We start from the raw sequence: 72,089 nt of genomic DNA, 5'->3' as shown, positions 1-72,089 counted from the left end.
TTTTCTTCCCTGTGGTAAGGAAAAGCAGTTGGGGAAATTGCAGTGTTACCAAAATGCTACTAACCCTACTAACCTATCCTGTTCTCTTTCTTTGAGCTGGTCTCCTCTCTGGAAAATTGTGTTTTTTAAACTTTTATGGTTTTATAACAACTCTCAGCTCACTTGCTTTGAGTAGATGCATCTGTTAAATGGCTACACTCAAATATGTTTAATGTTGAGCCGCTTTATCAGCAGTAGGCTACTAATGGGTAGTGTGTGTGAGGTGTGTGTGTGTGTGTGTGTGTGTGTGTGCGCGCGTGTGTGTCTGTGTGCGTGTGTGTGTGTGTGATGTTTTCCCAAATTGAAATCACTGTGTTACATTGTTAAATTGCATGTTCATTCTTCATGACTAGCCAGCTAACTGCGTGGGGATACATGGGTGAGATGCTTCCACTGGAAATCAAATACGAAGGCCTAGCGAGCGTGCATCCAGAAGACGGAACCAAGAACCGTGAAAATGTCAACCATTAATAATGACATATTCCGCCGCCCTTCAGGGAAAACCCAGCAACATCAGAACAGCCACCGCGGTGGAACAGCTCACACACTTCCATCTACATGGGCAAAAAAATGCGAAGTCTATTTCTGTCCCATTTTCCACGAGGGTGGCCTTTGTGCGGCCCACGCAGTCCCTCGGATTAATAATAAGCATCCACGCGTCTCTGCAAGTTAGAGTCAAGAGCAAACGAAGCCATGGGGATGTGGAGCAGCGGTGGACCGCGAGCACAGGGCCCGGCGCTGCGCTCTGATCCGAGCGGACAAGCACAAGGCGAGGGTGGCTCTCTAGCGGAATATAATGTGCTTTTCATTTAAATGCAACGTTTCCATGTCGGTTCCTTCAATGCAGAAAAGGAGCATGACTCTGGATACCTATCGTTTTTTTGCATCATTTTGAAGCAGATGTTATGTAACACATTAATGAGAGAAGCCTAGTGGTAGACTAACAAGTACTGTGTATTGCTTCTTAAGCAAGCCCCTGAATCAGGCATACATGGTTATAATTCACTTATAATGATGATACATGTTTTGGTCATCACCCTTTTTTTCTTTAGACGGGATTTATGCAGAAATTCTAGACAGGATGAAACGAACAGCTGAAGTGACCTGCTGTATGTTCTTACCATGACCTCTGACCTTTGGTCTTAGTGCTGTATTGATCGCAAAACCATTGAGTTTTCTGAGTAGTTCCTCAAGTACGTTATCCAGAGCTAGCCTCACACACTGCCTGGCACTTAAATACGTTTGAACAGTCACCAGGTGTGTTGTCTTGGAGGGAGATTTCTAACAGGTAAAGCAGAGGACAGACATCTTAATAGACCTAACTTGTCTCGGACTAGCCTGCTTGTTTCTGACTGTAATCAACAACTGGAGGATACGGCAGAGAACGCTGAGAGTTACAACTGTTGTTAGGCTGAATCACATGGACAAGCTATATTTGGGGGAAACACAAACATACATACATGCTAACACACGCACACACACACACACACACACACACACACACGAACACACACACACACACACACGGACACACATATGTGAACAAATGGACACGGAGCTTGATGCAAGAGAGGATGCACAAGAAGACAAAGAGACACAGAGAGGGAAGCACAGTTGACTTCCTCTGTCGTTACTCACACCTGCAGTGGGATGCAATCACCATGGCAACAAGACTTGGCAACACAGTGCAGAGATGATATTTAAGGTTGTGGTCTTTAATCCCCTCCTTTCTCTACTATTTCACTGTAGAGTTTTTAGAAAATACATCTATTTTGTGCTTTCTCGTTTTACACTTAATATACATTTGTAGGCTACGTACAAAAGCTCACAAAGATCAACTGGTATCAGCCTATGAGAGGGGATCCTTGCAGATCTACTGAGGACATTCTGATAACCGAGCTTCGCTGAAGATGCTTATCTGTCCACGACTTTCTAATATATAGGGAATGGACACGACAAGGCATTTCACACACAAGGACCTTTATAGACGTGCATGTGCAATAAGAGAGGGAAAATCATTTTAAATGCATATAAAATGCATTACTGAAAGCCATTATATTGTAATTGATGAAATCGGATACAAGTTTGTGGTGTTTTGTTTTTAATTTGTGCAGCCTCATCATCTGCTATTGACGATAGCAGCTGATGACCGTGCAGCTCGCGAGGTGGTTTCATAATAGTTAACTGATGGTCGCCATCTAGTGGACAAACATAATACTAGCCTCAATGTATCTCTAGACAGCTATCTCAGATGACCGTTGTTTATCACTTGCTGACCTAGAAACCAATGCATGAAGAAAAGATGATAATGACAAATGATTACTATACTACAAATATAGATTTTTTTCAATTCGTTTTTCGGATCACTTGAATATCTATTTCCGATAGTGCTTGATTTATGTTGTTTTAGTTATTTTATATATGGCTTTTGGTAATATAAAGCACAATTTGAAATGATCTGGTTAAATGCCAGCTAGATGCTTGTAGGCTATATAATTAAAAAATTAGTCATCATCTGTCCTCCAATAATCTTTATCATTCATTAGGGCATAGCGACAGCAATCCAGACAGGTTATTCCTGTTACCATTATTTTGTTGTTATAGACATTGATGAACTAATAAAGAAGCCCAATTGAAAGAAGAAATATATATCTTGGCGAACATAAACTAAATCCATTGCCAAATTATATTTAAAAATTGCATCTACCTTGTTTTTTTAATTGCTAAAATGATAAAAGAAAAGTGATATCTTATTGTTAGATGCAGGGGCTCAGCACCCGTAAAACTCAGGAGTAAGAAATGTTGTTATTCTAAAGATTGTGTTTGTCTTTGAAAATGTTAAATAATGTCCAAAACATACTCTGTAGTTTGTGATATAAAGTGTATATGTTAAGGACGAAAACGAAAACATCCCCGCTTAGCAAATGGTATCATCCTCTTCTCACGCCCTCCTTCTCCTCTGTACCTGCACCGCTCCGCAGCCCGACCGTCGTCCAGCGCGACTCCGTTTAGTTGTAGTGTTGTGAATCAACTAAGTAAGTTGCTCCAAAGCTGTGTCTCACACTTCTTTCCTTTTACCTAGAGTTGTTCCGATTCCGATACCATATCGGTGAGTGCTGGAGTCCAGGCACCGTTTACCAGTTAGCTCCGTTAGCCCGGTTAGCTCCGTTAGCACCACTAGCGCGGCTACAGTCGAACTGGAGCGGTCCATTTATTAAGCAAAAGCAGCAGCGCCAAAAGTACCTGTGTAGTGCGTACGTGTGTCTCTGTTGTTAATGTTTATCGTTACTTTCAGACTCATTTTAACAATCGGGAGTCATGTCAACATGACGTCAGGCGCGTCTTTTCTGGTCCGTCGTCATGGAAACATGAAGCCCTGCCAGTGGTGCGGCGTTTGGACCAGAGGGAAAACAAACGTGTGTACAGCTGAAACGACATATCACTGTATACCACCAGTATGTGTGAAAACACTCACTGTGGCTTTTTTAAATAAATTGTTATTTATTCATAGATTCATATCTGTTATTATTATTATATTATCAAACTAGACAATAAAAGAAAGTTAAATGTTTTTTCTTTTGCTGTAGTTGTAACAGTGTAATTAATAACTTGGCTTTAATGTTTAATTCCTGTTAAAATTGGGACTGCAACAAAAGGTTTGTTTGTGTATTTTATTTTGAAAGTCCACAGCGGAAGTTTGTTTCACACTTAATGCTGGCATTTGTTTTGCGCTCAGAACAGAAGTAAAATGCTGTTACGATATAGGTAAGTTGCTGTTCTGTTCGCTCGGACATAAAGTCAGTTATAAATGAAAACTACTGTTCATATGATGTGTAAACTATCAGCATTTGTTGTATAACATGCTTGACTAATGAGGCGTTTGTAAAACCAGTAGTTTTGTTGCTTTGTGACGAATTGTTGCCGTAGTGTGTGAATGGTCTTTGGGCTAGCTGCCAACATGTGTGAGGAATGTTTTAGCTAGCTACTTTCAGCAAGAGGTGTACGGGACCTGTATATGCTAATGCCAAGCTCCTCTTTTGTAGTGCGAGCGAGAACAGACTGCAAGGCTTTTCCATTAATTGCACACTGGTCGTGTTTACTGGTCCCATGTTGCAGGTATGTTTATTTGTACAGTTTTATATGCAATGTTATGTGTAATTAATATGTGAGTGCTCTTTTACACTGGATTTTTCTATGTGTTTTGGACATGGCTGCTATGCTTTAATGCCATGAGATGGCAGTATAGGCTTTATTTTGGACTTGTGATTGCAAAACTGAGTGATGCTCAAAAATGTGAATGCTCTGTTTTGATGTTAGACTAATGTTATGTAAGTTCAGCTAATTCTGAATGTTGTCAATACAAATAATAGCATTTATTTATTGACTGTTACTCACTATTACAGACCATTAGGATCTTTTATGTTTTTATATTTTATTTACAAGTATGTTTTTCAAACCAAATGTTACCACTATACGATCGCTGTTAGAAGTAAAATGCTGTTATGCTGTGGCCAGTGAGCAATGGACATATTTCTTTAACAGTTCTTTAAAATAAAAAAGACAGATTCAGGTGAGAGACTAGGGACAGTCCATAATGACCTATCTTCTTTTTCTTTTTTTTTCTGAAAAGTGTTCATCTAAAGTAACATAATATAAACCAGCTATCTCTATGTTGTATCAAATTACTTATGTAGGCAAAGGTCCCCTGCTTTTTTTTGTTTCAAACCAACAATGGAGAATACAGCTTCTCTTGTGAAAGGAATTTGTGATTAAAAAATTATTGTGTTTCTAAGCCCAATAATAATAATAAAGATATTTAAAATGACACGCCTCTGTGTGCCTTTTGATCATATCCTTAGAATCCGTAAATGGTCTCCATAACATTTTTGTGACATGACAAACTGACCTCAACTCTCCTGCCTACAATATATTTGTCTATGATTGTCAGTGCGAAGGAAAAGAGAGAAAGATGGAGAAGGAGAAAGGGAAAGGGAGAGCATGCAGGAAGAACCAGGTGAGAAAACAACAATAAATTGACATATAGTGAATAGTGGCAAGCAAAACAGTAACTACTCATACTCCTATACTAACTTATTGGCATTAAGTAGCCTATATTACATTTACTTTTTGTAACATTATTTTACCCCACATTTTTTCATATTAAAGGAGGAGGAGGAGAACAGGGAGAGTCCATAAGGGATTAGAGGGAATCGACTAGTGAAAGAAATGAAGAGACTGAGGGAGGGCAACATAGAGCCCACCAAGCCAAAGCAGCAGGGACAGAAGACAGCTGTTCAGACTTAGGGGATAAGGACACTGGTCCTAAACAGTTAAAGCTGTCTCAATACCCTCATACTCAGTTTGGCACACACAAAAGAGCCTTTCGAGAACAGTGGTTCAAAAGTTTCAGATGGCTGGAATACTCAGCTAGACAATATGCTGCTTTCTGCTTTCCTTGTAGGGTATTTGGCAAAAATGTCAGAAAAGATGCACTTGTTAATGATGGAGTTAATCACTGGCAAAAGGCAATTAGAAAGTTTCAAAAACATGAAACAACACAGTCACATAAGGAGAGTGTGGTTTGTTGGAACAGCTACAAAGCAAGCCTGTCAAAAGAGAATGCGGTAGAGCAGATAGAGGCAGCAAGTGCCACTGAAATCAGTGAAAGAAGGGGGTACCTAGAGCGTATTTTGGCAGTAACCTGCTTCTTGGGGAAGCAAGGCATAGCATTCAGAGGTCATGATGAAACGGATAAGAGTCACAACAAAGGCAATTTCCTAGAGTGCATGTCACTTTTGACCAAGTTTGATCCCTTCTTGCAGAGATACACAGCCCCTTCAAACACCACATACCTCTCATCTGATAGCCAAAATGAGATGAGAGAGTGCTGTTCACAAGAACTAACAGAAAAATATCATCAGTGAGATAAAGGGAGCAAATATGTATGCCATTATGGTTGATGAGGCCAGGGATGGAAAGACAGAACAGTTGGCACTCTGTGTTAGGTACGTATCTGTTGAGGGTGACGTCAAAGAAAGGTTTCAAGCCCTTACAGAGGTGTCACAGTTTGATGCTACTTTGATAACAGCTGCAATTGAAAATCAGTTGGTAAAGAAGGGAATTGATCAGTTGAAATGTGTGGCACAGACCTACGATGGGGCAGCTGTCAGGAGTGGGGATGTTGGGGGTGTACAAACCCATTTTAAAAAAAGCAACCTGAGGCAATGATTTAAATCTTGTTTTATGCCACACATGCAAAGCTGTCTCTGAAGTCACAGAGTTATTCAACATGCTGGAAAGTCTCTATTCTTTCTTTAGGGTCTCCCTTGTAAACCACCATACGTTTGTAGACACTCAAAAGAAGTTAGGGTTGCAGCCAAAAGAACTTGTGCAGTTGTCAACTACACGCTGGGCATGCCAGCTTCATTCTGTGACTGCAGTGATTGATAATTTGCCTGATATCATTGAGTGCCTCTCCACAATCAAGACACCTACAGCAGTTGGATTGAGGGCAAAACTCAGTAAATTCTCCTCAGTGTATTTGCTGATGGTTTTCCACACTCTCCTGTCTGTAACAGCAGGTTTACACAGATACCTACAGAAGGAGACCACTGACATTGCCCAAGCAGTGAAATACAAAAATGCAGTGACTGACACCATGAAGCAGAAACGCAGTGATACCACTGCTGCAGATCTGTACTCCAGAACAAAAGCTATGTGTGAGGCAAACCAGAAAGCAGTCTTACAATCATCCTCAGGACAGAGGCGGAAGACAAAGAGAATGGATGAATATGTTGTTGAGTCAACTTGTGGGGCAGGCAGTGAAACCTGTGGCTCTTCAGAGTCTGAAGATCTCAAGAGGAAACTTTTGTTTCCTTGTCTGGACCGAATGATCTGTTAACTTGAGAGGCGTTTTTCTGGTGTGAATGAGGAGGTGCTCAATGGAATTCAGGCATGCAGTCCAACCTCAGGCCACTTCTTGTCTGAGCCTCATCTGACAGCACTGGCTCTGCATTACCATATTGAACTTAAGTCAGAGGAAGTGATAATTGCAAAAAACTTTCTGAAGCGCAAGAGTGAGGCAGGTACAGTTCAGGACATGCTAGCAGTGTACAAACTCCTAGATTCTGAAATGTTCCCTTCACTGAAACCTGTTATGCAGGTTGCCTTGACAATACCAGTTAGCAGCTGTACATGTGAGCGGTCTCAGCACCTAGCTGTGATGTCCATTGAGAAGGAGTTGCTTGAAAGAATTGAACACCAAAGGGTCATTGACAGGTTTGCCACCCTCAAAGTGCGGCGACATAGATTAACTCTCCCAAAGTAGAGTGTATTACCTTTATACATGGAAGAGCCAAATGGGGATCCAGGGGAAGTACTATCAAAGATTTCCCTCTCTTTCTTTTTTTATATCTTTAATTTCTAAGTATTTTCAAGACCTGGGTAAATAATCTAGATTTTTTGACTTTGGGTTTACCTTTTTTTTTTCTCTTGATGTGAAGCTTGTTTTATGAAAGTTCAGACAGGTGTGCAATCAAGTAGATTAGAGATGGCCATTTGTAAATAATTTGCAGAAGATGACTTGCATTTTGTTGTCCAAGTACCTGTTACTTTGTTCAATGACAATAAAGTTGAATCTTATCTAATCTAATCTAATGACTGTTGATACAAAAGGAGGCACATGGAGTTAACGGTCAGTAAAACCAGCTGAGTGAAGAAGGTTTTGTGTTTGTTACAGGGGGCTGTCTGTGTGAACTGTGTGAGCTGGTGTTCTGAAAAGGGCTCCAAAAAAAGAAAAAAAATCTTTTGAGTTAGTTGAACCAATGTTAAAATGATAAAGTTATCTTTCAAAAGACATATTTTTTGTTTTTGTGTAAAAAGGGCAGTGGGGCTCATTGGGTGCTCAGCACCCCTAAAGCTCTGACCCTAGAATCGCCCCTGGTTAGATGTATGTCAATAACCGAGCGTATAAATATCTCAGCTAGAAATAATGATATGTCTTCAGAATGAAAAATCCAAATCACATTCAAATCCTCGATTGCTCCCCTCTCCTGGAAGGTAGAAAACATTGTCAACGGTCTGTTTAATAGTAGTTTAAAGTATTAAATGTCATACTTTGATGAATCAAACTATAACAGTATAGTTTATAACAGTATACTCCATTGTATAATATAACAATGGAGTGAGCAAAGCATCCTCATGACTCCAAGTGCTGTTGCATTTCCTAGCACTATAAATTAATAACGTCGCTTTGGATGCCGCCCTCTGCTGGTCATTTATTTAAAACCACAGGTCATCTCAGTCTGCGTTAAGCAACACTAAGACGCTGACTGCTAAAATCAACCTACAGACTACTATCACTATGAAATGAAGCCGAAACAAATTAGCTTTATTCTCTTGCGATCATGAATTCATGTCCCACATTTGGCCTCCAGCCAGCCGCTGACTTTAAAATGCATCCATCACTCACTCAGGCGAGCGTGAGTGGGATTCACCTGATGTTTGCAGGAAGGTTCCCTAATGGCTGCCATCAGTCAAGTGGCTCTTTAGTATCAGATTAAAAAATTACATCCAGGGAATTCCCCCTCCTTCAATCAGCAAGCCTGGCCTCAATGGGGGGCCAGAGTGGGTGCTGCTCTCCTCCTACCTGCTGCAGAACACAACACACACACACTTGAGAGGCTGAGGAGTTGGGAGGAGAGTAGATCCACTGTGCTACCTCCATGACTGTAATCACTTTCTCGGTCTTTTCCTACTATTAGGGGGCTTAATAAGGTAAACAGTTTGGTCAACCCTTACGCCGTAGCAGCTATCCAACCTGCGCTCTCAATTCTGTTATCAATGTTTAAATGTGTCCATAATTGTAATATTTGCAGTGTAATCCATCCTGTTTATACATTTGCTGTAATAACAGTTGCAGAATAACCTTTTCTACCATTGCCAACTATTACACTGCCCTTTTGTTAGTCTCTGTGTGTGTTTGTGCGTGTGCAATAGTCTGTGCGTATGCGCGTGGGTGCGTTTTTGATGACACCCACACAGACACCTGAACATACTCTGTTTGTGATCTCTCAGTAAATTCTTAAGGACTTTCATTAAATTCATTAATCGTCCTAGAAGATGTAATGTCATCTTTGTCATGTGTGCTTTATTATTTTGTCTGTCAATCTTGAGAATTCCCACACCTCAATCAATAATAGCTAATAGGTTAATTTACTGTCAGTAATCGCTCTGTTTTACTTATAGGTGCTACAAATCTAAACTACAATTCTCAATGAAATGCTTCTCATCACTTACTGTGTGTGTGCGTGTGTGTGTGTGTGTGTGTGCGTATGTGTGTTTGCGTGCGTGGGTGTGTGTGCATGTGTGTTTGTGTATTTGTGTGCATGTGTATGTGGGGTGAGGGGATTGCGTGCATGCGCGTTTGTGCGTGTGTGTGGGTAATGCCTGTGTGTGCATTGTGCATTTGTGTTTGTTGTGTGGGAGGTGTCTGTGATTTTTCTTCTTTATTTGTGTTTTGTGAGACCAAAACAAACCAACAGATCCAAATATTAACAAAAAACCAACAACCAAAACGCTGATTGGTGAGTTTGTGCATGTGTTTACATTGCATGTCTGTGTGTCTGTGCCCCCCCCCCCGGCCCGGGGTGCTGCTCCAGACTGTGGGAATAACAGGGTGTCTAATCCCAGGGGAGGGCAGGGAAGGGCCGCGCTCCGTCTCCCCTCATCCATGTGACCGCTGCTGGCGGGCTGTGTGGAGAGGAGATCCAGCAGCGGATCACAGAGCCAGACACCGACCTGGGTTTGCGTGGGAGGGCGGAGGTGGTGGTGGTGGTGGTGGTGGTAGGGTGGTGGTGTTGGTGGAAGTGGTGGTAAGGTGGTGGTAGGGTGGTGCTGGTGGTGGTAGGGTGGTGATATTGTGGTCATGGTGGTAGTGGTAGGGTGGTGGTAGGGGAGGCGTTGGTGGAGCCTGTTGTGGTAGTGGAGGTGGTGTCGTTGGTGGTGGTGGTAGTGTGTGGGTGGTGGTGATGGTGGCAGGGGAGGCGGTGGTTGGGGTGGTGGTGTGCTGGTGGTGTAGGTGGTGGTGGTGGGGTTGGGGGAGGCGGTGGTGGTCTGGTGGTGTAGGTGGTGGTGGTGGGGTTGGGGGAGGCGGTGGTTGGGGTGGTGGTCTGGTGGTGTAGGTGGTGGTGGTGGGGTTGGGGGAGGCGGTGGTTGGGGTGGTGGTCTGGTGGTGTAGGTGGTGGTGGTGGGGTTGGGGGAGGCGGTGGTTGGGGTGGTGGTCTGGTGGTGTAGGTGGTGGTGGTGGGGTTGGGGGAGGCGGTGGTTGGGGTGGTGGTCTGGTGGTGTAGGTGGTGGTGGTGGGGTTGGGGGAGGCGGTGGTTGGGGTGGTGGTCTGGTGGTGTAGGTGGTGGTGGTGGGGTTGGGGGAGGCGGTGGTTGGGGTGGTGGTCTGGTGGTGTAGGTGGTGGTGGTGGGGTTGGGGGAGGCGGTGGTTGGGGTGGTGGTCTGGTGGTGTAGGTGGTGGTGGTGGGGTTGGGGGAGGCGGTGGTTGGGGTGGTGGTCTGGTGGTGTAGGTGGTGGTGGTGGGGTTGGGGGAGGCGGTGGTGGTCTGGTGGTGTAGGTGGTGGTGGTGGGGTTGGGGGAGGCGGTGGTTGGGGTGGTGGTCTGGTGGTGTAGGTGGTGGTGGTGGGGTTGGGGGAGGCGGTGGTGGTCTGGTGGTGTAGGTGGTGGTGGTGGGGTTGGGGGAGGCGGTGGTGGTCTGGTGGTGTAGGTGGTGGTGGTGGGGTTGGGGGAGGCGGTGGTTGGGGTGGTGGTGTGTTGGTGGTTGGGGTGGTGGGCTGGCGGTGTGTGGGTGGTGTTGGAGGTGATGATGTGGTGGTGGTAGGGTTGTGGTAGGTTGGTGGTGGAGGGTAGTTGGGGAGTTGGTGTTGTGTGGGTGGGTGGACTTTCACAATGAGAGAACGAAGGAAACCGCTATAAGATAACATTTGCTAAACACACAGATACACGGCTGCAGTCCTTCCTCTGCCGACCACACTGGAAAGAGAGAGAGGGGGGGATAGAGAGAGATTATTGCATTGTATGACACACTGGATAACATTTTGGAAGGCTTTTAAACTGTTTCGTCACAAATAATGTTATATTATGAGTGACACAGTTGCAAGAAATATATATATATATATAAATTTATATTAATACCAATTATAGACATTTTGTTGAGTCAAAAATATCCAAAATATATATATTCAGTGGTAAATATTTACAGAAAAAGTAAATAGGCATTTTAAATGATATTAAAACATTGTTCAGGCTGCAGCTTCCTATTAACAAACTACAGCACTGCATTATTTTGATGACAGTTCTATTAGATAACAGGATTCCTTCAATACAATGTCACTGTGCATTATTTCACAATACATACTCAGCATTCAACCTCTAGTTAGAGCTTTGCATTTGGGGAATTGTTGAGCTGTGTTCACAACCCTTCTGGGTCAGTGCCTGCCCCCTCGCTCAACACTGGACAATGTGGTTCAATTAAGGCACTGGTCAACCATTGGTCAGCGAGCATGAAATCATTGAAAGGTTTCACTTCCAGCCAGTGAGAGACAAGATACGGCCACCATCAAGGCGGGGCTAGAGTGCCATAAAAGTCTTTGTTTGTCTTCCTTTAGTTACTTTGTGTGTTGGATTCAGAAGTCTAAATGGATACTTACCTTTACAACTCTACGACCCTGGCAGAAATAAAGGCTGTCGGTCAATAGAGTTCATGAATAGAGTGGAAGACAGAATGAAAAAACTCTTCATTCAGCCATTTTTCCTTTCAATTGCAGGTAATGCTTTACACAAATGACTTGGATAAAAGGTTATTTTTCAAACACAGGTTCCTAATCTGTGCTGGTATACTTGGTCAGTTAGTGTTATCAGAAATATGCTTTTGGCTACATTATAATTTTGTCAAACACATGTGCTTATCACTTTTCCAGCCCAGCTATCCATCATGTGTTTGTTGGACGGAGAACTGATAAGGGAATGTGTCTGACACTTTCAACGGTGGGCAGAGATACCACCCACCTGCAGCATGCTATAGGCTAACTCAATACGCTTTTACCTAATTACACAATTCTCACAAGCTCCAAATAACACTAGTGGTTAACAACTGCAAAAACCTTGAATGTGATTATGGTTTGTTTTTTCTTTCTCTCATCTGTGCATAGATCGATTAATATCTCTCATACACTCCCTCTCTCTTTATAATCTATCTATCTATCTATCTATCTATCTGTCTATCTGTCTGTCTGTCTGTCTGTCTGTCTGTCTGTCTGTCTCTATATATATATATATATATATATATATATGTATGTCTGTCTGTCTATCTATCTCTATGTCTGTCTGTCTCTCTGTCTGTCTCTCTGTCTGACTGTCTGTCTGTCTGTCTGTCTGTCTGTCTGTCTGTCTGTCCCTATCTATTTATCTATCCATCTATCTATCTATCTATCTATCTATCTATCTATCTATCTATCTATCTATCTATCTATCTATCTATCTATCTATCTATCTATCTATCTATTTATCTATCTATTTATCTCTCTCTCTATCTATCAATTAATCTATATATAGCTTATGAGCTTGTGTTTGTTGATAAAATGTTTTTTTTGTTTGATATCCTTTAGGAATTAAAATTGAACTCCTTAATCTTCTGTCTGAGATTGTATAGTACATCCAACTAATTTATGAGGAAATCTGAGCAAAAAATATAATTGTTGCATTACAGTAAAATATTGTAGTATGTATATATTGAACAAACTCTAATAAACATTACCACAATGTTAAGTGTTTATTGAAATCTATGATGTGAAATAATAATGTCATTCGCTATTTCATGTCAACCGGTGACATGAAATGAAAATCTGACAGTATGAAATTATAATGGAAATATCAAGTTTATCTTCAGTGTGTGATTTTGAATAAAACATAATACAGTTTTTCTCAGTCGCTTTTGTACACTTCTCAGATCAGAATTGAAATTCTCAAAACTACTTGTTCAATCTTCACATCATTGTGTCACTTGTGCACATCAAAAAAGCAGTTTCTCATTTCTTTGAACAATTGCAAGTGCTTTGGTACATCCATGCAAATGATTATGTACAATTCTCTGCTCTTTCCTACATTGTCAATTGCTTATGTCATGTTGATCAAAATGTATTGTAATGGGTGTCTATTGAATAGTCTCACCCCCACAACATTTAGGCATTAGTTCATTGCATAAGTCTTTACATGCAAAATGGTTGAACAAGTTGTCATAATATGTCAAGCGTATTTATATACATTTCCATTAGACTTTTTTTCTAAATCTGTCCTGAATTGTTATATTGCTACCAGGTAAATCTTGACTTTCTCTAAAGAAGGGAAATGTGTGAAGTGTTCGATCAACCAACGATCAACCAGTTTACTGAAATAGCTCAAAGGTGCAACTCATGAACCATGAACTGGCAAGTATATATATAGCTGGAGCACAACACAATGTTACATTGTCTGGCAATGGAAGGACAAGGAATTGGATGCCAGAGAGAAGAAGAAGAGGAAGACGAGTGAGGCTGCATTAGAATGAGAATCTGTGGCCCAGCAGACAGGAACGTCAGGAGGTGTAGGAAGACTGCACTGTAATTCCTACAGCAATGCATGTACAGTTTACCCTTAGAAGATTGTCCTATGTTCACATTTCTAGCAATGACATGGGCTGTCAACAAATTACAGTACAAACAGTCAAAGCGTAAATGTGAATCTTGTCCAGTCTCTTGCAATCAATCTCCCACATACACTAAGGTGTAACTTTCAATTTACAATAATTGTCTTCAAAACTTTAGCCATAGTTTACATTAGAACATCCCTCCAGAGTACACTGTTATATTGGCAACATGACTTAGCAATTTGACTTGTCTTATCCGTACACAATGACACAAGGACTTGTCATTCTGATGGCACTGACATGTTCATTGACACAGATGTTTACTTTTGAGAGATGAACTAAGGATTTTGAGCAAGAGACAGGCTTTTGCAGGTAATCCATGGTGTTTTGCTATTTGTACAAATTGCTTTGAGAAATGTATTTACTGTTTTGCAAATGTTGAGGATGATTCGAGAAATGTAACAAAGCGACTGAGAAAAACTGTAATACAAAGATCCTGAAAAACCCAAAATTACCGTGCCAGAACCAGCACTGACAGCGAGATGGCACCTTCAGCTGCATCTGCGGCCACGAGGGGGTGTAGTTACACTGCAATTCCCAATCTGCTCGGTTACGTTATGGACGATATTGAAATAGAACGACTATAATGACATTGTAGGGGAGCGGTAACAAGTCCAATCAAATTAAAGTCGACCTAATCTAATAGCATAGCTTAATAGCGTAGCATTCAGCAGCCCCTGACAGCCACAAGGTCGGCCACAAGGCCATGCATGCAGACACAGCAGTGATTTAGAAGTTGGGGAATTATTGTGCTTCAAGTAGCTCCACTTGTCAAGTAAAGGACCCTTTAATCCCACGGCTGATTCGTTTTCTTTGGTTCCAGTAAAAAAAACAGTGAGAGCACCCAACGGTATCGCATATTTTTCGTAGCCTATTCAAAAACTCTACTAACAACATTATTTAAAAAAAATAATATCAGTAAGGTCCAATTATAATAATATACCATTGTTCTTCCTCTTCCTCTAATAAGGATTTTTAATTCAAATTACTTACCTTTCAAAAAAGAAAATATGGCAAGATTAGTCAAAAATATCAGTCAGTCGGGTAGGCAGGTAAGAAACACAAGTAATGCACAAAAGTTATGCATTACAAATCTTCAGTCCAACACGTTAGTTATATAACGTCATGGCTTTTCAAAACAAGGGACGCTCATGACGTCAAAGGACACGCTTAAACTGGAAGCTTTCCTTTATCCTTCCCATTCTCCTGGTAACTATGGAAACTATCTCTGGTAATTAAGGGCTTGATATTTGATTTTGGCATCCTCTGTGATGAAATTGAACTTTCGCTTATAGCAAATAGAGATTTATTTATTTTCTGCAAACAGGAGTTTGCTTCCTGACTTGTAAACGTGCCAATGGACTCAGTTAACTAGTGCTCGCATTATGGTTTGTTGGGGGAAAGTTTTGAAAGAAAATAAGGTAATTGCAAGTCAATGATACAAAGACAAGTTGATTAATTATTTACAATATTCTAATAACGAACTGTGCGTGTTTATGTGTATCTGTATTTTTATCAGCAGTAGGCTAATGGGTAGTGTGTGTGAGGTGTGTGTGTGTGTGTGTGTGTGTGTGTGTGTGTGTAACTTGTGTTACGTGTGTGTATCTTAAATATTACAAAATGTGCGTTAGGATAACGACATCTTGGCTCTTCTTACAGATTTACCGGGCGATGACATCACAAATAAGACTGTTGTCGACCTAAAATAGACCTGAAATAGACCTGACATAAACCTTAAATAGACCTGAGGCAGTGGGATCACCAAAGCTTTTACTGTAATTTGCAACTAACAAAGAAACCCGTCACCATGACAACAGAAAATAAAAGATCAGGAAAAGGATAGCAGGACAGACAGATTTCGAAGTAGGAGGCTGAGTTGGAGTGAGCATCACTTCAAGCAAACAGGTGCTGCTTATTATCAATGTAAATTCGACCGAATGACACATCGTCATTCAACACAATCGTGAGTGCATGTCTGGAAAACGTCTTGACCAAATGAAGAGACACACTGTCGATAGTACGTATCGGATGATGAAGAACACACAGTCTATGTCCCTATCCATCCCATCATGATAATGATAACAGAAAGATATTCAACGCACTAATCCAAAACAATATATAGCAGCCCTTCTGAGTACAACCAGTGTGACTGTGTTTATGTTTTAAAGGGCGAGGAATGCCGACCACATGTTGAACTGAGCAACTCTTTTTGTTACGTATGCAGTCAGTAACTGAGAAGGAACCACCACCACCCACCAGATCATCTCGCTCTCATCCCACTGCCATATGCTGTCTCCTGTGCCCAGAGTTCCGCAGAAAAGCCTCTCTCGGATTGGAGCCCACGGCCAGGAAAAAGCCCCGGACCGCCACAGCCTCCACGCAACCATCCAAGCAAAACACACCACACACATTGTTGTTGTTGTTGTTGTTTTTTAATGATTCTTTGGTCAGTGGTGTGCATGACAGATGGACTGCACAGACGAGTCCCGGGCTACACTTCAGATGGATCAGGCTGGGACTGTCTGTGAGTGGTCACTCCAAGCCAAATGGTTCTCGGTTCGAACCCTTAAGTCTCGCAATCTACCTGGCATCCTTTGGGCCAGGGTCCACCCCTGCTCGTCAACGGCATTTATTAAGCACAACCGACTGAATCCACTGGTCACCTAGGAAGAAAGCACCTATTGCTGGATGACTTCATGGTGAAGAGATACTCACAGAGACGTGCGTCCCGGTATCAATGCGTTGTATTTTTGGAGCGCTGCACTCCACTGCCTGGTGAGACAGTCTTGTATCCACGGGCCCGGTATGGAGCTCTGCAGTTGCTATGGGATGTCACATGGTTTAAAACGTCTGGTGACACTAATCACCGCGGGCTCTGACGTCAGACTGTTACTCAGAGAAGGAATCTATAACCACGATAAAAAGGTATTAGCACCGGCGGCTATGGAGACCAGGTAAAGCGAGGATGCAGGGAGAATGCTTTTTATGATACACACACCAGCTTAGACAGTGTTTACACAATGCAGACTGAATCCCACTCGCAGGTGCCGCCTCAGAGACTGGGCTATTGCATGAGACGGATTGTTATTCTCTTCAGTTTACTCATTATGATTTATAATGACGTTTTGTACTGGCAGAAATGCTATTTTGCATGACCTAAATACAATCCACAATTAAAACTCCACTAGTTGAAATCAAAACAAATTTGATTGGGTTGAGTATCATTGTTATTCTAAAGTGAATTTAAAATAGCAACAATTGCTATAATTGGAATGCAACAAATAAATATAAGTTATTGTTGTTTATCAGATCAATTCTTTATGATATGATTAATTAGTGCATAATCCCAGATATTGAATATCAGACATCAACCACTGTACAACTTGATGTTGTAGTTAAAGTTTAAGGTCATAGAAAGAGGCAACCCCATGGAAGTTCAAAATGATTGTATAGCTATTATATATTTGGAAATCATCATTCTCATTTATTCAACTTCAATGTATTCTACGTGGAGGTAGCATAAGGAATATGCAAAGCCACCAACAGGGCTCCTCTGCTTCTAAGTCACAAGACAAACGTAATGTGGTTTGTACTTCCTGTTACTGTCTACTTCCTGTTACTGTGTACTTCCTGTTACTGTCTACTTCCTGTTACTGTGTCTGGAGAGATGCCAGGAGAAGACCTCAAGCAATCTTCTAGCCATCTTTATCGGCAATTGATAGACATACACTCAGACACACACAAACACACGCACACACACACACACACACATACACACACACACAAACACAAACACAAACACAGACATTTTTTCTGTATGTCCTATGAATGTTTACAAGTTATTTTTATTTTTATAACAAGCTGACATTCCTTAGAAGCTTGCTTGTTATAAATAACAAGCAAACATGAACAGCAAGTTTACAGTAAGTAAGGGGCGGGGGGGGGGTAAATATGGATTCTGAAGCTGAGCAGTGTGCACAAATTCATCCATCCATCCATCATTCATTCAGCCATCATTCATCCCTCCATCCTTCTATCAATCGTTCATCCATCCATCCTTTTTTCTATCCATCATTCATCCATCCTTCTCTCCATCATTCATCAATCCTTCGAGCCATCATTCATCCATCCATGCATTTGGTCAGACATCCATCCGTCCATCCATTTCTTCTGTACCTCTTTAATCCAGATTGGGGTCACAGGTTGGAAAGAGCCTATCACAGACTACTGTATGTGTGTAAGATATAGAGACACCTCCTCCACACCCACACACACACACACACACACGTGTGTGTGTGTGTGTTTGTGTGTGTGTGTCTCATTAGCCCAGCCCGTATAGGAGCGTGGAATCCCCCCCGCTGGGAGAACCAGGATACCCTGGATCCATGGATGCAGCAGCTCCTCCCTCCTTTCACCTGCAACCCATCAATGTGGACCCCCCCCCCCCCACCTCAACACTCTTTATGTTAAGTGGAACACAGCAGCATGCTGTGTTTTTTTACCCCTGTCTGAACGCACACAGAAACACAGCAGTAGACGTGATGTTGTTTTATTGTTTGTACTGTTTTTTTAATAGCCACACAAGGTTGTCAAAACTAAATCCATTTCCAGACCAGCAAGGAGAAGTTCCAAATACCATACTAATTGTTACCAGTTCTATATCTGCTTGGTGGTATTATTACCAGCACTGCTTAAGGATTATTTGTACATACTATTTAGCAATTTGGCGGATGCTTCCATCCTAAGATACCTATACAGTGATTACTGATACATGTCATTGAGGAGCAGGTCTTGGTTAGAAATCTTGCTCAAGGGTAGGCTATCGCCAGGCTGCAGGCTTCGAGGGGGACGAACCCAGCGGACCAACGGAGAGTTAATGATCATAAATCATCTACTGAGTTATGGTGTTTTTTAGGACTTTTTGCTGTGACTGCCATGCGTTGAAGCAGTATCACAGACAAGGCCATGTGTGACTTACCCTGAGGATCCAGACATGGATGTCACCGTGGGGGCTATGTGTACAGCACAGCAGACGCAGCCTAGATGGGTTTGAAGGTTTTCGCTTCTTAAAACCTTGATTGGTTGGTCGTGGCGCCGCTTATCCTTAAGGAAGTCATCAGCATTGTTTATTTGAGAGAAAGAAAGAATAAGATAATATTGCGTTGACAAAGATTACTGTCTATAAGCACCAACAAATACCCGTTGGTTGGATAACAAAATATAGCATGCTGAAGCTGGCTTCTAACAAGATGACTAAGAGTCAAAGCGGAGATCTACACTGCTGTGGTGCCGGAGAATATTGATCCATTTATATCGCTTTGCCTTCTGATTTTAAGAAATGGTGGTATTCACCAATTACATTTTACTCAAATCAAATACTGTCACTGTCACAGCGTTTCACGTAGGTCTTCCTTCACCAAATCCAAGTCGTAATGCTGGTGGTGGTGGTTTTGGTGGTGGTGGGGCTGGTGCTGGTTTTGGTGGTGGTGTTGGTGGTGGTGCTGGTGGTGTTGGTAGGGCTGGTGGTGCTGGTGGTGGTGCTGGTGGTGGGGCTGCCTGTGGAGGTGCTGGTGGTGGTGGTAGTAATGGTGGTGGTGCTGGTGGTGGTGCTGGTGGTGGGGCTGCTTGTGGAGGTGCTGGTGGTGGTGGTAGTAATGGTGGTGGTGCTGGTGGTGGTGCTGGTGGTGGGGCTGCTTGTGGAGGTGCTGGTGGTGGTGGTAGTAATGGTGGTGGTGCTGGTGGTGGTGCTGGTGGTGGGGCTGCTTGTGGAGGTGGTGGTGGTGGTGGTAGTGATGGTGGTGTAGGTGCTTGTGCTGGTGGTGGTAGTGATGGTGGTTTTGGTAGTGGTGCTGGTGGTGTTGGTAGGGCTGGTGGTGATGGTTCTGGTGGTGGTTGGGCTGGTGGTGGTGGTAGTGATGGTGGTGGTGGTAGTGATGGTGGTTTTGGTGGTGGTGCTGGTGGTGTTGGTAGTGCTGGTGGTGATGGTTCTGGTGGTGGTGGGGCTGGTGGTGGTGGTAGTGATGGTGGTGGTGGTAGTGATGGTGGTTTTGGTGGTGGTGCTGGTGGTGTTGGTGGTGTTGGTAGTGCTGGTGGTGATGGTTCTGGTGGTGGTGGGGCTGGTGGTGGTGGTAGTGATGGTGGTTTTGGTGGTGGTGTTGGTGATGGTTCTGGTGGTGGTGGGGCTGGTGGTGGTGGTAGTGATGGTGGTTTTGGTGGTGGTGTTGGTGATGGTTCTGGTGGTGCTGGTGGTGGGGCTGCTTGTGGAGGTGCTGGTGGTGTTGGTGCTGGTGGTGCTGGTTCTGGTGGGGCTTGGGGTGGTGTGGCAGCGGTCATCTCCCCTCACAGAGATGATCAGAGCCTTCCCTCTGCTCTAATGATGCTGAGCTTTTGGGGCTGATTCACCTCCCGGCTGACAGACAGTGCTTTATTAGTTTCTTCAGGATAAACGTCTGCCTGCTCTGCCCCTCTGCCTCCAGAGCCACCTCTCAAGGGTCGCTGACGCCAACACCCTTTATTTGGTTTATTTATAAACCCCCTCCCTGTGCCTATCTCTCTCAGAGCTTCCGATTCCTTTTTCTCCTTCTCTCAAACACAAACACACTTTCACACACACACACACACCTGGCTGTGCTAGCCGCTGGTATTGATTGAACCATGGCACCTTAGCACATCATAAGCCTTGATTTCACTTCTTGTTCATCATCCGTGTCCAGTCCTGGGGGAGGGGGGGTGTGGCGCTGGTCATCAACATGTTCAGATGACGGCATAAGAGTCATGACTAGATATGGGACATTTTTACTCAAAAAATGCATATGCAGACAATGTATACAATGGTAAGGTAATGTAAGGATTCATGTATTGCAATGAGTATTGTTATGTTTACTTTTTTTTGTGCTTCATATAAGAATACAAATACTTTGGCATGCATTACAAATGTCTATCTCAGAAAAATAGTGCCCTAGGAATCGATAATATTATGCCATAGGAATTATCTATAGGTCTATAGGATACAGAAATGCGGCTGTTTTATTTTTACCTTCTTATTCTTTTTATAAATAATAACGAAATGTTGAAGAAACTTACACCACGTAAAAAATTGAAAAACACACACTTTGCGGAAAAGTCCTCTAAGCATTTGTCTTTTAGGGAAATGGCCCCATTCTGTTCCACCAGCGCTCCCAGTGGGCCAAGCATTCCAGTAACCTGTCCTGGGTTGGAAATATATCACGTTAAAAATACTAAGACATTAATCATTCAGGCAGCCTGATCGGAAAACTAACACGTCTCTACTTCTATCTACATACAGAAGCTAGTTTTCAGTGAAGTCCAGGTTTGCCATCTTGCTCCTATACTTTGTATTGCGTTTAGATGAAGAGGATCATGACAGCAACAGAAAGCAATGCGACACGATATGCTGTTCCTGAGCTTCCATGGGGACACATGCAGGATTTAGGCAGACACTGCGGAAGAACTAATTAAGACCAAATACAATTAGGTGTCAAGAGAGGAAGGGTTTTACATCCAGCACTGTGCAAAATTATGTTATTGCCTTTACAAACATAATCAATGCAGAACCAACAAACATTTACCAAAAGTGACATCTCAAATAGTAACTTGTCTTGTTTTTCTCAGTGTGTTTCTCAGGGCCCTTGTGGTGCATGTCATTGATTTCCTGGTGATTAAGCTGGGCTATGCTTCTGGGTGTGGAGCACACAGACAACAGGTTTAGGTGATCAGAGCAGGTCAGAAACCGAACATATCTGACAGATTGACAACAAGCAAAGGGAGGGGAAAACTGTATCAAAAATGATGTATCAATAAATTATCATAGAAAACCCTTTTTGAAATACAAACACTTTAATCCATATTTATACTGCATGCTAATCCTGTATCATAGTCAGGTGAAATCAGGCTCACGGTCGTCTCGTCAAGGCTCACAAATGCATTGTGAACCTTTTAAGTGCAAATGTAATCAGGGATTGATTGGAAACAATGGAATTCATTGAAAGGATCACAGGGAGACCGTTTGGCCCTAGGATACAAACACACACATACACGTGCACACACACACACACACACACACACACACATATTACACAGACAAATTGGCAAATGTTAACATACTGCATAGTACAATATTTTTTATTAGATCATCTTTCCATCCATTCATTCTGTTTTCACATGTCTGAGCACACACCACATACACACACACACACACACACACACACACACACACACACACACACACACTTTGCTTATGGCACATGGATATGACAGCGTATGATTAGGATCACAACAAACAGAAGCTGGTCTCAATCTTGGTTTGTTTTTGCTCCTCTATTTCTGTCTCTGTCTCGCTCTGTGTGTGATGTAACAGCCCATCGCAGGTCTTGTCAAGTCTCCAACTCTTTTTGAACAAACATGCATTTAGCATTAAATTATTACTCATAAATATCACAATGAACTTCAAGAGATTAATCACATCCTAATTGTGTGTTGTATTGGAGATTGGGTACATTATTTCTGCTGAGAAATCTGAATAGTTTTTGAAGAAATACTAAAAAGTTGAATTCTATATGTTTTTGTGTTTTTTGAGGTGCAGCGCCACAAACGTGTCTATTTTTAACAGTTTGGGGCGGCTCTGAGATGGAGAATCAGGGCAGGCTGGATACAGTCTGGAGATGGTTTGATCCTTCCAAGTTTTTACCACATCCAAAACTCTGCATTACGCTGCATCAATAGACCTGCTTTGTAGATAAATATAATGTTCATGAAGGCTATCCTGCACACGTCATTTCATGCGTAGCATTTCTGATCATGTTTAACCATAAATTCAACATGAATAACAAATAAATATCAATATGCATTTTTTGCAGTTCTGTTCTTACTTTGCACCCGCAAAAGTATGCTAATATCCTCAAAGCCATGTCTGATGATAAAATAATAATAATTAATCCATTGAAGCATGCTGGGTTGGATCAAACCCTGGGCTGCTGTGTGTCTGCAGAGAAGGGCCCCCCCTCAGGGACAGAGGGAGAGCTGTGAGGCGGAGATAACTTGCTGTTATCTGGATCAGCTCAGTCAGGTATGACAACTCCTATTCCCCTGGAACAATTTCTAGGAATCTCAACCCCATGTGCCATGGGTGGCAACCCATAGGGGAAATCTGAGCTTTGCTTGTCTTAACTATTTAACCAGCGCATGTTGTGCTGGTTATCCAGTATGTCTGTGTTGTATGTGTATTAGGGGTTAGCTAACGCCATCATCCAGCTGGTTAGGCAAGTGTCCCTTACGACAGTAGATTATAAATGTTGTATCCAGCAGAATAAACTGATCAAATGTCCCTTCTAGTATGTTGGTTTACCTCCGATTGATTAACTGTTTATTTCAGGCTGATTTAGCTGGAGATACTGTTTTTATGTGCAAAAGATCGTGTCAAGCTTTTCTCCACCTCCTCCCCTCCCCTGGGCTGCATGCACTAACAATAAGCGGGCATTTGACTTGCATATTGATCAGAAACAAAGAACTGATGCATCACATCTGTAAACTGCCATTTTAATGAGGGGAAATATGCCATACATTGAATGCAGTGAATGGTCATGGTTAATAATGCCGGTGAGCAACTAACAGTAACATGCAACCGATATGTAAAGTAATTAATGTCCATTGGGAGTTTTTTATTTAACAGTTATTCAATGGCTTTTGAGTCCTTTGTCGCATGTAAGCAGAAGTGGATCAAGAAACAGTGAGCAAACCGCTCTGTCCTACATCGCTCAACATATGGCGTCCTTTTCATCCACAGCAGAGCCATAATTACTCACTTCTATTTGTCCTTTCGTACCTGTCAGTACTGCCCACCCCCTAGCACAGCTGACTAGAGCCAGCTGTGGTGGCTCCACATTCCTACCTCCTCATCGCATTCCTCCTCATCTCCTACCAACTCATGTCCTCATCTCCAGCCTCCTCCTCTCCTGCCGCCTTGCAGACTACCTCCTCTCCCACTGCCTGCCTTCTAATCAGATTCCTCATCTCCTACCTCCTCCCCCTCCTGCTACCCCCCGTTCTTGCCCCCCCCCATGTCCCTTGGAACGGTGCGAGAACAATCAGCCTGCCTCGACATAAGTACCTCCATTTCCCAACCATTGCATTGTTTCAACAGAATTAATGGCTGTTTAAAACACCACCCTAAAAGACACAATAGCTCACCTTTAATTATCTATTTTTTTAGGATGGAGGGTTTCAGTCAGTGGTGGGTGGGGGTTTAGTGGCTGGATAAGTAGATGGAGTGGATATGTATCAAAAGGATGAGTGTGCTGCCGTCGTCAATCGAGTGCTGATAGGTTGTCTGTCTTGCGTGGCGATGTCTGCAGAAGCTGCAGGTCTATTGTTAGTTCCCCTCACCTCCAGCGGGCTCATTTTGTCGATGCCAGACGTATTCCACTTCTCCCTGTCATGTCTTATTCCACCGATGAGCCAATCTGGGAGAAGAGCCGGGAGTTGTTTGACGTCACTGGCAACAACAGACACTGAAGAAGGAGGAGAAGAAGGAGAAGACGAAGAAGAAAACTAGGAGGAAGAAGAAGGAGAAAAACAAGAAGAAGAACACAAGAACAACAACAACAACAAGAATAAGAAGAACAACAACGTCAACAGCAAGAGGAGGACAAAGAAGAAGAGGAAGAAGAGTCCATCCATCTTGTGGCGCAGAGGAGGTGTATTTTGGTCAGCGTCTCATGGTGTCAAATACGTCACAGATTCTTGGGTGCGAACCTCAAACACGCCGAGCTTACGAACTTGGTGTCAGAACATGCACTCTGCTTGCTGCCCTCAAAACATGTGAGGTGAAATACACACCAAATGGGAGGTCTATGTTGATCTGGTCTAATCTTTATTTCTAGTTAATAGAAAATGAAAATGTCCCTCATGAGTAAGCACTTCAATGAAATAACATATACTGATATTGAAAATGAATGTATATATACAACAAATTATACTCACACAATATAAGGACATTACCACCACAGAATCTTGTCAAATAATTTGAGTTTTAACCTCTTGTCAGCTTGTCAGGATCAGAAACATTATCATTTTAAGTGTGTTAAAAACGTGCCGTTTTCAAACCGTACATGTTCTCCACTAAATGCTCCCATAACCTCGACCACAACAGACGCCGAGGGAATGCCAATCACTGACGTAGGCTAGTAGTTAATTAATGAAATATGCTCACATGCAAAGATGTGAGCGTATTTCCCATCTATTTGGTCACCAAGGAACCACACAAACAAAAACACACTTCTCTTTTCATATACAATTAAGATTTAGTTATAGGAGCAGACTAGCACAGATCCAAAAAACACCACATCACACACACACACACACACACACACACACACACACACACACACACACACACACACACACACGCACAGACTCTCTTCCATTATGTGGACATTGAAATGAAACTGAGAGATTCAAACATAGAGGACATCAAAGCAGCCACTCGGCTAAATGGGTAACAAACTCCTTATTAAATATTCACCAGTCTCCAAGGATACAGCCGCCACACACACACACACACACACACACACACAGACATACATATATACACACAATCATCAACGTAATCAACAAGCAAATTGTGACCTGTATGGTGATATTGAATAATACTACATTCAATTACATCCCTTGAAAAGTTGCAGGTGTTGGTTATGAGAGGGAATAGAGGGGTAGTGAAGAAGACTAGAGAGGGGATGAGAGGTGTGTGCATGTGTGTGCCTGTGTGTGTGTGTGTCTGTGTGTGCATGTGTACCTGATTTTGTGTGTGTGTGTGTCTGTGTGTACTCACGAGTCTGTTTGTATGCGATGTGTGTGTGTTAAAAAAAAAGTGTGTGTGTTAGATAAAAATATTAGAGGAAGAGGGACAAAAAGTCTGCAGTGTCATTTTATTTTGTGGGCCATCACTCAGACATGGTGATTCCCTAACATGTGGAGAGGTGGACGAGCGGTTCTGCTGCTCCGTTAAGAACCAGCGCTGCACTTGATGAATGTATTCAGTATCAGGCGATCTGGTGTGTGGCGGTCGTGGTGAAGGGGATGGGGTTGGTGCCAATTCAGCGGTGTCAAAGAACACATGCGCCTGATACAATCGCTGAGACACCAAATGCCATGAGAATGTCAGGCTACAGCACAGAGAGTGATAGCAGGCCACTGGCTGGAAGGGTGTTTTGCAAAAATGTTGCATTAAACCAAAATTAACCCTGTGCTGACTGAGATATAAAGGTAAAATTTCCGAAAGCATAGAGTATTGTTCTAATAATTGTCACATTTCCACAAGGTGGGATTTAAACACACATTGTGGCTGTTGATTTACCTCAGCCATATATGTTTCCATATGTACGTCTGATAGCACAGCACAACATCCTGTTTGGTGCGTAGGGCCAGAGTCCATCTAACATTGGCTTCAAGTTAAGGGAACCAATTCCAGCCTTCATGTTCTTTGCATCATTTTCTATTTTTCTATTCCCACTCCTAAGTTTAATGTGACTAAAGACTATTTTAAAAGCAATTTTTTTGTCTGGGTCTCTAAATATACTCAGCCTATTGAGCAGCGTCTCACAGCGTTGGGCAGGGAAATGGTTATATTTAGAAGAAGGAAGAGCAGCAGGTGCGATGTAAGATATCTGAAAATGGAAATGGCTCCCATGGGTGACAGCGCTTGCCTCCATGCTCGCTCACGTGCTAATGAACACGTCTGAACCAGCGGGGGGGGGGGGGGGGGGGGGGGTACGGTAACACTGCCATCGCTTTGGTTTGTAAACACCTTTAGGTGAAGAGGGGCGGAGATCTCAGCCCACCTTTCAGTCGGTGATACTGTCCTCGTGTTGCTGCTGTCCAATCACCCGGGCCCGTGACGATGATAAGCTTACACTGTTATTTACCATCAGACACTTCCTCTTTGATTTTGACGCCTCGTTGGTCATTTTCTGACCACGGAACAGACAGAAAACAACTATCAGCCATCACTGACATGAATTATAAATAAAGCGTTTCAACGCCTGCTTGCTTACTCACAGCCTTCGTCGCTCCTCCTTGCCGGTGAACCACAGTCAGATGGAGGTTTGTATATGGGCTAGTGGTCGTCTCCTGCCTAAATATACGTCAGTGTTTACGAGGCAGATGCCATACCGAGCGGGGCGTATGCCGTATGGACTATAAGCATACGGATAGACACAAAACAGAAAACAATCACTCAAGCACAGTCACACTGCCTTACTGTGAGGAGGGATGGCCGCCCGCTGCTTTTATAAAGCCTTCGGTTCCCCCTCTCTGTGTGCCTTGTAAACAACATGTCCCTGGAGATCAAAAGGCAATCACAGGTGAGAAATCACAGCCGGCATCGACGACTTGTGCTCCGAGACATCAGAAGAGTGTTAAGATGGCCAATAAAGTGATTAGCCCTAACATCTCCCAGGAATAGGCCTGGGGGGTCAGAGGGCTTATGATCAAATGTGCAAATAATAAAGTCCATTAAAAAGCCTTTCTTTGAATACCACCTCAGCCTTCCCATGTATAACCCTGTGCCATGCTATGTTTCTGATTACCTGTTCCTTGCAACGCTGCAAACATTACTGCTCTCATTACCAAGTGCTTCTTTTCGGTCTCATAGCAACCTAAAAATAGAAATATCCCTATTAGGCTCTATGGATATAATAGCTGGTAAATTTTGGCGTCCGTAAGTGGCAGTTGATCTACAAAAATGGTTAAAAAATATGTTATTTTGTTCGGGATGATAAACAATTGTCAAATTCTAAATACATTCATGAAAAAACGGTTTGAATGCAAGCAAAAAAAGATATCGTTTAATTTCATTAAATTGCACATTGACAGTGAGAACAGTAATCTGATGGTTCTCTTGAAAAGACGTGTAATCGTTTGTTGTGCTTGTTTTTCCTTCATTGCAAGCTTCATAGTACGGCTTGGAAGTAGAAGAAGGATAGCATGACTGAATACAGCCTCTCCAAATCAAATAAATAGCCTTAGTAAGTTTCATTTACATTTCTTTGGAGGATAATGATTTTTGTTTATATTTTTGGTAGATGAGTGCAAGATAGCAAAGTTTTTCACAAGGCATTTATTTTGGTCGACTCTGACGTCAAGAGAATACACGTTTCATTCAACAAGCAGAAAAGTTATTTATATCCTCAGCATCTTGAGGTTGTGATTCTCGAGTGCGCAGCGAAAGGAATGCTGCCCATTGGACTGATGTGGATGGATTGCACCCATCACAAAAGCGAAGACTCATAAGCTATGGTGTCAGAGTGTCATACTCTAGTCCGAAACGAATCAAAAGTAGAAAGCGGAATTTGGAGTTTAGTTGCGACCAAAAAAGGAATATTCTGCGAGATCATCCGCAAAGTGTGCGTTGTTGCATTTATTTGCACGTTTGCGATTTTATTGAGATAATCCCTATTAGTTACTCCAAGAATGGCAACCCTGTCTTCTCTCCAGGTAAGATTTTCTTTGGCAATATACATTATGAAATCTACACATTTTAGGCAATGTAAAAAGTAGGATATATATGCAGCATACGAGAGAGGAGTTATTGTCTCATTTGCCTTGTCTGCCTTGAACAGGATTGTTAACTTTTGCATTGGATATGTGTGTACCAAGAAACGTTTATTTATGTCAGTGATTTAAATTATCTGTCTTGTAAAGTGAAGCGATGACTTAGACAATTTGTGAAGCATCGCGTCCAAAATGAGCACCTTGGATAGCGACTGTCTCTCGACGCTTCACGGAAAGCCATTCAGCTAGTTCATATACTGGTTGTGTCTTGCCTGGCAAGTCAAATGAAAATAATCTATGATTATCTAGACGTTCAAAAATGAAAATAGGATTTAATAGCTTTTTTTTTTATTGGTATGTACTTTATGTAGTTGTTGGATCAAAATACCTCACCTTTGTCACTCATCGTCATTAAGCAGCGCTACTCGGTGGCTTATTATAATCCCTAAATATAGCAAACATTTATGTTTGCATAGCTTTTGCAAATCTTCTATAACAATTAAACCGATTTGTGGTTGTACGCTGTACTTTCGACTTATGGTCCTTGGATGTCTAAAGACTGCCACCACCTGGCAGTGGCTTTTATGTGATCATTTAGTAAGCAAACATTTTAGGGAAAAAACTAACCAATTGTTTTAATACGACTTTCAAATATGTTCACATGCCTTATTTGTCTATGATGACTGAATCTCTTCCACCCCCCCCCCCCCCCCCCCCCCCCCCCCCAAAAAAAAAAGGGCTTTGGGTTGTTGTAGTTGCGTTTCACCACCGAGGGACAGACCTGTGACGATCTGCAAGATGGCAGACATCCTGGAGCTGCGGACCGACGGCAACTCTCTGCTTAAGGCCGTGTGGCTCCAGCGCCTTCGGCTCACCAGGCTCCTGCTGGAGGGGGGGGCCTACATCAACGAGAGCAACGAGCGTGGGGAGACACCGCTCATGGTCGCCTGCATGTCCAAACACGTCGACCAGCAGAGCGTGAGCAAGGCCAAGCTGGTGAAGTACCTGCTGGACAACAACGCCGACCCCAACATACAGGACAAGGCGGGCAAGACGGCGCTGATGCACGCCTGCATCCAGAGGGCTGGCCACGAGGTGGTGGCCCACCTGCTGAGCAACGGGGCCGACCCCAGCCTGGGGGACCGTGCTGGGGCCTCGGCTCTCGTATATGCCATCAACGCTGACGATAAGGAGACGCTCAAGCTGCTGCTGGACGCGTGCAAGGCAAAGGGGAAGGAGGTCATCATCATCACCACGGATAAGTCGCCGTCCGGCGCCAAAAACACCAAGCAGTACCTCAACGTGCCGCCCTCGCCAGAGCTGGACGAGATGAGCTCCTCCCTGTACTGCACCTCCCCCTCCGACATCCACGTGATCGCCTGTCCAACGCCGCACCCTGCCGAGGGGCAGCAGCAGAACACGGTGGTCAGCTTCCAGACCAAGCTCAAGGTCTCCAGCTCGGCGGCCAAGCTCGCTAACGGCGTGCCTGCCTCGCCAACGCGCCGGCCCGCTAACCCCAAGCGAGCGCGCCTGCCCCAGCTGAAGAGGCTCCAGTCAGAGCCCTGGGGCCTCATCGCCCCCTCCGTCCTCGCGGCCGCTGCTGCCGCCGCCGCTGCTGCAGCCGCGTCTTCGTCCTCTACTTCTTCCCCTTCTTCGTCCCATGACGACAGCAGGCGCGCCACCTCCAACGAAGAGCTGGTGACGGGGCTGAATGGCCTCGCTCTCCTGAGCAAACGGTCTTCGCTGTCCCGACAGAACAGCGTTGACTGCAAAGAATGCCTGTTCCCGTCCGTGAGCGATCCCCCGTGCAAGATGACAACCTCCATCTCCGTCCCGCCAACCTCCAAAATGGCGTACGACCTGGCCTTCAACCAGCATCAGACCCTGAACCACGCTCTGAACCAGCACCAGCCCCTGGCGCGTCGGAGCACCGGGCCCCCCGAGCAAGACTGCTGCGGGGGCAGCACCGGCGGCCCGGTCAGTCTGAGGGACACGTTGGTGCACAGGAGGCGCCTAGGCAACACCGACTACTACGACTCAGACTCCCAGCTGTACTCGGACTCGGCCACGCTGGACTCTCCGCAGGTCCCGCTGGAGCGGAGGAAGCTCAACATGTCCCCGCTGGCCCTGCTCACCAGCTCCAGGGAGTCACTGGACAGCAACGCCAGCCTCTCCTCGCCCGGGCTGGCACGCCGGCGGGCACCGGGCCTGCTTGAGAGGCGTGGCTCAGGCACTCTGCTGCTGGACCACATCTCCCACACCAGGCCCGGGTACCTGCCTCCGCTCAACATCAACCCTAACCCGCCCATCCCGGACATCGGGGCCAGCAGTAAGCCCTCTTCAACGATGGCACCGGGCATCAGGGCTGTAGCTCCTCCCAGCACCCCCAAAAGAGTGGGTCTCAAGCCCAAGAAGAAGTTGATCCGGAGGCACTCTATGCAAGTGGAGCAGATGAAGCAGCTTTCGGATTTTGAGGAGCTGGCCCATTAGTCAGTGTCGGCAGCGCGTTGAGAGGCCATGCTTGTTTCAACAATTTCAGGAAATAAGGTTATCGTGGAGCTTTGTCAACCACTCGCGCGGGTCTGTTGGATGTTGTCGAAATCATGTAGAAAATGTTTCCACATTTGATCGAAAAATGAGCAATATAGAAAGATGTTGTCCTCCCCCATCCTTCAGTCATCCAAAAACCTCAGAATTGTAGTTTTCCAAATGATCAGCATTTATATGTAATCAACTTTTGAATGTAATTCCAGAATGTGGTACGATCAAATACACTAGCTTTGCAATGATAATGTAGTACTAGAACATACTGGGTCCATGTAGCCAACTCTGGATGCACTTTGTGTGTCTGTAAATACAATTGTACGGACTCATTTGAATTCTTAAAAGAAGTGATTCACTGGTCCGAGACGTAGCTTCAGTATGATGTTGAATTTGACTGTTCATAGCGAGTGTGTACACAGTGCCTTTAAGACAAAGAAATAGAACAAGGAGTTAAAAAAACATTTTGAGCACCGGGCCATTCGTTCTCATGATGATCCACCAAAACACTCCTTGGTGGATCATCCTCCTCCTTATTATCACTCTTGTAACAAACAAACTGTTAAGATTACTAATAATTGCAATGGAGGATCTGAATCAATGAATGAAAAGCTTTAATACACAGGGGAAGGTAAAGAAGCAATGGGCTATATAAAACAACACAACATTACTATCCAGGAGAATTAAACATGCGATCACAGATGTTCAAACCACCATGGACACTTTCTACATAAATACTCAGAAAGGTTTTGCCCTAGTCAACCAATAAATCGGTGGTAAAGGGATCAATGAATCAATTATAAATGTAGGACAATTCAATTTTTAACAACATAGGCTTCCACATCACTTTGCTGTGAAGTATTCCTTCTTTTAAAAGAGACAAAGAACATAATTTATTGCATAGTATTTTTGTAAGTAGATTGTTGTTTATTTCAAAATAAATGTCTACCAATTGTCTGTTGTCTGATGTTTCTTTTCTGTTAACACGTTCACTGCTCCCATAAGCTAGTCGGACAGTATTGGGCCCATATAAAAATGGTAACTCTGTATCTGAGACTCCTTTGAGACCGGTAATACACTCATTCTTGGGCAAGCATAAAATCACACATCCAAAATCTCCTCTGCGTTTTTGCGGCAGTTGAACTGAAGAGGGCAGTATTCGACTTCTCCCCAATAGTAGAACTCAGTCTGAAGGCTTTCTTCTATCACATCTCGTTCCTTTTCTTTGGTATTGAAGCAGGGGTTCCAACCAGCATGTTCATAATTGGTAGTTTGCACTTAGAAAAGCTCATAAATACAATGCGCCTGTCGTTCAGACATCTACAGTTAAACACTAATTTAGGAGCCAACTGTATTATTAGCTGCTGTAACGGGACAGCTTAGAAACCCCTCCAAATAACTTTGCTTCCCCTCACCCGCATATTCATATTGGGAAGCATGTACAGTTGTCTGTATCATTCAATATGTTTTACTATACTTTTGAAATGTGGCATTAATGCAATTTCAGATAAGCTATTACCTTGGGATAGTATGAACATTGGTCAGTCTGGTGTTTTTCGTATATGTGTACCATCATGTGTTTAATGCATGTTGGATGCATTGCTTGTGAAATAATTAAACTTTCATGTTGTGATACAAGAAATACTTCATCATTCAGTCAAATTATATCAGTTTGTATGCATTGACGTAACCGTTATTCTGCAATGGGTTGCCTAACAGAATGCCTCTTCAAATAATAAAACAAACCACAAACGTAAACCAATATTTAAGTGCAGGAGTACACAGTACCTGATCAGATACCAATTCCTCCAGTGGGGGGCGTTGTAACCACTATCACAGATATGACGAGTTAGCATGCAGTCCAGTAGGGCAGGACCGTAGTTCGAGTCAATTTCTATGGTTCTAGCCAAGGTGGGTGAATGTCGATAACTAAGTTGTGTATTTTAAATAGTTTGCATTTTTTTGTGTTGTTTTGGGCACTCTAAATGCAGCATACAGGCCTATACATTGCGTCTGAATTGCAGTAGCCAATATATCAGCTGAATTCATATGTTGTTTTATAATGTTGTTAGAATAAAAAAGTCCTTCACAACCCTGCAAGATAAATAAAACATGGGTAGCAAGGGAGACAATAGGAAACTTCCCTTAAAAAATAAATAAATACATAAAATGTAGGCTATATTCCTACACACACACACACACGCACACACACGCACACACACACACACACACACACACACACACACACACACACACACACACACACACACACACACACACACACACACTAACTATACAACAATGATTTTTATGCAATTCCAAAGATGGGTGAACCCAGTGAATTGATTTGGATATTGTTTTTTGATATTCGGGAGCCACCGTTACACTAAGGCTTAGTAACAGTGGAGGTGACCCTTACTCCGTGTTCTGTCTGCAGCAGCGAGACTCTCGCTGCATCTGGCTCAGGCCCAGAAAGACACATGACTACCTACTTCCCATTCCTTCCCCCGTTATGGTAGCTATGGTGCCCTGCTAATATTAGAGATTCATCTGACATGAAGAACTCCAGAATGTAACTAACATCGTCGTTTAATTAGTTTGGAATAAGGTATACGTCTCTGGTGTTCTGTTTATCTGGGTGATGTCAGTTTATTTGCTGGGCTTATTGTAGCTGCGCTTTGTGGGCTTTTTTGGGTGCTTGAATCTAACATTTCCAGGCCATATGTGTTAAGGTTGTAAATGCGCACGTGTATTACAAGGGAAGTTCATTCAACACGAAAAGAGACAAGTCCCACATATGTGACCTCTTCACACTGGACGTAAGCTCCAAGCACAGCCCCACTCAGCCAATGGTACCAGTGAGTGGGTGGCTCCTCCTCTGCTCCTTTGACGTAATACCGAGCGACTAAAGGAGCAGATAATTTCAGCCCCTTTTGCGGAGTTTATATCGGAGAATCAACTGGAAAGGATAAGGGCGAGAAATGGCTGGTTACCTGAAGGTCCTTAGCTCCCTGTCGAGGTCTGCGGCATCTCTTTCGAGAAACCCAGCAGTGCTTGCGCAAGCGGCCAATGGCCAGACTTTGCAACAGAGGAATTGTGAGTTGGAAATCGTTATCATATTTTGTTTGAATACATGTTGCCTCTACGTGGTCGATGATAGCCGATTGAACACCACATATTTGTTTTAGCTAGTTGTCGTTAGCTTTGCTCGAAGTGCCATGAAATCAAAGGAACGACGAACCTATAAGTACTAGCGTTCAAAAGTCAGTAACAGACAGCTTCAACCGTTAAAATGTGACGATGCTCCCTCGCGCAAACCAGTGGGGCCAGTGGAAAACCTCTCGAGCCGGCAGGGGGGGAGGGCTGGGGCCAGCCCAGGTCACGTCTTTGTCGTTTCCTTCATTTGCAAACTGTCGTTTGGCTCTCCTTTGATTGAAGGCGTGTAGTGCCACCGATTGTTTCACAGCTGGCTGCTCCAACGATCAACACGTGTTAAAGTATTTCATTGCAGTGCGTCTGTTGTTGCTTGCTCAAACGATTCACTTTTGCTTCTTGGAGAAAATGTGCCACGAAGAACTTGGCAGGGTTTGAATGGACGGGGTTTGGCCGCTATACGACTTGCGAACAAATAAAGCATACTTTTTTTGGAAATAGTATATACGCATGGTTGTTGCTACATTGTATGTGACATCATATATGTGGTTAACTTTTGTGCCTTTTTTATTTGTTTTAATGGTATGCTATTACTTTACGCGGTTGTCTTGGCAAAGTACTGACTTGAAAAACTTTACCCAGAAGGTCAGACAAGACCCAGCAAGCCAAAGAGGGCAATGGCTGCCTAAGCGCCATATCATGCATCATTTTAAATTAAATTCAAAGCAGATTTCAAGCTCTAACACGAAAACCAGTTTTCGCTGATGATTTTTTACGTATGTAGACAAGTTATTTAAGGTCGGATATGAAGTGTGTGTGCTGTGTAAACACCCCTTTCCGTGACTCCAGGCAACGGGTCAGTTGAAGGACATGTAGTTCAATGTAATCCCCAGCTGTTTTACAGGCTCTCGGCTGAACTGTTACTAACTCCATAGTTACTGCTAGGGTCACTTTGGAGTCCGACAATACTGCCCATTGTTGGCTTTAGTAACGTTGGGACAAACAGGATAGTCTCTATGCTACGGTTTAAAACCCTCATGCACTCGACAAATGCCTCGAGTGGGAAAAGGGTAGTAGTCCCATCTTTAATAAGATACTACAAATACGGGTAGTAGGGCTACGTCTCTATTTATATATTTTAATCGTTGTGCGTTTAGTTACATTGACAAACACAACAGAGGCTGTATAAAAGTCATATGTTTTCTTAGCTTTTAAAAAGTTAGCCATTCACTGTAAAACCGGTAGGCTTTTCTAGGGTGTGCATTTTGATCACTCGGTTTCTTGCTTGGTATTTGGGGCTTGTATAGGAACTCTGTTACTAAAGGTGATCCAGATTACCTTTTTCTAAAAACCCAGTTTGCTCTACAGTCTCCACCTACCAAAAGGCTTGTCAGAGTCAATGATCAAATTCTGCTACATAGCAGGTTATGCTGACTAGACCTCACACAATGGTATCTTCCATGGAATTGTTTGGTTTTTGTCTTTTCAAATACACATCATAAGGGAGTCTTCTCTACAGAGCCCAGATTAACAGTCTCTAGCCTACATAGAGAAAGTTATGCAATCACTCTGCTTTCGCTGAAGCCCCTCCCCAATGTGCTCTCATTCCTTTTCATAGCGAATGTCCTTTGAGCACGTCTAGGTTAAACCACACACAAATTTTACCAGACATGCTTTGGACACAGATTTTAGTAGACATTGAGAAACTGTCTCTAACTTTATGCATTCTACTAGCTAGAAAACAGACATCTGTTGACAACCATTTTGAAAATATAATCCAGAGTCTAGTCATATTCAAAGGATTGCAACTGTCCTATGACTTCCTAAAACCTATGCCCTCATCATATGTCTTATCTCCAAAGAAGGGTGAACTCTTTGTGAGCGACGCATTCCATAGGAATACAAGCACTTTACAAAAACATTGAAAATGTAAAAGGTTTACAGCGATCTTATTCATTAACCAGTCTTCTCTTTGACTTTGAGTGCTCCAGTGGAAGGCATTATCTTGCTGTCCCCTTAAAGAGTATCTGGGATGTTTACTTAAGTTAATCAATGCCCTGAGTAGGTAAAGACTACCTGAAATCGGTCATGGTTGTTGAACTTTTATTCAGCCTATATAGAATGATTAAAATGATCAAATCTTTTCACTGAATAAAGGCTTAACTCAAACAATTTTTCATATGTTTTTAGTCTGGCCCCACCTTTTTACTGTGCTGTTATATTTGTTAACGTGTTTAATGATACTAAAAGGTTTGTACTGGAAGTTAGTCTGAACATTTAGGAAGAAAACCAGGGCTATGTTGGCAGGTGCTACTACTATTGACAGTGCATTGTAAAGGTTAAATTCCTCTTCAGGCACACGCTGTCTTACTATTTCATAGTGTTCTTCTGCAGAAAGCAACCTCTGATCTCTTGACTGTACATCATGTCAAGGCACAAGGGAAATGCAGATGATTGAGGCATGCAGTGTACTTTTTTCAGCGGAATGTCCATTTACTGGAAAATATATATTGTCTAATTTCTTGCACTCGTAGAAAACCATTTAAACAGCAATGATTTTGTCTTTCTTTTGTGGCTACTTTTGGCTATTTTATGAATTGACAGGTGACCTTGTGTGTCATGAAAGTCACCCTGGAATGAAATAATTTATTGTATCTACCAGCATAAATTAGGTGTTTGCAAATAATCATAGTGTTCTTTAACTTAGAATAGCGTCTGTTCGACTTTAATTTCAAGCTATTCTGTTAACTTCCTTTGCAATACTTTCATAACTTCATGCCACACCACACATAATCAAGCATTAGTCTCAAAGGGATTTTTTGGTAAACCAGAAAAAAACGTGTATGCAGCCTAATGAGTTGACTCCACATATCCTGCCTTGGATCCTCAATTTTACTTTTCTTTGCCCCAGTATTTCCCTTTTTTCTCGAGTTGCAACTCATACCCTGGTTTGATTTTGTTTTGTGATTGTGTTATGATTTTATTTATTTTAACAGATGCCGACAAACGCATCAAGGTGGCCCAGCCAGTGGTGGAGATGGACGGAGACGAGATGACCCGCATCATCTGGGAGTTCATCAAGGAGAAGGTAAAACTCATACCCTGGAGCTGGGGATCTGGATGGAAGCGTTCAGGGACATGTCTGTCTTTCATCCCAAAGGGGGCGGAATATAGCATAGGCTGTCTGACGGATCTATTTTTACACAACCAACCGACACGTGGCTGAGAGGGTAGAGCGAGAGCAATTGTACAGAGTGAGCGAGACAACGACGAGAGGGAAGATTATGTTTGGATGCTGTGGGGGGGAGTTGTTTTTTTTTTGTGACTGGATGATTTCCAATTGGAGAGAGCAGATGGTGCATTGACTCTGGGAAGGGAAAACATGGAGGATCATGGGAGATCGTTCAAGGGTTTTTTGTAGAGACAACGGGAACATACACCATAACAAAGATAAATGAAAGACATTAAATGAATGGTGGTATTTCACAGGGCAGTCATTTATTATCCATTTTGCTTGATATGTTGTAATTAACCTATTGCTACTAATTTCCAAACATAAAAGGTGCAACATTTTGTTCCCTTTTTAAATAGTGAAGACTGTCATTCCTATACTTGGTCCTAGTCTTATTGAAAGAGGTCTGTTCTGTTGTGGTTAGCTCATCTTGTCCAACGTGGATGTGGAGTTGAAGTACTATGACCTGGGCCTTCCGTACCGTGACCAGACCGATGACCAGGTCACCATAGATTCCGCCCTGGCCACCCTGAAGTACAACGTGGCTGTCAAATGCGCCACCATCACACCAGACGAAGAAAGAGTGACAGGTAAGAGGTTATTTTTGGTTTGCAAGTACAGAGCTTAATTTTTATGTTTCTTTTGTTGTTTTTTATTCAGCCAGCTGTTGAAGGAAGATATTGAACTGGTGATGAAACCATCGTCACTACAGTTTCTCCTTGCTTCACTGAAGTATCAGCTTCAAATATATTTGGTCAGAATTACATTTTTGATTAGCATTTATGTGCCTTCGCAAAATGTAATCAATAGCAGGAGCCCAAACCTGTATCTATATCAATGAAGTTCCAATTCTACAGTTTGGGTGAATATGCACTCTTCAAACTTCTCGTGCCGCTCTACCACAAACGTTACAATTAAAGTATCGAGTCTCTAAAATAGCTAATGCTATTTTCGTAACATTCATGGCAGTACGCATGTGCACTTAATGCCATCTTGTAGAATCAGTACAAGAAAGTCATTTTTACAATGATATCGGTCCTGGATAGTTTCATCATCATACCAATGTACCTCTTTAAATTAGTTTGTAAACCTTGTCTAGCATGGTCGTCCATGTTGTTTAAGCGTTGTTCACTTTTTTTTAAGAGTTCAGCCTGAAGAAGATGTGGAAGAGCCCTAACGGAACCATCAGGAACATCCTGGGTGGAACAGTGTTCCGTGAGCCAATCATTTGCAAGAACATTCCCAGGCTAGTGCCAGGATGGACCCAACCCATCACCATCGGCAGACACGCCTTTGGGGACCAGGTCGGTCCCTACTGAACACCCAATCTCAAGATGTTGCACTTGTAGTCCATTGCCTTTTTTTTATTTGTAGTATTTTTATTTTCTTACAAGGGATCTTTCCTTCACATCTGCCTTATGTGGTTGTCAATTGGCATGACATTTCTGAAAATTTCTCATGAAATTACAGTAATTTTATGTTTTGTCCCACAGTACAGGGCAACAGACTTTGTCGTGGACCAGCCGGGGAAATTCAAGATGATCTTCACCCCGACTGATGGCAGCCAGGGCAAAGAATGGGAGGTGTACGATTTCCCCGCCGGGGGCTGTGGAATGGGCATGTACAACACAGATGAGGTGAGGACCCCTCTCCATTTATATCACGGTTGTTAGTTTTGATAGACGTTTGGGGACTGTTGACTCAACCCCAATAAAGCCAGGAGGACTGACGATTTAGTACCGGAACAACCTCCATTACCTCGGTATATTGTAGACCCAAGAGGGCAACAAACCTCAACCTGCTGATATCACTGAGTTTATCGTGGAATCTAAAGCGTGCCAGACTGGCCTCTTGTCAACCCACCCGCCACTATGTGTTTGCTAGTGTGGGTTTGTTTGATTTAACAACACTGGAGGTCATGCATTGGGCTCTATAGCTGTCCAGCGGAAACAGACTTGTTAGTGAAATGTATTTATGAGGTCAAGTCGGTAGACGGAAGGTCATTCACCCTTTTAACGCTTGTATGACCTCTACAAGTCAAGACCTTTCCTCTTCTCCGCCCCCCCCCCCCCCCCCCCCCCGACTCCTCTTCCAACAGTCTATTTCGGGCTTTGGACATAGCTGCTTCCAGTATGCCATTGCTAAGAAGTGGCCGTTGTACCTGAGCACCAAGAACACAATCCTTAAGGCTTATGACGGCAGATTCAAGGACATCTTCCAGGATGTCTATGAGAAGTGAGTGAATTTTCCCCACAGAATCAGTCTGTCGTGTGGGCACTCCCTACCTGGTTGACCCTCTCTCTGTGCCCTGCAGGCACTACCAGTCTGAGTTTGAGAAGCTGAAGATCTGGTACGAGCACAGACTCATCGACGACATGGTAGCCCAGGTGCTCAAGTCCACCGGAGCCTTCGTGTGGGCCTGCAAGAACTACGATGGCGACGTGCAGTCTGACATCCTTGCTCAGGGTGAGATGTGACTCAAAGCTCTGCTCCTCATTTATAATCACAGAGGGAAGGCCCCCTTTGTTTTGGTTCAAAGGCCAGGGAAAGACGACCCTGTGTGCGTTTGTGCCCTCAGGTTTCGGCTCTCTGGGACTGATGACCTCAGTGCTCGTGTGCCCGGACGGGAAGACGATCGAGGCAGAGGCTGCCCATGGCACCGTGACAAGGCACTACCGGGAGCACCAGAAGGTTTGTAGCAAGTCCATCCACGTGTTAATCCCAAAAGCAGTGGCCTAGTGCCACGGCCAATTCACCAGTGTAGCACCACTGCCATCTTGTGGTTGAAATGCAAACTACAGTTGTCAGCCAATAACGATGTGTTGGCGCCCACTCATCAGACATTTGCAGGAAGTGTAACGATTCTAAGATGAAGGTAGGTAATCACTGAACACCTCTTTTCTCCACCAATGCAGGGTAATTCCACTAGCACCAACCCCATTGCCAGCATCTTCGCCTGGACCAGGGGTCTGGAGCACCGTGGGAAGCTCGACGGCAACCCCGACCTCATCAAGTGAGCAGGACGTCATGGCGCTACTGTCTGATTTGACCATGTTTTATTGTTGAAATTAATAATTGCCAACCTTTTTTGTTTATCCGTTTCATAGGTTCTCTCAGATCCTGGAGAGGGTGTGCGTAGAGACGGTTGAGAGTGGTGTAATGACCAAGGATCTTGCTGGTTGCATCCACGGCCTGCCCAAGTAAGTCGAGATTTAGCAACTCTAAAGTGACAAAAATATCAGCTAAGCAGAAGTGATCATTTTAGATAACATATCGTTTGAGTACGAGGATGTGGTGAGTGATTTGACTACCAGCTGAAAGGTTCTGGGCTGAATCCCCAATGACTGCAGTCTACCAGTAGAAGGCATTCTTGAGCAAGATTCCCACCCCCTACCTGCTCCTAAAATGGCATCCATCTGAAATCACTGCAAGGTGCATAAGCTGTCGCAAGTTCTGATTGTGTTTGACTGTTGTCTTCCAGCTGCAAGCTCAACGAACACTACGTCAATACTACTGACTTCCTGGATGCCATCAGGCTAAATCTGGATAAAGCTCTTGGCAAGTGAAGAACGTGAACTAGAGCAGCGAACCTAGAAAAGATACTGTCATTAAAAATGTATTTTGTACATCCATTTTAACTTAAAAGGTCAAAATAAGCATCCATTTTATGTTGAAGGAAAACAATTTGTGTTTAAAAAACAATGTTTAATTAAAGGAAATGAAGTATTCTGTGATTAGGTTTTAAGGTTCGTACCTATTGACCGGTCTTCCGTCTAGTGCCTCAGTCTAGTGCCTCCCTCCATGTTCTACCCTATTTTTGTAATGTATGAACTATACCAAGGGCTGGGATGCCAATAAACTCCCTTGATTCTCCTCTACTGCTTCTCTCTTCTGTTAAGAATGGTGGGTTTCTTTAATGTAAATAAATTTATTTTACAGTATCATCTGGTTCACAACATTGTACATACATTTCTATTCATTGTTTCCACACAAATGTCAACAATACAGAAAGCAACTGGAGAGTCCATCAGAGATATCATCACTAAAACTGATGGATTGAACACAAGCCTCAAGAATTCAGCAGAAAGAATGTGTAGCATCTTTTTTTTTAAATGCGCCATATCAACATTGCAAATGGATGCCTTGTGTGCGTGTTATGTTTTGAAAAGCTAAGCGCTGGGAAATATGAATATGTTGAGCATTTCCCCACTCCCAGAGTCATTTTCCATGAGGTCCATGGCCCTGTCACATGTTCGGGGGCTGTCGTTCATCACTTTAGACTACTGTACAGCGTGATGGATGGCAGGCACACGGGGCCACTTAATATTTCTGTCCCAAGTTTTTTCTTTTCGGGGGATGGTGGGGGACAATTCTTGTTGAAATTCATCCATGAAAACCCAAACAGCACTAGGGGAAGGAGAGCAGGGTGTGCATTGCTTTAGAGAGTCTGGTAGTGCGAAGGCCTGGATGGGGGGAGGAGGAGGAGGAGCTGGAGTTTGTGGAGAGAAATGCTGTAATGCAGTCTTTTCTCTGGTAATCTTTTGAGGAAATCTACTGATGGTTAGGCAGGGGAGTGGGGGGCCAGGGATGGAGGGGGGGTAAATGTAATTATGTAAGCACTGTGATTGGGCTCGGTGAAATCCAATCCCAGCTCGATACAATGCTAAGAAGCAAGGCTGTTGCTGCCCTTAGCTGCAAGATTTGGCAAAAGGTCGATCCAATTCTTTGGTAAGAGGCTCCACGATTAAAACGGGGTGTTTCCATTAGCATCTTAAACATCTCACAGCAACAATTACATTCATGGACTAAGAATCAATACAGCGTGGTACTTGCTAACACAGGAAATTAAAAACCAGACTGGACATATACGGGTGCCCCCAATGCAGCGAACTGATTTAAGTATCCAGCCGTCATACGGTATCACTGATACATTCTGTACAGTAAAATACAATAACATTTGAGTTGCAAATCCTATGGGCTTCAAATGGTCATTTCAAAGACCATGATTTTTCCTAATCACAGTTTAGAATCAGAGTGATACAAATGAAATTCATTAACTCCTAACTTGATATGCGTTGGCAAGTGAAATGAATAGGACTTGTTTAATTCTTTTAGCCCATCTAATCAGTGTGCCCCAGCAGACTTTCTTGGCTGAGAATTGTCTCATTAACTGCATTATCTCATCGCTGTATGCCTTTATAAGTTTATTCAGCTAAAATGTGCTTTGTGATTTGGGCTGAAAGGGGAATTCCGTATATCACATATTTGCAATGGAAAAATAAATGTCCCTATATTTAAGTAAGTCAGTATCTTTCAAACACGTGTTTGAGTTGAACTCCAACGATGAGCGTGTAGCTAGGTCTAGGTATACATTTCGGAGCCAGGTAGCATAAGGATAGATTCCAGTGCATATAAAATGTGCGGATATCACAGGGTTACTTCATGCCCTTAATGAACAAACCCAGAACTGTGCCTTTATACAGCAATAAACAAAAACATCCCCTCTTTTTTATCGGTTGTCACTTGTATTCTACGTGGGGTGATTTAAATAGGATTCATGCAGTGTTGTAGCGCGCCGCTCCTTTTCCATAACTACTGTAGTACTCCATTTCAGAGAGTTTAGCAATGTCTGGGGTGTTGTTGCTGGCTCGGTTTTCTCGTTCACTGAATTCAAAGCTGTCTTCGTCATAGTCTTCCTGTCCCTCCATGTCTTGAGGGGGTTCTGGAGAGAGCAAGAGACACAAATATGAGTTGACCCGTCTGTCAGAAGCTCAAATAGCAAATAGAGACACTTCCTGAAGACAAACAGTGCCAGAGAGGACAGTCAGTAAGTTGCCCCACCCTTCCCTGCCTTCATATCACTTTGTCCGCAGATAGAGCGGCACGGCTAATCGTGGACTTGCTATATTTACTAAACACATGGTGGAAGAGCCGGGGTAGGCCATAAAACACTGTCAATTGAGTAGTAAGCATGCTGCTTCATAAAATTGCATGAGGAATAGACCAAATGAAATGGGCAGTATAGTTGCATAAATCCATACATACATACTCAGCGGATTGTTTACCTTGTCCTTCAATAGAGGCGTCCAGAATGCCATGCTTGACTTTCATGTGTCGACTGAGGTTGCCTTTCAGGTTGAACTTGCTGGTGCAGTAAGGACACTTGAAGGGCTTACTTCCTGCGTGGAGGTGCATGTGGCCCAGGAGGTTGTACATCCGGTTGAAGGACTTTCCACACACCTGAACACACCAAGAGGACAAAGGTTAACGACCGGACTGCCCCTCTACTGTCTTCCACTGGGACTCATGATCCGTTGTTCAAGGGGTTGTGCTCACCTTGCATTTGAAAGGCTTGACGGGCAGGTGGACGATCATGTGGGTTTTGAGGGTCTGCTTCTGAACGAAGGTCTTGAAGCAGATGTGGCACTGGAAGGGCCGCACACTTGCGTGAATCAGCATGTGCCTCTTCAGGTTGGCCGGGAGGGTGAACTCTCGGGAACACACCTCGCACTTGAATTCTTTCATACCCTGGAAAAAACACAAGTGGGACCCTTTATTAATATAAAGGACAATAATTCACAGGAACACTTTTGTGTGTCATAGGGTTTCAATGGCTTTGCCAAGCCCAGTGAAGCTTATAATCGTATAATGATGTGGGGGACTTTAGCTCCACCAAGTGTTGAGGCATGAGATCCCATAGATTAGTGACAACTGCTAAGTATTGTTAGCCATGGCTTTTACATTCCGAATGAAGTTAGGATCTGGCCATATTTGTAGTTTGAACAAACTGCTTATTAAACCAACAAATTGGTTTCACAGAAAAAACGGAAAACTATAGGCAAAAGAAAGGGGAAGTGGTTCTACCGGTATGATTCACAAGGCTTAAAAGGAAGTACTGGACAACAGTCTCTATAACAAAACACATGCATGCAGGGGTGATAGGGGGTAAAGTCAAAGCATTGTAGCCTTTGATGATTATGTTTACAAAGCCCCGTATGTATGCTTTTATCTACTTAACAGTGGCATTTAGCTTTTGTTTTCTACGCAAAGATCTTGCTTTTGAAACCTCAGATGACCAGATGAGCCAACGAGAACAGGGGTTGGAATGGGACATCTGATATGTGACTATGTAGTGTGACAAAACCGAAAAGAAAACAGGCACACTATGAAGTTAAAGTACCTTCGACACAAGGGCGTGCGCTGCCAGTACCTTGTGTGTTAGAGCATGCTGCCGAAGGTGGTGGATCTGGACAAACTCCATGCCGCACTCGGGGCAGACGTAGGGCCGCACATTCTGGTGCTTCATGAGGTGGTTCTGGAGCTGGCTGCGGTAGGCGAAGGACTTGTGGCACTCGGTGCACTGGTAGCTGGTCGGACCCTGGTGGCTGGTGAGGTGGCGCTTGAGATGGGCGTAGGTGGGGAACTCCATGCCACACTGGGAGCACACATGACACTGGCCGCTCTCGTGCTTGTTCTCGTGCGTGCGCAGCTCGCTGGGGTAAGCGAAGCCCCGGCCGCAGAAGCGGCAGCTGTACGGCTTAACGTCGGAGTGCTGCAGCATGTGGCGCTTGAGGTGGCTGGTCTGCGTGAAGGCCTTCTCGCACACGGTGCACTTGTGCGGCCGCGTGCCCTGGTGGGTGAGCAGGTGAGTCTGCAGGTGGCTGGGCTGCTTGAACAGCTTGCCGCAGTGGAGGCACTCATGGGGCTTGATGCCGTTGTGTCCCAGGATGTGCGTGACCAGGTTGTACTTGGAGGTGTAGGACTTCTCGCACATGCGACACTTCCAGCGCTTCAGCCCCTCGCCCACGTCCACGCAGTACGACTCGTCGATCTGCACGTTGATGTCCAGCCGGTCGATCTGCATGCGGCGTGCCAGGCCCTCGGGGTCCGACCACAGCATGGCCTGCCCGTTGTCCTCGTAGTCCCCGGGCAGGGCCATGTCCCCCGCTTCGTAGGCCGGCTCGCCCGAGTCGTAGAAGCGGTTCATCAGGGGGCTTCCGCTGTCTCTTCCTGTCTTGAGGTTCAGTGCCTCCTCTTCCTCTTCCTCAACCGCCCGCTCCTCTTCCTTTCCCCGTCGTTCCCCCTTCGCCCTCTCCTCTGTTTCGGGCTGCGGTGGCCGGTCTTCCTGTTGACTGGGGCTGTCCCTGGAACAGCTGCTGCAGCTTCCACAGGCCCTCTCCTCCTTCAATGAGCCAGCCTGCCTGCCGGCCGGCTCCTCCTGCTGGCTGCGGCTCTTGTGCGTGTGGATGCAGGAAGGAGGTGTGTCGGACTCCAGGCGCTCCCCCTTGATCTGCGCCTGCGGGATGGGCACCCTGCGGGGACGTTCCTCCTCTTCTGCGCTGCTCCTCGGCCTCTTGGTCCTCCCCCGAGGCCCGGGCCTCCTCCTCTGGCTGGAGTGGGGCGGGGCGTCTGCTGAGTCGGCGGGCTCGGCCAGGTAGTCCCCGTTGGCGCCGATGAGCTGGTCGGCGTACTCGTACTCTGGGCCCTCGGCCGGTGGGGGGGGCCCCTCTCTGGGCTCTCCCGAGTAGAAGCCATTGGGGGCGATGGTGGCGCCGAAGATCTCGTTCTGCGAGATGAGCCCCAGCACGGCGGCCTGGGCGAGGGACAGCACCACCACGGGCTCTGTCTGCGTGGACACGTCCATTTGGCTCTCGATCATTTTGGGGTAGTTCTGCGCCAGACGGCTAGTCACCTCTTCCTGTCGAGAAACGAACGCTCAGGGTCAGAGATCCGCGTGTCTAAAAAACACAGAAGTCATTCATCGCACACAGACCTGGTGACAAGCGGTCAGCCTCATCCGAGGAGAACTATAGTCGCGCTATCGATATCAGCATTGAATAATGTATCGGCAATAATTAAAACAAACTGATCCAGGAGGAATGCAGGCAGATTTCCTTTCTTGTCAACGTTTGCCTGTGAAAGCTGCATTTTGACTACGCCTTTTTTTCTTTCTTGCAGGGAATCCAGAGGAGACCATTAGATTGAAGAGATAAAGTAGATCTGTGTTAGCAACCGACTTCCTTCCTTGCTCAGGCTTCAGAATAATACAGAATAGAAAAGAGAGGGGGGGGAGGAGGGGGGCTGCAGGTCCAACCAGGAAGCTGACTTCCGTGGACTGTCCACAGCACTTCCTGTGGGGTCTGGGGGCAGCTCCTCTCTCTGGCCTTACTCGGCCCATCACTGGAGCCAACCTTCCCACTCATGAGCCAGGCGGAGCCACACACCTAGGCCACCTACTTCATGACGCCTGCCACAGCTCGGCTGTTCCTAACAACTTGATATAAGCTGGCAGGCAATCTCATATCCACAGCAGACATTCGATTGAGACTTCCAGCTCATTCAGTATTCCAGAGCTATTCATGAGGCCGGCTGACATAATTACGTGAATCAGAGTGGTGTGTTATGGACTCACAGCCGAAGGTTTGTCCGAGATGACTGTAAAGTCTGGGTTAGTTCAAAAGAATTTCTGATCGATTTGAAATGAGAGCATTGTAGCCAGGGGTCAGCCTCTACGGTAAACATGAGACAGGCAGAGGCCAGGGCCAAAGCCCAGTGGTTGTTGTGAGGATCAGATCTGTATAATGTATAACAAATCTCTAGCACTGCTTGTGTGCGTAAGCGCTACACAGTCGGTGCCTTGCCGTCATACATTACCGACAAGAGACGCTTCCTTTCCTCATAGAAAATTCAGGGAGGAGAAAGAGTAGATAGAATGATAAAGAAAGAGGAGATAAAGCAGCAAAAAAAACGTGTGTGTGTGTGTGTGTGAGATGGGAGAGAGAGGGGGTGGGTATATGTGTGTGTGTGTGTGGGGGGGGGGTGGGGGGGGGGGGGGGGGTGGGGGGGGGGTAGACCTGGATGCCCTGATAACCACGTCATTTATAATTACTGCTTTTAAAGTAGTCAGACAGAGACAGACTGTATTCGTGAGAAAAGAAATGCAGAAAGTAGGTGTGTATTTGAGCATGCGTGTGTGTCTGTGTCTGTGTGTTTTTGTGTGTGTGTGTGTTTGTGTGTGAGAGAAAGAAAGAGAGAGAGAGAGGGAGGTATAGAGAGAAGCAGAAAGAGCTGTGGGCGGGGGAGGAGTGGAGGGAGAGGGAGAGAGAAATGAGATGGAGGGGCTGAAAGATAAAGAAAGAGGGGAGGGGAGGAGAGGGGAGGGGAAGGGAGAGATTGAGTGAGCATGTGAGAGAGGGGAAGAGAGAAAGGGAAGGGAGAGGGAGGGGTGTAGCGGGGGACTGGAGAGACAGAAAGACAGAGTGAGTGACTGAGTGAGTGAGAGAGAGAGATAGAGAGAGAAAGAGAAACAGAGGGATAGGAGGGAGGGGAGCCAGGGAATGAAGAGAAGAGAGAAAGCACAGCTAAATGAAAGGCTGACAAAATGAAAGAGGAAAAGACAAATGACAAGGAGAGGGAGAGGAACGAGAGTAATTGCAAGTGTCCATACTTCCAAATTTCACAAGTTGCATTGCAAAGACACCTAAGGACAAACACAGCAGAAAACAATTCAGAAATCCAATAAATACTACATCGGGGAAAGAGGAAACTGAAAAAAAAAATGCTGTTTTTCCACCGGTACCTTCTTAAAGATGTTGCCGTTACGGTGCAAATGTATAAACAAAAAGTGAGCATTCTTCTTGCACATAACCAGACACACACACACACACACACACATACACACGCTCGGTCACACACACACACACACACACACACACACACACACACACAAACACACACATTCACACACATGTTCACACACCGGATATAAACACTTGACAAACAAGCCATTACAATAACTGTTAAGCCAAACGGTAAAACTGCGCAAACCTTGGCTTGTCTTGAAGCTCCAAAACTCACCACATTGTTCCTGGAGTGATGTTTGAGGTGTTTCAGGGATCTCATTCTTCAGGAGAAATGTGTGGAGCAAAAAAACCTCCTCCTATTTATATCTGTGGGAAGAGTGGGGCGGTCCCACGGCTCATCCTCCTCCTACTGTTGCTGTTATCAGAACTGACTGTGCCTGCCCCCCCCCACCCCCTACTCTCCCTCCTCCTCCCTCCCTCCCTCCCCACACACACGCACACACACCACACACTCACACACACACGCACACACACTATCACCCCATTTCTTTCTCTTCCTCCCACCCTTTCCATCCCATCTCACTTCTCTTTCTCTCTCTCTCTCGCTCTCTCTCTCTCTCTCTCTCTTTCCTCCTTTCTCTCTTACGAACAGACAGATACACACACACACACACACACACACACACACACACACACACACACACATCTTATCTCCCTTTCTCACTACCTACAATTCAGCATGACCCTTCAACACACATTTCTCTTTAAGGCTCAGAGACGCAGTCTCTATCTTCTGTTGATCACACTCCTACCATGCGTCTCCCTTCACAAGCATTTGCTCAAAACACACAAACAATTATAAAAATCTAATCAGCATTTCCTCAGTATGAGTACTACACACACACACATGTGTTCACATGCACACACACACACACACAACACAACGAACACACGCAAAAAACCTCACACAAAACAAACTCGTCAGAATCATACAGAGTCTGAATCAGTATGCGTAAGTAGAAACACATACATAAACAAGCACAAATGCAGACATATCCATACACACATAGACACAAAAACACACACATACACTCTCTCTCTCTTACACATATACACACACACTCCTACAAAACACACAGAGATGTGGACTGGAGGTGTGTCTGTCTATGGCAGACACTAGATACTGCCTGAGATAGCCTTTTAAAAACAGTTCAACTTTTACCCAGATGAGGAAGTTTGTCTCATTATTTGTAGATGTGGTTAATCACGCTGGCAGACAGGATCCACTGTACGGGAGAAATGCTAGTGAGGGAAGGGGAGAAATGGTGACAAAAGAGAGGAGAAAGAAAAGCAGTTAGGAGAGAGGGAGGGAGGGAGGGAGGGAGGGAGGTAGACAGACGTGGGGGAGAGAGAATAAGGAAGAAAGAGGCAAAGGGAGGGAGGGGGGAGCGAAGCAGAGTGGAGGAAAGGAGGGGGAGGTGGGGAGGGGAGGGTGTGTGTGGGGGGGGGGGGGGGGGGGTTGAGAGAGACAGAAAGAAAAAAGGGAGAAAGGAAAGAGAGCTGGGGTGGGGGAGGGAAAAAGAGAATGCAGCAAAAAGGAGGAAGAAGGGAAAGGAGAGACGGGGGAGGGAGGGAGGGGGAGGGAAGGGAGGGCTGAGCCATAAGAAAGGATGTGGTAAAAAGAAAGAGAAAGAAGAAAAGAAAGAAGAAAAGAAAGACAGGCAGGGAGGGGGGAGCACGCAGAGGGGAGGGTGGGGGAGGGTGGGGAGAGAGATAGAGGGAGGTTTGAAAGGAAAATGCAGTGAAAAAGAGTGGGGGGGGGGGGGTGAGAAGGAAAGAAGGAGAAAGAAAGAGAGAGCAGAAAAAAAGAGGGGGATGGTTTAGTGTGAAAATAAAAAAAAGAAGAGTCCATCAGCAAGAGAAAAGGGGGTGGGGGGTGGGGGGGGACAGCAGGGTGGGGGGGAGTGAGAGCAAAGAGAATGGTGAGAGGAAAGAAGATAGAGAGAGGAAGAGACAGAGAGCGGTAGAGAGAGGGGAGAGGGAGAGAGAGAGAGAGGAAAAAGGAAAAAACAGCAAGGGAAGACATTAACTATTGAACTTCCAGATTTCTCTCCGGCTGCGTTGGGGAACAGTGCGGCAGACGCTACCTGTGGGCTGAGTTCAGGTTGTGTGCTTAGGCGCTGGGTGCCGGGGCTCATCTGGATAACAGGGTGGCGGGTGTCATAACGGCGGTGCCTTCGACCAGTAGCCACCGACACGGTTTCACAAGGAGGAGGACGAGGAGCGGGCGAAGAAGGAGAATAAATGGAAACGTGGAAAGAAAGTGCGGCACGTTATCCCTGTGGCACGGCACAGGCACACGTCTCACACGGCGCCGTGGACACATGCCAATCGGTGCTGTACGACTGGAGACTGGGCATAAACATTTCCCACTAAATAACAGGAAAGGGCAAACCTTGAAAACCTTGATCAATCACCAGCGGCAGGGAGTGCTGGGAGAATGAGAAAGATAGAGAGAGGGAGAGATAGAGAGAGAGGGAGGTGGAGCAGGGGAGTGGGGGAGGGAGGGAGGGAGAGATTGGGAATGAGAGTGAGCGCAAGGGTGGGTGGGGGGGAAGAGGAGGGCTGGGGGGAGGGAGATGGTGGTTGAGGACGGGAGGGAAGGGGAGGGGGGCAGAGAGAGATTGAGTGAGGGTGTGAGTGAGGGGGAGAGATAGCAGGAAGTCGAGGGAGAGAATGGGAGAGAGAGAGAGAGAGATAGGGAGAGAGGGAGAGAGAGAGAAAATAGAAGGAGAGCAGGGGGAAGAAACAAAGAGATAAGAGGCAGAAAGACAAAGAAAACCACATGGAAGGAACAACAAGGGACGTGTACATAAAACAACACAGAGCGAAGCAGAGCCAATGGGGGAAATGGAAAAGACACACAACTAAAGTTTTTTATTTTTTTATTTTGATTTGTGTCTTTGTGTGCGTGTGTGTGTGTGTGTGTGTGTGTGTGCATGTGTATGTGTGTGTGTGTGTGTGTGTGTGTGTGTGGGGGGGGGGGGGGGGGGGGGGGGGGGGGTAATGTGGCCTTATTCCAGGCCAAAATCTTCATAAGAGCAAAATTCCCAAAGGCCTGCCTGTTTACTTAGCAAAATGCCCAAGTCTACGGCTAGGCTAAGCTAATAGCATGAAAAGGATGCGGTACAATGAGCAATGAAAGTTTAATTTCATTCATTTCTTATGTTTCCACAGGTTTCTACACGTTCAGTGAGGGAGGGAGAGACAGAGATCGAGAGAGACACAACACGATGAGAGAGAGAGACACACACACACACACTATGTGTGTGTGTGAGCGTGTGATTGTGTGTGTGTGCGTGTTTGAGAGAGAGAGAGAGAAAAAGAGACAGAGAGAGAGAGCTAAAGAGCGAGAGAGGAAGTGAGCCATAGCCTACCTCTCAACACTACTAACTTAGACCTGGATTTCAAATCTCAGTATTCATGTGTGTGTGTGTGTGTGTGTGTGTGTGTGTGTGTGTGTGTGTGTTCATGCGTGTCCATCTGTGTGTCTGCATGCCTGTATGCGTGCATGCGTCTGATGACTTCTGAGCGCACGCCACTGGCACCAGAACACTTGTAGTTCCGCGCAGGGTTGGACACTCACATACACACACACACACACACACACACACACACACACACACACACACACACACACACACACACACACACACACATACTCACACATCTAACATGGGTGTCGGTGTGACTTAGGCCCATTCCTACAACAACTTGTCCCTTTATGTTTCTGCAGAGCCCCGGCTCATTGCTGTGGTGGCTCCTTGTAAGTGGCTCGCCAAACTGGACAGAGACATACCCTCTCTGGGATGTAGGTCAAAAGTTACAACTTCTCTTCTTTTCCTCTGATAGCGAAAGATAGAGTGAGAGGCGCAGAGATAGAGAATGAGCGATAGAGAGAGCGAGAGAGAGAGAGAGAGAATGATAGAGCAAGAGATAGAGACAGGCAGAGAGATAGAGAAAGAGACAGACAGACAGAGGCCCAGGGACAAAAGGGAAAGATTTAGATATCAGAGGTTGGTTATACTTGCTGGACATGATAAAGGTGAAGGTGGAACTCATTGATGACAACTACTGGGTTATCATTAAGGATACACCCTCATACCCTAACACATGCAAAATATTTCTCAAATACCCCTGGTTGTCTCTTCCTGTGTCTCCTCATACATAAATCTCTTCTCGCTGTTCCACACAGCGACAGTGGAATACAGCAGCCTCGCCATAGCTGTGGGTGATGCAACGATACCGAACTACTATTAATGTTCCATCATTAAGGTGTTTCAGGGAAACCATGAACGAACTCACTCACCTTTAAGCATAAGACAACATAATCCTTTCCTCTATTTTTAGTGTTTATATGAGTTTTTCATTCAAAGTGAAGTCGTCATTTGTATTCAGAGTGAGTGAATCTTATTTTTTCTTTTCAATGAAAGATAAGCATCTCCTTTCATACCAGGAGGCATGCACGTGCACACCACCATCACCACCACCTACTAGGTGGTGGTGAGGTGCCTTCACCTCACCTCTGTATGGCGCGCGGTTAACACTGTCTCAGGCTTGATTAGCTACCATGATTAAGCTCCCTCCCAAAACACACACAAACACACACACAGCAGGCTACTTTCATAAGCGTAAGCGATCCACACAGCGTGCATTTAAGGGACGCAGATGGAATAAAGCAAAACAGTATTAAAAGCAGACACACCCACATCCAAGCTGGATCTCAAGCTTTACATCCCCCCAAACAACCACTCATCCCCCCCCCACACACACACACAGAAACTCAAACGATTATAACCTCATCAAACTCCTAGCATGCTCTATTAAGATCACAGAATGGCTAGCAGGACAGGTGACATAAAATATACAAAGGAAAAAAAATGGATTTGCTCTTTGGCTTCTCAACTGAAATGTTTGAATCTGAGGCAAACTAAACCCGGGAGAGTTAAAGAGTGAGGTGGAGTGAAGGTGAGCGGTCTCAGACAACGCCGTTAGAAAACAAACAGAATAGCCGCAGTATATGCCACATTACTAATTCAACACTTTGTGCTTTTTCCCCCGTTCATTTTCTTGCTTGTTTTGTTTTCTTTCGCTCTTTCGAGTGTTTGAACCAACCAAGTATTTAAGTCTCCAGACAAATCAGTCTCTCCTTTCCCCCAAAATACGCCAAGATAAAATACACCCGTTTGGTTGAGACGCGGGATGCAGTGATGGCCTGGACCAGAGACGCCTAAATAAGAAATTACTCTCAGCGTTCTATAGTGGGGCAGTAAATGGAAAGAGAGAATATTAGCGATGAAATAGCTCTGCTTGGAGACAACGTTGGAGAAAAGAGTGTGGGGAGAGGTTGAAAAAAACCCAACTGAATATAAAGGAGAAAATACAGAGTTGAGGGAGTGGAGGAGAGGAGCATTCAGCAAGGAGGATATAAAAGGAACAGAGAGGGGGGCGAGCGAGTGAGACAGAGAGAGCTATGGAAGGAAAGAGAGAAAGAGAAAGGAGAGAGAGAGAGAGAGAGAGAGAGAGAGAGAGAGAGAGAGAGGGGGGAGGCAGCGAGGGAGGGAGGGAGAGGGAGAGAGCATAAGAGCTAGAAAAAGAGGGGGGCATGGGAGAGCAAGAGAGAGAGAAAGCAAGTAGAGAGAGAGAGAGAGAGAGGGAGAGTGAGAGGAGAGAGAGATCAAGAGAAAGAGGGAGGAGGGAGGGGGGAGTGAGAGAGAAACAGAGACAGAGGACGAAAGAGAAAGACAGAGAAGAGAAAATCAGAGAGGGGGAAGGGAGAAAGAGGGATAGCCACCAGAGACTCAAAAACCACAGAATAAAACCCTCTGTCTGTAACTCTATATAGATACACAAAATATGAATCCTAATGTATGTGGACACTTTGCATGCACACGCATAGGGGAAAGATAGTCCCCCACACAGCATGTATGTCACTGAACTTTATTCATTCGATTTTAAAAAAACACACACACAAGCAAACAAAAAAACACTGTGAGATCATGGAGGACGTATCATCCTATCACCAGCACAGTTTTATTTTCCCCCCGATGCGCTAAGAAGGTGGGGTGTGGGGGGGGGGGGAGAAAGCTTTACCAAGCTACATGAATCCATTTGAGCAGTCAGTCAAGTCACACCACTGCTTAGAACCATCGAAAGCCATCAATATAACACAAATACAGAGATGCCTCTGCAATAGATTCTCGTCTGTCAAAGAGATACGTGGCTCCAGGTCTTAACTCTTTGTGTGATGGCGAGACGTATACAAAAACTGACAGCGTGATGTCATCGATCCACCAAGTGTCCCACATACTGCAATGGCCCCAGATTTACTCAAGGTGAGGCCCACAATGAACCACAGAAGCCTATTAACACTGGAGGTCTCAGGAGTGCCCTGTGATGGTTAAAAACCAACCGCATTCAAACTGGCTGAACCAGACAGTGCGGACGGAAGCAACGCCGTCAGTCTTTTGTATTATCCTTCTACCTCCTGGTAACAAATTTCAGTCGGAATTACTTTTCTTTTCGTCCAAGTTTCATTCTTTTTAAATCAAAACCCCTTTGTCTATCTCTTCTTTTGTACCTTCCTCCTAGTTTCCATGGTTACCTCTCTCTCCGCTCCGTACACTATCTATCTCTTCCTCCGCTTCCCTTCTCTCTCTCTGTCTCTCTCACTCTGTTCTTATCTTTCTCATTTTGCTTTCATCTCTGCCTCTCTTCCTCCTGCTTTATCCCACACCCTCCTCGCTCGGCCTTTTATCTCTCTCCACTTTCATCTGTCTTTCACCTTTCTCTCCCCTTCAAGCCTGCCATTCCATCATGCTGCTTTTCCTCTCCGTTCTTACCTATGGATGAGGAAAGTTTTATCGGTTTCCCCGTCAATTCTGCATTTTTAATCATTTCCACCACCACGATTCAACCCACAATCCTGCTTTTTCAATGCCGTGCTGCATTTGTCCTGGGCAGAATGTGTGTGTGTGTGCGTGTGTCTGTGTTTGTGTGTTCAATGAAAAGCGTACAGGAGCAGAGGCTGGAGTCTCTTGCTATCTTAAAGAACAGCTAATGATTTCCTGTCGTGATATCTAGAGATTAATTGATTTGTTTTGCTTTCCCTATTGCTGTGCCAAACGTGGACTACTGTGATTTCTTGCAGCAGCAGCAACAGCAGCAGTAGTGTTATTTTGACGTTACTCGATTCACATCCCATTTTAATATATAAGGCGCTTGATCCCTGAAATACGTGAATCCCTGCATGGCGTCTATAGCGTTATTGTATTGTATTTTGTGGGGAGTAGGTGTTTTGTAGTATTCTCCTATATGATCTTATCTGAGAGAGACTACATGCCACTTAGTGGTCGGTCTGCATGGAGCTGCTGGGGTAAAGGAAGCCTGACGTCCAATCACAGCGGGATAAACATGTTCTTATGAAGTAGCAAATACCTCTCTCTATGCACCACCTGGGAGTCAGTAATGATAATATTCTGTAACACACACATACACACAGACAGACAGACAGACAATCTAACAGACAGACAGACCCGCACAGACACACACACAGGATAGACGCACACACATTCGCCCACACACACACCCGCACACATGCACATTCACACACACACGCACACACACACACACACACAGACACACACACACACACACGCACACACACTCACGCACACGCACACACACAAACACACATGCACACAAACACCAAGACACAGAGGGAGCAACAAAGACAGACTCAGACACATAAACACACACACACACACACACACACACACACACACACACACACACACACACACACACACACACACACACACACACACACACACACACACTATGAATTACCATCTAATTCTCAACCCTGAACTAGCACAACTTAACCAGGGCCAGTGTTTGACTCTCTGCTCTCACAGACACACAGAGGAACCCTTCTGTATATGCTATGGAAGCGTATATTTTGCATAGGCTATGCTAAGGAAGTGTGTATATTGCGCTCCTACTGATTCCCCTGTAGGGCCATATACATAGGGATAGGGGAAAGTGTGTATGAGTGTATGTGTGTGTCTTTCAGTCTGTGACAAACTCATTCCATGAGACACTGCATGAGTTGGTGTCTGTGTGTGTGCGTGTTTGGCCGTGCGCGTGTGTGTGTGTGTGTGTGTTGTTATGTGTGTGTGTGGGGAAGTTTTGTGCTGCAGCTCCTCTGACTGAAACCAGCCTCCCCCTCCCCCCTCCTCCCCCACACGTCCCTTCCCCTTAAAGTACCACAACTATTCAAAAAGCAGAATAAAGAAAACCTGAATAGAGGAAGAGAAAAAAATGGGGTCCCAAGGCGAGAAAGAAAAGAAAAACAATGAAAGAAAACAGAATGAAAAGCAGCCACAAAAATAGAAAGGAGAGAAGGAAGGACGAGGCAGAGGGAGAGGGACAGGAGAGGGAGGAAGCAAAGCACTGCAAAAAAACATATATTAAATATATAAATACATATATCTGCTCTGAGACCCAGACAACATGCAATAGTTCTGATGGAAATGAATTTGAATTGGGACATAAAGAGGGAGAGGCGACAGAGGGAAAAGTGCAGCAGATGCACTTGGTTCTAGTAATTCGCTCAGTAGGTCTAGTTTTGCAAATTTAATCAAATTATGTATTTGAATAGAGGTTGCATACATGGTTATAATGAATACTGTTACACAGAATATGAAGCCTTGTATAATTAACTATCAGTGTTGTTCTTTGGTGTCCCCAGAAAACAATATCAGTACATATTTATTATGAAGTAGTTGTAGACCTGCAGAAAGGGATAATTGAATGCAGATAGTTCTAAACCACAACTACAAACACAATGGTCATACACTTTCCACCTATCCATATGACATGAATATATGATGTTATAATAATTTCAGTGTGTATGCTTATTCATCCCACCCATCTGACTGTTATGAGCAAACAATGTGCATGCATATTCATGCAATTCATATCACTGTTACAAGCATTTCTTATAGAACATACATCCTGTTCATCAAACTGTCACAATCATTTCATACACAATCACATGCAGTTTCCTTCCATCCATCTGACTGCCATAGGCAAACAATGTGTGTGCATTTTCATCCTATTTGTGTGACTTTTACAAGCTATTGATGCACAATGTGCATACAGATGCCTCTCATCCCTCTCATGACTGTAAGAAGCATTTCATACACAATGTGCATGCTTTTCTCTCATCCGTCTGACGGCTAGAAGCATTTCATACACAATGTGCATGCGTTTCCCCTCAGCTGTCTGACTGTGGTGTTAACAGTGTTAAGTCCAGAGCCTTCCAGTGCTCCTCTTTCGGGTTGGCTCCGTCCACCAGCAGAGATGATGTCATGATCTAGAATCTGATACGACTATCTGCAATACCATCTGTAATTGAAAACACTGACCTTCCATCTTTAATCTGGCCGAGATGCACGGGACAAACACTAAAAATGGTGTTGTCCAGTACAAAGAGGGAGCTGTAATGACGGGCTATGGTGTTGTGCTTTTAGACGTTGAAACTACAAGATTATATTTGGACCAAATTACAATTGTTATTTCAATATTGATCATTTGCTATTTAAACTGTAGCAAAACATCCTATGAAAACCTGTTAGGATTTTTCTAGGCCTGTAGCCTAAATGTCAAATTGACCTTATCTATTTAGCTGGCGTGGGGCATGTACAATAGTTGACTGACTATACAAATGAGCATAGTATGAGTAAGTACAGTCAAAACAGTTTAACTAGGTTCCGAAAGGTTGTTAGTGAAGGATTTACATATTTTGAATGGCTTGTCTGGGTAACGTTGAGAAGCCACATTAACAAAGGATTTGAAGTATTTAAGGGCACAACAATTAATGTGTACGTATTTGCATAGTGTAAGGAAACCATTGTAGGCTTTAAATAAATGCATAGCCAATTAACAATGTGTTTGCTTGAAGACATATTTTGTAAATTAACAGAAACAACTATAAGGCATTTGAGAGTAATATTTATTAAATTAAATTAATAAAATTAATAAAATATAATTGAACCACATAACATGTGTTTTATGTAATTGTGACTATTGGTGTGTTTCTTGTATTATTTGTCTTCTTAGTTATCCGCTGTACAGCATTTTGATCAGTTATGCTCTGTGTAAATGTGCTTTATAAATTATATGTACTTACTTACTTACTTACTTTATAGAATGGGAGGAAAACAGAACGCAAACATTTAATATATGTTGTTAAAGGCATCATGGGTAAAAACTCAATTTGAAGCACTTCACACAGCACCTCATTCCACCTCCTTCTGCTCCCTTTCTAGCCACCGCTAGAAGGGAGAAATGTAATGCCTTGGCAATGCTACATTTACACAAATGTATCTTCATAAATCATCTTCATCTTCAAATATACCTCTTGGGGTTCACTTTTGAAAAATGCTAATTCTGCTTAGCTACAAATGTATTCATAATGAGTAGATCCCCAATTGATCAGCAGCTAGCCAATCAGCAGGCTTGCCTGATTAGATTAATGGGATCTGATTTCCTGGTTTACTGGTTTCCTGCTGTACTCTGAACAACATTTATTCCAACTTTTCAAAAGCAGAAGGATTGAAAATAACTTCACTTTGTCAGAAAATTGATATTTCTATCACCAACCAAAACAAAATCACTAGATCAGATTTAGTCACAGAGGCAAAATGACGGGTTCTTGTAGACACTGCTCGCCGCATTGTGTGCTGATTGGCCAACAGAGCTCGTCAAAATCTGTGTTCTGTTGTTTACCCAGACTCAGAAAACCTCCAAACACAATTTCCCAACAGTTTCATGTGATTGGTTATGTGTTTTGTATATGTTCTTTGTTTTTCCTCCGTTAGGCCTACCTCAAATCACCCCTGTTGCTCCCAAGTTTTTTCTTGTTATTTTATAGAATTCACGCTACAAAAGTATTTTCATTTCTGTGACTTCTGTTTTTAGTGGCCCGTCCATTAGACATGGATTATATCTGACCTGAAGTGGCAGTGAATACGCAGGCCTTAGCTTGAGTTGCTATACAGCCGTATTAAAGCTAATAGGCTCCGGGTGGAAGTAGCTCTGAGTGTACCACTATCAGACCACTGGTATGGTAAGGGGGACAAGCCTGGCATTGCCCTTGTTTGTGCTGTCCCAGCAATCCAATGACCAACCAGCCACCACCGCTGGTCATAGTTTCCTGTTTTCCTCCGCACACGTTCTAAACACCTGCTGCCCTCCCATGTCACTAAAAGGCTTCGATGACTCAGAGTCAACGTGGTCCAAGCCAGGGGGAAAACAGGGAGGTGGATGCAGTCTGTGTTGTGTAGCTTAAACTAAGCATCAAAGAAATCATACATCCACGCCACTGAATGTTCCCCATCAGGTTGCGTATGTGTTTCCATAGGCCACAGTAAAGAGGGCTTGGTCTTGTACATCATGACGTCACATCACAAGGACCACCTCCATTTCCGAAGTCTAGGAGATAAGGATTGTTATTGGTAGTAATGGTGTTTTGCTCATTGTTCAGTAATTCATTGTGAAATTATATTTCATTATGGGAAGACATTGTTGTGGTTGAATTTGCCACAGCGTTTCCCAGGTGATAAACCTAGGTTTCTGTGTATTTACATTTATTTAGGATAATTACTACAGCTCACTGTAGGCATCACAAAATGGCGGAGTACCCCCAACATAATTCCCATAATGCATTCTGATGCGCAATGCCCTATGCAGATGGATTCATCTTGCATTGTTGGATGTTGAGGAAACACCAAATTGCAACACCTTATCCTTTATTACACTGTGTCACGTGTCACCATTCAAAATGATCATTCATTTGGAGTACCCAATAACCTCAATCATTCTAGTCATACATAAAATTGGTGAATATTTTATAAACAAAAACAAATCAAATTTCACATATAGACCTCTAATTATGGGCTACCATTATTGTCTATAACAAAATGGCCCTATCAGACTTTCCTAAAGTCTAATTTCTAACCAAATCTGTGATAAGAGCGGACGTGACTGAGAAAGTTTAATTTTCAAAGTAATAGCCCATGCTTAAAAGAGAATATTAACCTCAGCACACCTTTCTTATTGTACTTCAGTAAGCACTTCGCTGCCCGTGCTGTCTCCAAATAGCCCCGCTTATCTGTCTGAGTGTAACAATTGGGAAAGGGGCTATCCACAAGTTAGATAATCATATATGCTAGTTCAATGCACAGGATATTATTTCTGAACCAAATTAATAACCCAAAATGTTTCTACTTGGTGGCTGTTACATTCTGTATTAACTCCAGTGCTCAAAACACAGATTCACGATTGTATCATGGTACAATTATACAATTTTAATTGTATTACAATTATGGGATACCATTATTTTCTATAACATAATGGCCCTAGTTGTATCATAACTCGTGGCAATTTGCTGCTTGCATCAGCAAGGCTCACATTCGATCCAATTCAGAATATTCTTGCTGTATTGTGTTAAAATGGTCTCTGTGAACAAATATTTAAAGTAACTAGGACATCGGTCCTACATATATATTAAATTTGTTTAAATTGCGTGTGGTTTCTTCACCAGCCATGTAAATGCAGCACGTCATTATGTTAATGTACTGGTATTACCAAAACAGCCATAAGATGTCGCTACTGCTCTGTTCGGGAAAGAAACATGTCTTCGTTTCCTTTCCTTGCCATTCAGACTACAGCAACTTTATCCAAAAACACGTGCATTACTTGCACGTTGTTTTGTGTATTTGCCCGTTTAATGTCGTTTGTTTTCATTACGTGGAGTTATAAGTGAGCTCTTAATCAAACGTGTTCATTTCATGCAACTGCAAAATGCAGAAATAGTTGCGTAGATTAATAACTGTCCTTACCTGTTCAGCTTCAGTAAAACCTGGCCCAGCAAGAGAAGCAGTTAGTCTAGTCACCGACTAGAAAACAACGAAGAAAGAAAAAATACCAAGCCTTATATTTCCAAGTGAAACTGTTTTCTATTTTACCAGGTAAGAGTTGAACTTCATTCGGCGTACCACTAGAGGGATCCTATCCACATGAACAACGCCTAATCGGTTGTTAAATGATGACCCTGTATCAAATGCCAGCCCGAATTAGGAATCAAATTACATTTTTTACAATCATGCACAGCATTGAACATAAACAAATTCCATCTAGAACTACATATTTGTGGTTTGGGGGAAGGCTTATGGTAAAGAGATGGATACGTTTTAAAGTTTCAATCGTCCTAATCGATTCATTGTAATCTGATCGGGGCTCGATGGTGTAACCATGTCATTACCATTTCATTTGGGCGGCTCCACCGCATAATCTGGGGAGTGGCCGAAGAACTGCAAATTATTTATGTGGGGGAAGGAAGAGGCTTTGGTATACATGAGACACCGCAGAAACCGTCGCTGACCAGATGAGTTGCTTTAGAAGTGGGTACCCGTTGGCCTCCCTGGCCGACCAGGTGCACATCACAAGTGAACGCCTGAATCTGACGCTTAGGGCCTACCTTTCTACCTTACTCATATGCGCGCTTTTCACCACAATTTGAGAGCTCCAATGCGGCTTAATAAAACATAGGAGGATACAATGCATTTATTTGACTTCAAACAGCTGGTGGCCTCTAGAGATTGGGTTACATTGTATTTGGCCCTCAGGCTCCCAGATGCCCAGATGTAGGCCTACAGGTGCAAGCCTATTCTTGCCATGGTTGTAATGCTGATTTAGACTTGATGTTCAAAGTGGATGTCATATCAGCTTTCAGGGCCACAGAGGGACTGACAACTTCTTCCTCTACCGAACAACAGGTAACCTTGAATGGATCCCTACTCAATGCAATGAAGTTGCTTCAATGTTAATCAATATATTCCGTTCTTTAATGTGTTTATTAAATTATTTTTTTGTCTCAATGCTCCCTAATTTGTATTCTTACACAGGCTGGTTAGTTAACAGCATGATTTGGGATAATTTATAGATTTCATGGTGGACAGTTTGTTAATGTCTTCCTATAACAGCCACAATATGCCCTTTATCTGTTTTGTAGCAGTTTTCCACCAACACACTATATCGTTCATTTTAGTTGATTTAATTTAAAGTCCATTACGAATGGACTTCATCAACAGTCCTTTAAAGCGGTCTGTGCTGAAAGGCCAAGAAACAGATACTAAGCTTTTTTTTCTTCCTTTTCTGATTTAATCAAGCACCTGTTTGTCTATGAAAAGCTGTAAGAAGGGTCCTTTGATATAGGGGTCTGAGTGTGTGTCTGTGTGTGTGTGTGCGTGCATGTGCACATGAGTGTATGTGTGTTTGTAAACATGTAGTTGTGCATGTGCGTGTGAGTATGCACAAGTGCGTGAGTTTGTGTTGATGTGAGTGTGTGTGCGAGTGTGTGTATGTGTATATGCACGTGTGTGTGTGCATGCCGTAATGTTCTAGCACAAGATCACAGTCATTATCACTTAAAGGCATCTTATAATCCATGCTACAGGGTCATTATTAGTCACCGGCAAATGTGCGCCTTTATATACACTTGCAGCAACTCTTCCTCTGGTTTCCATGATCATACTTGCCTTCAAAGTAAGAGTGTTACCTGCAGTAGAAAACTATTATTATAAAACCAACCACATGTTAGAATCTCTTTTCCAAAGAGCCATACTAATAATAAATAAAGACAAACCACTTGCTTACAATATAAATATTGAAGAATATTACATGCTTCATATTTGATAGCCTACAAATCCTTTCTAAATAAATCAGTCCTATTTGCATTTTATCTCTCTTGTCCCTAATACATTCTTTAGCTTGACGCCATAATAATGCCCCCTGTTAAAAAAGGCCCCCCACAAATTGCCCTCAGGGCGTAATTTAAAACCTAATGAGGGTTAATTTGAATATCTGTTCTTGAAAAGTTGTATGAGTTTGTGTGTGTGTGTGTGTGTGTGTGTGTGTGTGTGTGTGTGTGTGTGTGTGTGTGTGGTTGTGTTCAACCATACAGAGCATGACGCTATACATTTGTCCCGTAACAAACGTCTCATAATTGATTCCACTGCTGTGTGCTGCGCATCCTGCTGAGAGTGTACTTAACACGGGCAGCGGCGCAGCAGAGATCTGTGCTGTGTGCCGTCTCTAGCAGTCTCTCTGTGGCGAGCGGCCACAGAGTTTGCGCGTAACGACTCCAGCATGCCTAATGTGGCCCTGCAGGTGTGGGCTCTGCTCTGGTGAATGCCAATGATCCTCCCATTTCTATCTGCATGCATGAAGCCAGGAGCAGAACCCAGATCAATAACAATAACAACCGCCATAGGGAGAGTACCGACGATATGTATATTCTTTTAAGGTTTCAGTGTATGCATAAATATATCAAAAGGAGAGAGATAATAAAATACGTTCACGAAAGGCCTGTCTGAACAGCCTTCATGTAGTTTGAGTTGTAGTTGGAGCGTTTTGAATTGGTGTAGTGTAGGTATTGAAATTCAAAGGGCGAGGCATTCTTATGATGAGATAGGATTGTACAATGTCTACATGGCAGCACGTGGGCCACGTCTGCTGTGGACGAGCAAGCACACACATCAAACGTTCCCGCATCTGAATAACATAGATTTGTTGTACACAAAAAAAAGTTTTGTATTACGTCTATATTTAATAATATTCATATCCTCTATATTTTTGTGACCTTTAGTTCATCATGGCCTGAGGTCTTAAATTGGACATACTGAACAGCATCTATTCTGAGGAAAGCCTTCAAATGTGATTTAAACATAAAAAAAGACAGGATTTAATGAATGACTCGTTGAATAGTTTTTCTCCTAAATATATCAAAAAGTGATCTATTAATGATAAGGATTAATATTGTAACGCTCTGTTGTAGTCCAGGTCTTGGAATGTGAAACAAAAGCACAAACAGAAGCTGAATCTGAATGATTGATAACCGTTTTATTCGTGATACCTGTGTGTTTCCCAGCTATCCCTTTCGGGTCAAAGCTCTAAAGGTCTGAGTTTCTTGTAGCTCCAAGTTTCAGAAAATGTTTAGGTCACTGATACCTCAGAAGCTGCCATGGAGCCGACTGTGGCACGTTGCGCTTCAGGCCGTAGGACTTTGAAGAGTAACTAACTGACACTTCAAAAGACCTCTCCATTCTCTGCACGCCAAAGGGTTCAGGGTGACTTCTCCTCACCGTCTGCGTCGGTTCGCTGTCGGGGCTTTCGGCCGCCGTTGTTTTGTCTCTTGTATCACAGTACATCGTTTAACGTCTGCAGTTCAAACACAAATATCGACAGAATAGCCAAAAAACATTAAAAGTTAAAATTAAAATATAATGAAAGCATCTAATATTTCTCAAAATATGTCATGTTAAAGCAGGGATGTCCGTATAAACAAAACAATTTTGTTATGCTTTAAACCAGACTTGTAGACTAGCACGAGCAGAATTTCTATTTCCTTGATTCCCTGACTGATGATATTAAATGATGTTCTATGTTTTAATTACTTTGTAGACATTTTCATGTTTTATGTACATGTTTTGGCTTTGATTTGATCTCATTAAACTATTTCTACGACATAATATGCAATATGTAGTGTTTCCATTGTGGAAAACATAAACATTGCACAGCCCTCTGAAGAGACACCTTCACATCTTATGTATTTTCCTAAAAGATTAAAATAGTAGAACATAGAATATACACTTGAGCTTCTAGCTTAAAAAAAAGCAGGGTTTTTAAACCCATATTGGGTCATCTTGTACCCTCTTGCATGTATGGTAAATCCTTGTAGCCATTCCAGACACTTTTGTTGTGATGTATGAGATATCATCAAAGCTATAACAGGGCGTGACACTCTTCAAGTACTTTACACAGAGCTACTCCTAGGAGGTAGAGACTCAAACCGGACGAACCAGACTCAACACACATATGAATCATTGAGTATTTTTGCACAAATCCGGGCAAAACATTATCTTGTATTTTCCATGTGCTTTTATGGCATACTCGGTTGATTTACATATTCTGGAAACTCATTAAAAAAATAACAACACGACTAAACGGCTAATGGTTTGTGTTCCTACTGTAATCAGTACAAGCCTATATATATATATATATATATATATATATATATATATAGGCTATGATAGGGCATGCTGCATTGTGAGAGCCCTGTCATCAACAGTTTCTATGGCAATCCAAGGCGAGCTTTCTCTCGCCACCTGCGCCCACTAGCCTCCGTCTGTGTTTTAATATTGCTGTGAAAATCTACATATTTTGACCTTGAAGAAGAAGAAGAAGGAGGGAAGGAAAAGTGAACAGTGGAATAATATTTGCCCGCATTTGGAGTAGCATGCAGATTTCATGGCGGATTCACAGTACGGTGGCTGCTCGTGTTACGAGATTAGATCCCACCAACAAAAGTCCCCTGAAGGCAACTGCACAGGACACGCATGGTGCATGTGATCCTACTTTAATCTGTATTTACTCCATGCAGGTGTGGAGTCGGTGACGTAAAGCTAAAGAAGGGCTCAAGATGGCTGGTTGAGCCATAACACCAAAATACTTAAAATGCCAAAACAAAAAAGGTTTTTAATAATTCTCCTTACAGTCCCCTTCAAACCTGGATGAACCCACCGTTGGAACATATTGGGTTCAGCAGATTCACCACTGAGCTCTTCCAATTCACAGCAGAGATCGTAGCCATTGAAGGTCCCTGCCCACAGATAGCCAAATAAAGAACAATTGGCCAAGGATCACCATATACCTCTGCAGGCCCGAGGCCCAGCATTTGTTGACCGTGGTTCTGTTTCCAAACCGCCATCATCATAGAACTTCACAAATGCTGTGCTGCCAAATGCCGTTGCTCCTCTAGTCCCATTTTCTCCGGCGTGACATAATTGCAGTGTGATAATGGTCCAATTATGAGCCATCACGTGGAGTACATGAATAGTTATGAATATGAATAGTTTTGTTTCCCTTTTTTTCCCAGCTGTGGATTTGCTGTGTGACTCGCTTAAGGGGGTTGAAGTATTTTTAACTTGTTGTTCACAATTGAGTTACTGAGCTCGTCCAAAATGTGGAGACGAACGGCTGTACAGAAACCTGGGTCCGGTGCACTCCACTGTTAACCGTCTGTCACTCAAGCGTGGCAACAACACAAGCGGCGCCCCGCCCTGTTGGTTTATCCCTCTTGGTCAGCGAGGAACAAATCGGTGACTCAACTGGAAACACCGGGGATTACCCTTCATATTCACACATCTATAGATGCGGTTTCCTCATAGCAAACCTTCATCAGGAATCACTGACACATCACAGGGCAGGATCACAATGTTGGTTATAGTGAAAGCCAATGAGTGGTTATCACAGCTATGTTCTAAAGGGAAAAACGAAGCAGTTGTTGCAAGGGAATTATCCTGTTCCTCGATGGCTGGGAGAAGGAATACGTGGAGAGCTTTTAGCTGGCAGAGCAGCGACTGTTGGCTTGAATGCTTTGGGAATAAACTGGCAAGTCACTCATGCATGTGCACATGCTCACATGCACAAGTTAATGCGCATGTTTGGTACAACCCTTGAGGAAGCATGCAGCCTTGCTTTGATTGGTGTCTGAAAAAGAAACTGTTGAAACTGTACCGTTTGTCCCCGGTACAGAATATCTTTCATGGTTCTGTGGAGCGGGGTCTTCATTGTGGTGCATTGTCGTAGTGATTTTTTGCTTGTCTTGGATTTCTTGCTTTTCTTCAAAGCATATTTTATGTGAGTGATTCCTATACAGCAGGCTAACAAGCGTGTATGTCATTCTCTCTAAATCATGGTTTAGTCTTTTTTTTAAATTGCACTTTTTGTAGCACACTTCAAGTCTGTCCCTGCCTGAGTGCACCTACAAAATAAATAAAGAACACAGGGGCCAGCGCTAAGCTTTTAAATATATTCTTGTTCAGTTCCATGCAGACATAAATGTAAAAATGCATGGTAGAATAATCCTCCAAGCATTTTCTATGTAATGGCATGGTTTACTCTGCAAACCACAGAAGACTGTTAGTCTGTCTGGCTTTATGTAACGTTTTTCTTTAAAAGTGCTGATGAGTTTTAAGTGTGTGAATAAAACACTAGGGTTTCATGGGTGAAAAAACTGTTTTCCTTCAACAACCTGAATGTAATCTTTGTTAACTTAAATGTATCGTTTTGTAAGGAAACAAGGAATAATGTTGGGAGGTTTCATGCAAAGATCAAGACTCTGTATGCCATTTTATATACCTGTGTATTTAACATATTATCCATGCTTATATGATTCATATTATGTATATTCTTGCATATACAGGTAAAATCATATCACTATCAAATAGTATTTTCTCGATTTTTCTGTCAATATGAACTCTCCTCGAATCTGGCCTGGTCCTTAACTAAGACTATATATTCCCCTTGATACTGTAGCACATTAGTTATGCTGGCACACATCTGTCCATACAGTAGACGGTGCCAAAAAATCCATCCTCCCCTCCACATCAGCCAATCCGAGGCATTCCTCCTCAGCTAAAGCCAAGCGATAACACAACCCTGCGGGCTGGACGCCTGATCCTCATGAGCCCCCAGGACAGGCTCCATATGCCCCCACCCGCTGGGAGGACATGTGGATTCCCCTGCACTCCTCAAGGCGTGCAGGCAGCATGCCAGGGCTCTCCGCGTGTCCATCTTCTTAAACAATGTAAATGAAAATCAGTTGCCATGGTTTCCATCACTATCCATCAGGGTTTTGAGAATGTAAGCGCTTGTTACACATCCTTGCACCCTTTGAGGGACTGGCACGCGACCTCACAGCAGGCAGGCAGGCAGGCAGGCAGGCAGGCAGGCAGGCAGGCATCCTCTGATGCAGGCAGTTTGTGGGCTGAGCTAAGTTTAGCGGCCCTGCAGAGAGCAGAGTGGCATGAGAGTGTTTTCTGGGCGAGGCCGAGGGAGAATGCGTTGGGCTGTACACTGGGCTGTTAGATGCATGCTCCCCTCGGTTATTATTAGTCCAGGCACGGGACTCTGGTCCGTGCACACACACATATGCGCATGCACGCACACATGTGCTCATGTCACACATGCACAGATACACACACACACATACACATACATGCACAGACACACGCCACGCACACACGCAGGCACAGACACACATACACGCACAATGCACACACACGCACAAACAAAGACCAAACGCACACACACACACACACACACACACACACACACACACACACACACACACACACACACACACACACACACACACACACACACACACACACACACACACAATACACTCACACCATATCTAGTCAGCTGGCCTGTCTACGAGGGATCAGTTGAGGACTCCTGGTTTATTTGTGAGTGGGTGTGTTATTTCTGGAAAGCCAAGTGGAAATTGTGATGCTGTTCAGACTGTTTTAATAAAATAGCTGAATAAAATAAATAACATTTGGCAGTTGGGCTGTTAAATTGACTGTAGAACAACTGAATGGAGAGACGGGTGGCAGACAGGGATAGAAGCGTAGGATAGGATCACCTCATTCTTGTGTCTATTTACAAACCAGCACTGAGGTGATGATCCCTAAATAGAGAGCTGTTCGAAGGAAGTGTTTGGAGCATTACAAAAAATAGGCTTTTCCATTGCCTGTTGTGCCAGGGTGTTCATTCGTCAAAGTTATAGATCCGATAAAGAGCCCAACGCACCTTGAGCTCCAGCGAGCGGTCCAGTTAAACCGGTGTGCCGGTACTATTGCACCGGCGCCTGCATCTCCTAGTTTGCACACATTATAAATGTCATGTTCCCAGTGATGGAATTACGACGAAGCGTCCCCTCAAACGCAGAGAGACGTTTGATGGCTTCCCGCTGTTTGCTGAAAGCCACGATGACACGCTGTCAGTAAGGCGATGCCCTCCAAATGACAGAAAGATCCCTCTCTGCTTCAGCAAGCTGGGCATTAGATCTCATGGGAGAAAGGCGTCTCTCTGGTTCAGCGTTCACGTTATTTGCGAATGAGACGCCCAACCCATTACTTCTTTCATTCCTTTTCTTATTAAGGAACGATGAACATTTAATTATTGGCGAGTAAGTAGCAGAAATGTCCTAATTCATGTAATCCTGTTAAAGCAAACAATACCATGTGCACTAATTCACTTCTGAAAGGCCCACAGTCGTGTTTGAAATGAGTTCCCCTGACATTTAGTGCCATGGTTAATCACATTTGGTCAAGTGAAGCCTCCGTGAAAATTGCGATTATGCCCTCAATTGATTCGCTAACTGTTTTCTGCAACGGCACGATGAGGCGATGTCACACGCAGCATATGTACTTGAAAGCCTCTCCTAGGCTGCCCTGATGCGCACTCCCTCAGCTCTCCCCCAGAGAGCGCGCGTGTGTGTGCGTGCGTGTGTGTATTTGAAATGCAAGGTCACATTTTGCGCACTGATTAGCTATTTCACCCGAGTTCCAGCCTGTCATTAGCAGCGGGGCAGACTGGCAAGTGCACGGCGCAGAGTGAGCAGCTCTCTGGCCGTGTGTTTTCAGTGCTCCGCGGCCCGCCGTAAACCTGCTATTTAACTCAAGCCCTCAATTTACAAGCGCTGGAACCACCAGCGACCTCAGGCCCCAGACAGAAAAACACAGCAAAAAGCAGGTGTCATCATCAAGGATCTGCTGCTTGAAAGAAATGGCTTGGAACCCACCAAACGCAAACGCTGTTATGTGGCCTTGGCGACAGCCTTGTTTATCTGTGGCTTCGCAACACAAGCATCAAGATGGATGCGTATATATAGATCTGGTGAAGGTAGAGAGCGGGCCCGGCCACCCTTTGAGAGACGGCTAGATGCTCAAGTCTTTCTTCAGGGGGTGAGAGTGGCACCTGAAGTGAGTAGGGGGAACATAATCGCTGCGTTGCTACGGCAACGTAGAACCTGACACCTGCGGTGGGAGTGTGTCGGACTGAGGTGCCCGGGTAAGCAGTGCCCGAAACACCAGAGCAGTCCGGAATGGTTACCTGTGCAGATACTTATAGCCTTTTAGCTCGGGCGAGCACAGAGGAACAATAATGAGTGTGGTTAAGGTGTAGGATAGGGGGCTTTCCAGAAAAACAAGTGCCATCGCTTCAGGCATGAAATAGGCTGGAAATACCGTCACAGCGTTTCTGTGTCTGTGCTCATATTCAAAAGGGTTTTCACATGTTTGTATCATCTGAACTGTACTGCAATACACACCCATTATTACACTGACTTTAACCTATTTTAACATACAATTCATCACGTTTGAGGGACCCTTATTTAAAATGCTACCATTCTCTGCACATGTGTAACCCTCAGTAGAAAACACAACATGCTAATCTCTGATAGTTTGTTGCAGGGGAGAATTGAGGAAATACGTTTCCTTATATAGATGTCTTTCCAAATCACGGTAATCATCGTCTCAATTTGAAGAGATTCCCATCGCTGATATCAGCCCACAAAGTTAAGCTCTCGAGCCAAGTGATTTGCCTGGGTGACAAGTTGTAGCCCTGCCTCACCCAGGGCTACACGCAGCCAGCAGTCAGCAGGAGGATCAGGGGGCTTATGAACGCTCCACACTGCTGCTGTCACATGGTCCAGAGGCTTTAAACACTGCTCGGAGGATGGGGGAACCCGTCCTCCAAACATGGTTCATAATGCTACCGCACATAAGCCTTGTTTCTAATGCTCTTGCACTCTAAGCCTGGTTTATAATACTGCATCAATCCAAGCCCCCGTTTGTAGTTACCTAAGCCTGGTTTATAATACTACATAAAGCCAAGCCTTGTTTGTACTTACCTAAGCCTGGTTAATAATAGTACAACATACAAGCCTTGTTTATATCAATCTCACCCTGTTTTATAATACTTCAAGCCTTGTTTATAATGCTCCAGCAATCTTACGCTGGTTTATAATAATAAATGAATCTAAGCCTGGTTTTTAATAATGCGTTCTCCACGCCTTATTTATACTAATTGAATCCTGGTTTATAATACTAAATCAATCTATGCCCGGTTTTAATTCTAAATACAATACTCTAAAACAACATTCATCCAAGCTTTGTCTGTAACATTCTAAGCCTGGTTGAAAAGAGGAGCACCGCCAAGCCTTGTTTGTTTCACTACATCAATCCAAGCCATGTTTGTGTCAACCTAAGCCATCCATCTAAGCCTACTTATAAAACAACATGAATCTAAGCCTGCCTTATAATACAACCTACATCTAAGCCTGCTTTATTACATCCTACATCCTACAAGCATTGCTTATAACACCCCTTAAAGCCTGGTTGATAATATTAGGCGGTTCAGTGTAGAAAGAGGGTGGTTGGTGGTGGTAGGGGGGTGGGGTAAGGCGTGGTGCCAGTGCTGGCTCTCCTGCTATATCCTGGCTGAAGGCGCTGCATACGTCAGGGATTAGGTCCATGCCATTCCAAGGCATGGAAATAGCCAGCAACTGCTGCTTCTACGCTTTTACTCACAGCACTGCTTGCATCGCTCACACACGCATCAGTCGGAGGTGATTCATGTTACAGGCCGATTGTTTATCGTGGCAATTGAATCTTGTATGTGTTTCTCATTGTTTGCAATGGAAAGTCAACATTGATTACACTGAAAGGTGCTGGTTGAATGCCATAATGCAACGTGCAATAATGCATTTCCTATAAATGAAAAGTATGTGTGCACTAAGATAAATTCACAGATCATTGGTATGGACCAGACAAGACCTGAGTTTGCAAAAAACAAATATTTGAAGTGAAAAATGAAGGCTATTTGGCTTTAGAATAGAAGTGTAGAAATGTACTGATTGAATATTGTTTGAGGGCATTGTGGGTTGAATTATACTGGGAAAAGATGTCTGAGTTCTTAACTTGACCATCGTCTGCAGCTGCAGGGTGTCCCTACTCTCCCCAAACCCGTAGCCATGGCAGCATGACCCCATATGGAAAGCCATACGACCCCGTAGGGAAAGCCTCCCCCCCCTTCCCCCCAGTTTTGAATAAATAATTTTCCCATATACGGCAACATTTAAACTTAAGACTAACAAGAGAGCAATCGGTTGTTCTCTTATGAACCAATTATACATTGACTAATAATTAATATTACAAAATCTAAATGATATATTATAATATATATATAAC

General features: G+C 44.0%; 3 protein-coding genes across 6 annotated transcripts; 2 read left to right on the top strand and 1 right to left on the bottom strand.

The window, feature by feature from the left end:
* Positions 1-29,148: 29,148 nt before the first annotated feature.
* On the top strand, positions 29,149-30,840 carry ankrd34c (ankyrin repeat domain 34C; the record flags this gene model as incomplete). The annotated part of the gene is made up of 1 exon (XM_079742987.1): positions 29,149-30,840. One exon carries the CDS (start codon positions 29,149-29,151, stop codon positions 30,838-30,840), a length of 1,692 nt encoding a protein of 563 aa, XP_079599113.1.
* A 2,971-nt stretch (positions 30,841-33,811) lies between these two features.
* Positions 33,812-41,154, top strand: idh2 (isocitrate dehydrogenase (NADP(+)) 2). Its single transcript, XM_079743234.1, has 11 exons — positions 33,812-33,987; positions 37,041-37,132; positions 37,701-37,866; positions 38,420-38,580; positions 38,770-38,913; positions 39,375-39,511; positions 39,591-39,742; positions 39,855-39,967; positions 40,192-40,289; positions 40,384-40,476; positions 40,758-41,154. The coding sequence occupies exons 1-11, from the start codon at positions 33,873-33,875 to the stop codon at positions 40,840-40,842; spliced, it is 1,356 nt and encodes a 451-aa protein (XP_079599360.1). The 5' UTR covers positions 33,812-33,872; the 3' UTR covers positions 40,843-41,154.
* Positions 41,155-42,148: 994 nt separating this feature from the next.
* On the bottom strand, positions 42,149-48,172 carry znf710a (zinc finger protein 710a). Of its 4 annotated transcripts, none has more exons than XM_079743230.1 (5): positions 48,134-48,172; positions 44,457-45,974; positions 43,613-43,804; positions 43,342-43,516; positions 42,149-42,998 (listed from the first exon to the last, which is right to left on the bottom strand). In XM_079743230.1, exons 2-5 carry the CDS (start codon positions 45,933-45,935, stop codon positions 42,832-42,834), a joined length of 2,013 nt encoding a protein of 670 aa, XP_079599356.1. In that variant the 5' UTR covers positions 45,936-45,974; positions 48,134-48,172; the 3' UTR covers positions 42,149-42,831. The 4 variants fall into 4 exon arrangements, with proteins under 4 accessions (XP_079599356.1, XP_079599359.1, XP_079599358.1 ...); XM_079743233.1 differs by having other exon boundaries at positions 44,487-45,974; XM_079743232.1 differs by having other exon boundaries at positions 44,457-45,970.
* Positions 48,173-72,089: the final 23,917 nt, after the last annotated feature.

Source organism: Pollachius pollachius, assembly GCF_949987615.1.
Source record: "Pollachius pollachius genome assembly, chromosome: 9".
Lineage (NCBI taxonomy): Eukaryota > Metazoa > Chordata > Actinopteri > Gadiformes > Gadidae > Pollachius > Pollachius pollachius.
The sequence above is the reverse complement of the archived record's forward strand: the minus strand, read 5'-3'. Positions and strand labels throughout refer to the sequence as shown.

Bases quoted from the DNA above. Each gene is read 5' to 3' on its own strand.
- znf710a (XM_079743230.1), bottom strand. From the start codon at position 45,935: ATGATCGAGAGCCAAATGGACGTGTCCACGCAGACAGAGCCCGTGGTG. The intron at 43,517-43,612 runs GTGAGCACAACC...TGGTGTGTTCAG, and splicing joins TCAAGCCTTTCAAATGCAAG to GTGTGTGGAAAGTCCTTCAA. The intron at 42,999-43,341 runs GTAAACAATCCG...TGCTCTCTCCAG, and splicing joins CGCCTCTATTGAAGGACAAG to AACCCCCTCAAGACATGGAG.
- idh2 (XM_079743234.1), top strand. From the start codon at position 33,873: ATGGCTGGTTACCTGAAGGTCCTTAGCTCCCTGTCGAGGTCTGCGGCA. The intron at 33,988-37,040 runs GTGAGTTGGAAA...TTATTTTAACAG, and splicing joins GACTTTGCAACAGAGGAATT to ATGCCGACAAACGCATCAAG. The intron at 39,743-39,854 runs GTGAGATGTGAC...TTGTGCCCTCAG, and splicing joins GTCTGACATCCTTGCTCAGG to GTTTCGGCTCTCTGGGACTG.